This window comes from Musca vetustissima, unplaced genomic scaffold, assembly GCF_032173495.1.
Source record: "Musca vetustissima isolate MV318-11 ecotype Yass unplaced genomic scaffold, APGP_CSIRO_Mvet_v1 utg79270, whole genome shotgun sequence".
In the NCBI taxonomy this organism is placed as follows: domain Eukaryota; kingdom Metazoa; phylum Arthropoda; class Insecta; order Diptera; family Muscidae; genus Musca; species Musca vetustissima.
This window is the reverse complement of record NW_026888161.1, coordinates 605-72,693: the sequence shown is the minus strand read 5'-3', so window position 1 is coordinate 72,693 and position 72,089 is coordinate 605. Positions and strand designations below refer to the sequence as shown.

At 33.5% G+C, this 72,089-nt stretch overlaps 2 protein-coding genes across 2 annotated transcripts; both read right to left on the bottom strand.

Annotated features, from left to right (window-relative positions):
- Positions 1-35,858: 35,858 nt before the first annotated feature.
- LOC133335990 (uncharacterized) lies at positions 35,859-36,842 on the bottom strand. Its single transcript, XM_061544282.1, has 2 exons — positions 36,518-36,842; positions 35,859-36,454 (listed from the first exon to the last, which is right to left on the bottom strand). The coding sequence occupies exons 1-2, from the start codon at positions 36,840-36,842 to the stop codon at positions 35,859-35,861; spliced, it is 921 nt and encodes a 306-aa protein (XP_061400266.1).
- A 47-nt stretch (positions 36,843-36,889) lies between these two features.
- Positions 36,890-41,992, bottom strand: LOC133335989 (ELAV-like protein 2). Its single transcript, XM_061544281.1, has 7 exons — positions 41,785-41,992; positions 41,496-41,599; positions 39,266-39,419; positions 38,020-38,037; positions 37,457-37,733; positions 37,208-37,385; positions 36,890-37,136 (listed from the first exon to the last, which is right to left on the bottom strand). Exons 1-7 carry the CDS (start codon positions 41,864-41,866, stop codon positions 36,975-36,977), a joined length of 975 nt encoding a protein of 324 aa, XP_061400265.1. The 5' UTR covers positions 41,867-41,992; the 3' UTR covers positions 36,890-36,974.
- Between the last annotated feature and the right edge of the window lie 30,097 nt (positions 41,993-72,089).

Genomic DNA, 72,089 nt, shown 5'->3' with positions numbered 1-72,089 from the left:
AGAGCATCAACGTAAGCCTCAACAAAATTAATGAAACACTCTCCAGCATCACTACTCAGGTCGTTGACCTACAGAACAAAGATAAGGAAAATAGAAGGAAATAACTGAAACTAAGAATAGAGTTAAACTACTTGAGCAAAAGATGATAGAGCGAAATGTTGAAATAAATAATGTTAGCTCTGTGCATATGAATGTAGAAATGATCGTTAAGAAAATTGCAGCTTCTGTGGGCGTCGAAGTCGACGACGAACATATTGAAAACGCATATTGTGTTAAATCGAAGAGCAAAATAATTGTGGAGTTCTCTTCGATGAGAAAAAAAGAAAATAATAAATTCAAAAGAAAGAAATTGTTTAAAGAACATTTAATATAATTTATATAATAATTAACTAATACTACACTTGAACTGTTAAACAGCCTTTGTAATATAGACTAATTACATTTAGGAATATCCTACAGACAAGCCTATAGCTTCGTGGGATATATGAATTGTAACTCTCTATATAAAGAAAAAAATAAAGAATAATTATATTAAAAAAATAGATAAATAGATAGATAGATTTGGTACCTTGCGTTATTATTGGATTCCAAATTTTTCTCCTAAAAAAATACAGGTGCACTTTATCTGGTAGCACCCGGTACAAACATATACCCTCCGCCATAGTGTGGATGGTACATTTATTTTGTTTTTCCGTTTGTGTCTCATCGAAAATTCTATGGAGATTTAGCGACGTCTGCCTGTCTGTTGTAATAAATCTAGCCTACAAACGAATTGAGAAAGATCTCGAAAATTTGCATAGGGTTTTTTTATCTGCAGGTTTATGTATTTTCAATAAGTCAGGATAAATTGAAGTCGAATTCATCGTAATAAATATATGAACCAAAATCGGCGATAACCCTTGTTAACAAATTTTGGTGATATATTGTCATATCCAGGACTTTTAGAACAGCCCATTTGAGTCATACGGGTATGTTCTGGAACTCACGGTGTGTTCCTTTTACTTCATCCCAGAAGTTACCTCCTGTTCTGCATCTCACGTGAATTTAAATTTTCCAACTGCGACACAAATAAACGCCGACATGGTACTTTGCAGAAATAGTGTTGCCATACAATATAAACTGTATTCGTTTTTAACACTGTTTCTGTTATTTTGTAGTAATTTCGTAAATTATAACAATAACTTTATTATTATTTAATATTTTATTATCCGCAACATAAATTGTATATATAAAAGACTCTTAATGTCATTAATTTGTTGATTGATTTAAGGGTAACCCATTTGGTAACCCCATCGTGTACGATCTTATTGCAAATCAGCTGTTTGTGTCAAGCGAGAGATTCATTCGGAATATATGCAACACAAACCTAAGTATCTATTTAAAATTGTTTTTTTTTTTTCTATGACGTTTCATCTTAATTTTGTGGTTTTTAACAAATTATACACAATAATAACATGTTAATCTACCATCATGTGCATTTTTTATTTCAAAAATAATATTCTTTTATATAGAAAAACATGAATATACCCGACTCTCACTATGAAAATGTAAGTGTAAAGTATACACCTCAAATGGGTGTAAAGTGTGTTACAGAACACCTCGGCGTCTGTTCGATACACTTCAGCCGTTGAAGTGAATGCCAAAACATGCTCGATAATGAATAAAATATCTGATAGATTTATGTTATCTATTTTAACATAAATCTATGTTTGTAAAGTATTTACTGTATCACCTGGTAATTGCTTTGATATTAGTTCAGATGCAATGTTAAGAAATTTATTAACAGCCTTATTCTTGATATTCGTTGGGAGATATCTCGCATGTAGAAAAATTTTCGCTTTCACATTCTCGCCTTATTCTGAATGCATAGGGAGACGCAAAAAATGCGAGATGCGGATTCGAGTTTTCGAAAATGGTGGTTGAAAAAAAGATTCGTGTTGCCATATTGTAATTTAAGTTGTAATGTGTGTGGCCATATTGTAATTTAAGTTGCAATGTGTGTTGCCCCATTGTAATTTAATTGTGTAATATTTTTCAATATTTTATTTATTGAATTTTTTATTAAAAATTTTTACTTTTTATTCTAATTGAAACTTTATAACAATATAAATGTGTAATATCAATAATCCGCTGTATAAATGTTTTGTAATTAAAAGAAAATAAATTAAAGTTTAAAAATATGGCATCCTACAATATGGCATGTGAAACAGCTGTTCATAGTTTTGATGCAATTTGTTGCAACAACTACAACAGAGAATACAACAACGAATAATTGAAAGAAATCTGCGATTGAATTAATTAATTCAGTTTATTATTTCACTACATAATTGTGTGCCTTTTTATTTAATTTCGATATTTATTTCCCCAGATTCTTAAAGTGGCCTTTATTTCTTCAATCAAATCATACACACGATAATTTTGAAAAAAAATATTTTTTGTTCTTTCATAATTTTTTTTAAGTTTTTTACTGTTAAGCGGCTCATCAGGCAAATTTGGTTTTTCCATAATTTTTAAATTATTTTTCTTGGGAGACGTAGAGACAGATCCTACCCCAAAACGTCTGTATTTCGCCTCCAAAATGCATCAAACTCGACTTAAATATTCCTTATTACCTTCATACATTCCTTGGCAATACTTGGTTCAGCATGCATCGTTATCAATAGGATTTCCAATGGCATTTTATTGGTTGTTTTCCAGTTAAAAATTATCATACTATCATTTATAATATTCTAAATCGTCATAGAATAAGTATTGTGTAAATATTTTTCATAAAAATAGTTATTACTTATGTTTTTGTAGTCAACTCCCTTTAAATTTATTAGCGAAAAATTTCGCACAAAATTTCATCTCATTCTCCTACTCCCTGTAATTCAGAATACCTAATTTTTCCCCAAAGCGGATTTTTTCGCTTTCGAACTTCATTCAGAATAAGGCGAAAGCGAGAATGCGAAAAAATTCACAGGAAAATGTTGTTCAGAATAAGCCGAAGGGGAAGAGCGAGTAAATTCACATGGAATTGACATCCAGAATAAGGCTGTAAATATATTTATTAAATATATTCGATTTTTCTTTATGATTAGTTATATCAGGACATTTTTATTATTAACTGATTTACCACTAGATTTATTAATACATTTCCTAAATTTTTTTGGATTATTCCCAATTTTCTTTAAATTATCTTCACAAAAGTTTTATCTACAAATCGTACTGGAAAATTGTATAATTAAGTCGCTTTAGAGTATTTTCAAGATATTCACTTTTATTTTTAACAAACAACTTTAAACTCCAGCCATGGAGCCATTCAATAATTTTAAGCTGTAGTTTTTTTAATGACACCATATTATTATCCTATTTCCATATTCTTCATACATTTATATTTACCGTAAACAATCACTAATGGACATTTTTTTTAATAATACGAATGTGAATTCCTGAAAACTACACAGATATGTAAATCCAACATTTATGTAGAGTTCTATTCTTTATGAAATAGAACTCATAAAAGGATACACAAATGTAAATTTTTTCTGTTATCCACATGTTGAGAAGTAGTCCCTTCTCCACCTATTTCTGTCCTCAGTATGTGCGTGCTGGCCATTATAAATGTAAATCTCCTTCTTCGCCACTATTTTGGGTTTATCGCTCTTCTGTATCAAATCATTTAGTTATTCGTTTTTTTTCGAAAGGATGATGAATAGTTTTATAAATGTTGTGGTATATGGTTTTGTTGTTTTCCATTTTATGCTTTGGTCCACAATTTTCTGGGAGACATACTCTAGCTGTCAGTATATAAAATCGCAACTAGTTGTAGTGGCTGTGGTAACCGTAACAGCAGCAATAAGACAGTTCTTGGCCTCAAGCTCTGTGCTACGCGTTTAGTATGTGCCGTTGTGAAATATGGTTTACATTGTGGTTTTGTAGTCATAAGATTTATGAGGTGTTTACGATCGGGTTAAATACTCCTGTCAATCAATGTAATGGAGTTCTTTTGTTCTATTGCTTTTCGTTTTTTTTTATGCCGAATAGGAAGGGTGAATAGTTAAATTTTTTTGTTTTAATTATTGTTTGTGCGTAGTTCTGATGATACAATTTTGAAAAAAAAGTTAACAGAATAGTGATGGTTATACGAACAAATATCAAGTATCAAAAATACTCATATTTGGGTGGGACCTTTATATAAGGGCGATGTTGATACATGGACCTATATCGAACATTTTCTGCGAAGTTATTTCTAACGCTTCAATATACCGGAACGCTAAATTACATACAATTCAGTGGGGTGAAAGCAGCTAAAAATTTCAAAATAACGATTAAAGGACGGCATCTTTATACGGAGACTATGCCAAAACACGGATATTTGTCGAAAATCTTTTGCAAAGATGTTCAACCTTCAAGAAACCGTAATGCTGGTTCTGTTGGAAAATGCGGCCAAAACATTAAAAATACCGAAAAAGGGTACGTTAGATTGGTATAGGGTTTGACATCGCCCTATACCAATCTAACGTACAAAGATCTATATCATGATTTTCAGGTTCACGCTCGAACCGAATATTGGCAAATTGCAGTCACCTAGATTAGAAAATGCGGTTAAAGCCCTCAAAATACCTAGAAACTTTTAGTCAAACCTATACTCATAATCTTCTGCTTAAATATATCTCAGCATATAAAGATTTGGAATGCCAAATTATTCCCCTTTCGGTTGGAAAATGTTGATCGGAGAAGACCCAAAATTTGAGCGAAATCTGTTTAAAAACGAGCTTAAAACCCCTAAAATGCCGTAAATTGGGGGGTACCGTTATATGGGACCTTCCAGAAAAAGTGGACCAATGTTCATAATTTTTAGTGGAGAAATTTGGTACCCAATAAGAATCCATTGTACCAAATTTCAGCGAATTTGGTTGAAAAGCGCGCTCAAGAACCCCAAAATATCGAAAATTGGGCGGTACCCTTATATGGGGGCTATGCCTAAACTTGGATCGATATAGCCCATCTTCGAACTTGACCTGCCTGCAGACAAAAGTTCCTTCATAGTCCACGACACGGTTAACGAACTCTCACAAGTAAAACCAATAACGACAATAGCAAAGCGGAACGAAGCCGACTATATGATACCCTAAACCATCTATCTTCTATATATATGTATGTACATATATATATATAGAAATGAATCGCTAAAACTCGAGAACGGCTGAACGGATTTATATTATCTTAGTCTTGAAATGTTCGTGGAGGTCCAGGGAAGGTTTAAAATGTGAGCAAAAATTGAAAACGGCGAACATTTTTGCAAAAAATATTATACAGCCTATTTGCATTTCCATAGATTTAGTATCCAGCTATTTTGATAGCACCACCTCGTAGTTGTTTTGAGATATTTTGGGCGAAAATTGGTAGCGTATCATTCCTTTAAGTCTACATTTGTCAATTGTTGAAAATTGTCAAAATATTTAATACTGAAAATAATATATAAGTATATCATTGAATGTACACGCGATCATTGTATGTACACGTTTTCCATAGAATGCACGTACATTTTGGGACTAATTCAAATATGGAAAATCAGAGGACATTCCGAATCGAGTTTGCGTCCATTCAGGGTATTCTGATTCTTAGATCTATGCCCTAGATTAATTTGTTTGAAAATAAACGGTGGTAAGAACTTCAACATACCGAAAATTGCACGGGAAATAATTATGGCGTCTTTTTAAAACGTTTGGCTATAGTGCGTAACATATGGGGTGATGTTTTTATTCACATTATAATACCGAAAATGGGGCGAGACCTGTATGTATTGGTATATCAAAACTTGGACTTAAATAGATAATTATTCGCAAAAATGTGCCTCACCCCCAATATCTTGGAATGACATATTTTAGCTACTACAATGGGAATGTAGATATATTAATTTTTGGTAGGAAGATTTTACACCACATAAGAAATTATGGGGGATACCAATTTATGGGAGCTACCCGGAAAGTTTGTCAAATATTGATAATTCTATGTAAGGAGATTTAGTACTCAATGATCATCTAAAAAATAAAATTACAGCCAATTTGGTTTGGTTTTTATTCACATTATAATACCGAAAATGGGGCGAGACCTGTATGTATTGGTATATCAAAACTTGGACTTAAATAGATAATTATTCGCAAAAATGTGCCTCACCCCCAATATCCTGGAATGACATATTTTAGCTACTACAATGGGAATGTAGATATATTAATTTTTGGTAGGAAGATTTTACACCACATAAGAAATTATGGGGGATACCAATTTATGGGAGCTACCCGGAAAGTTTGTCAAATATTGATAATTCTATGTAAGGAGATTTAGTACTCAATGATCATCTAAAAAATAAAATTACAGCCAATTTGGTTAAAACCCGTAACCATTATTGACAATTTTTAGTATGATTCATGCAACCAAATAAAACAGCTAATTAGGTTGAAAGACGTGCACACGTCAGTTTCTGTACGTCAGTTTCTGCTCAATTACAACCAATTTATCATATTGCGAGATACCGTTATATGGGGGTTACCCTATTTTGTGAACTAATATTGAGCACTATCTGAAATCGTGGAGCGTAGAAAAAGCTAACTTAATATTGGGCTATCGTTATGTGAATTATACATCAACAATATTGCGTTTGCCGGGCCCGCTAGTTTTGAATATTTTAAACAGATGCATCCTAACAGACGTCGGATTTTTGATAGACCATCGACATACAATTGGACGAAATTAAATATGTGACCCGACTTAAATTAATCCATGCACAGCTCATTCTGCAACCTATGCTAGATTTCATTTCATTCCGACAATTATGAAAATCGATTTAAGCTAACCTGACACACGCTATTCTGTATGCTGCATAGCATAATCTCAATCGAGCACGTGTTGATGCATAATTTTTTAAACGTTGTGCAAAATTTTTTTACAATCTGACAAATATGCACTAGTATGGGGTGCATTCTTGTCCATAAAATTAATGCTGATATGTATATTGATTTATTGGATGACATATTGTTGAAAAAGAGGACAAGGATATAATGTTTCACCAGGATAACGCTTCTATCCGTGCTTCGGAGCAAACTAATACATGGTTTTCTGACAAAAATATAAATATTTTACTATGAACAGTTTGCACTCCAAACTGTAATTCTATTTAAAACTTATATGAGATTTCTGTGGCAAAATAGTACGGCTCGGCTTACAGTTTTCTATTGTAAATTACCTTGAAGGAAGGTTGGTCAGATATCATATTGTCTAAAATTTTGTCAAACCGCTAAATATTAATTTAATAAAACCAGTAAGTAAAGTAGTAAAGTCGGACGGAACCGACTATATGATACCCTTCACCACTTTGGGCATGTTCAACAGATTAACCCTAACAGACGTCGCACTTTTGAAGGACCAGTAAAATAAAATTAGATCCATAAACATGTCATTCTGCATCCTATAGAGTTGCTTCTTACAATGGGACAATATTATGCAAATCTATTTAAAGCAAATATCAATCGGACACCCGTTGATTATTTGGATAAATACCTGATAAACATGAGGAGTTTTTTGCACCATTTACTTAAAATCGGACGAAAATATAGATATAACCTATGTCGAAATTAAACCGATTTCATCGAAACTTGTGACAGATTAGGTTATATTAATTGCAGTATGTTTTGGGCGTATCGGCAGGATTTTAAGTTCCTGGTGCATCATTTACTTTACTTACTCATTTACAATTTTCTGTAAAATCTGACGAAAATACATATGTAGAAGCTATATTAAAATCTGAACCGATTTCAACGGGACTTAACAGAGATTAATTTATATTAACTACAGTTGATTGTACAAAATTATGTGGCAATCGGACAAACTTTGGGTCTTTAGTGGACCTTTATCTAAATCTCAACCGATTTGCCAAATTTTGTGCAAATCAAATGATATATAGGGACTTTGGTACAACATTTACATTAAATCGGACGAAAATATATATGGCAGCTATACTTAAATCTGAACCGATTTTCAGGAAACTTAGCACACATCATTCTAGACTTAATTCAGTACCCCATGCAAACTTTCGTGCATTTCGAAAGATATATGGGGACTTTGGTACACCATTTACATTAAATCGGGCGAAAATATATATGGGAGCTATATCTAAAAAGATATATAGAGCGTTTGGTACACCATTTACATTAAATCGGACGAAAATATATACGGGAGCTATATCTACATATGAACCGATTTTTCCAATTTCAATAGGGTTCGTGCTTGGGCCAAATAAATGAGCTGTGCCAAATTTTATTTAATTCGGATCATAATTGCGACCAGTACTTTGTATACAATTTAACATGGACAGACGGACGGATATGCATAAATCGACTCAGAAAATGAATCTATGCATATTTTTTAAGTAAATATTTTCAATCTTTATTGTAAAGTTAGTGAGTTTCATGAAAAACAAGATTTTACCTTATGCATGCGTTAACTACGAAAGCGAGAGCACAAGTGTGCAATCACCGAAAGCAAGTAATGTTGCAATGGACAAGAAAGCAACAGCAAGGCCGTGATCAACAATTACGACCACAGCATTGGAAAGCGCCTCTCTGCATCCGAACTATGCGAATGTGGGTTGCAGGAGATATAGTAGAAGAGAGAGCGAAATCTCCCCTACAATCCGAACTAGAAGATTTGCAGAGAAGATTTCCCCATTGGGCTCCGAAAAGCGGCCAATTAAAGTGGTCAATTGTAATGCTGTAGAAGGGGAAACAATGCATTTCTGCAAATTAACACGACTATGCAGGATAAATTTAACAGACACAGGGTCAGCAGTTAAAGGCGGAATGGAGCCCTTCAATACTGAACGAGGATTCAGACAAGGTGACAGTTTGTCTTGTGACATGTTTAACATTCAGCTGGAAAAGGTTATATGAGATGCAAAAGTGAACAGAAACAGCATATGTTACTCGACACCGGCATAATGGGTCGAACATTGTGAGCGGTAACAGCCAACTTTGAACGAATTGAGAAGGAGTCTACAAAAGTGGGACTGGAGGTAATGGGGAGAATACCAGGCTGATGGTATCAACGCACAAGACGTCCAGTAGACTCGGACCAACTATGGAACTTGAAAACTACAGTTTTGAGGTAGTCAGAGATTTTATATACCTTGGTTCCGCCATAAATAAAAATAATGTCATCAGTTTTGATCTATGGGCCGATCTATGTGGACGGCGAATGAACTATGAATTTTACCATTTATCTCTTTTATCGACATAGTCGGACGAATCGCGCTGCAGATCTTTAGACAAAATAAAAGATCTTCGTAACCAGGAGATGGGAAAAAGTAAAGGATCTTGAAGAAAATGTGCTGATGGAGAAACATCGATTGGAATCTCTCAAAAAACTTCTTGACTAGATTTGATTGCTCCTCTCTATATGAAATAATAATGAACGGTTTTCTCATTTCTTATTCCCAAATTATTCAGGGTCAAAGGAAAGTATTTTCCACGAAAATATAACTCCTTCTTAATATGCATTAGTGGTGATAATAATTGTTTACTTATACAATATAATTTGCCAACTCATCAACAATTCCAAGAATAGAAAAACTCATATTTTATATTAATAACTGTTTTATTTATTTTTAATTAAAGATTAGGTGGTGTATTTTTTGGGTTTTTTGAAATAGTTGTAATGATTTTTTTTTTGTTTTTAATCTCATATTTATAATTATAATAAATTGAAATAAATTATGTGGAAAATATTTTAGATTAATATAATTTACTTATTATTTTATAATTATAATAATAGACACAAAGTTTTGTTTAAATGTTGTCGTTACTGTTCTTACTTTCTTCACAATGTTCACGGTATTTTAATGCAGAATACATTTAATAATTTAAGTATAAAATATTTAAGATATTTATTCTTATATTTGTTTTCTTTCCATATTTTTTTTCTTTTGCAATGCATTGGACTACTTAAAATTTAAGATTTGTTCATGTTTTACATTTGGTTTTTCTTGTTTTCACAATATTTGTTTATTTTTTTTCTTGTTAAGTAACAAATATTTTTTTACTGTAATTTTTTGTTGGATTGAAAAAAACAGCATGGATATTTAACCATACTCTTTCTCAAAACAGCTTCTTGTGTTTTTGTTATTGTATTTTTTACTCTAACACTTACATATAATTATATTTATTAAACATACAAATTGTTAAATTTATTAAAAAAAGATTTTTATTAAAAAACAATACGAAAAAACTTATTTTAATATCAAATTTATAATGGAATACAATATTTTTTCATTTTTTTTTATTTTATTGTTGATCTCCTAAATTTTTATAATTTATAGAGTTTTGTTTACACAACCATTTTTAGAATGAAAAGATATCAGAACGAAAAAAATATCTATGGAATTTTTAAATCTACGGAAAATTCCTAATTAGAATTAAAACATGCTGTGTTTATCTAAGTATTAAATTATAACTTATAAGTTAGATAGTTTATAGCCACTATAAAAATTTTTTGAAATTATATCGAATACTACTCAGATTCTGTAGGAGATTTCAAGCGAAGACACACTAAAATGTAATAATTTTTGAACAGATTTAAAGATTGTTTTCAGAAACAGTGAGGAAACTATCGAACGAGCATTCCAGGAGAGTCAAATCGCAAAAAATGCCATAAATTCGCGTAAAGCTAATGTGATTATGTAGGGGTTTTCCCACATTTACTTTGAAAATTTAACTTTGTTTTTAATTGAAACTTAGTAGCCTTAGATTTTGGTTTATACATATTTTGAATTCATGAATTCATTCTTGAAGTAGAATCCAGCTTCAATTTAAATGGAATTACGCAAGATTCTACTAAATATGAATATCTGATTAGCCATCTGGACCCATCGGTTTGGAATTAGGTGATCAAAAGCCGTCACATCTTCTACATAGAATCAAATCTCTTGCTGGCACCAGGGTAAGCAATGAAATTATGCGCACGTTGTTTATGGACCGTCTTCCAGAAAATGTTAAATGCATCCTTGCTGTAACCGATATCATGGACTTAAATAATCTATCTGGTATAGCAGACAAAATTTACGAGCAATTTTCAGCATCAACAACAATTTCCGAAATTTCTTCAAATTATAAAACTAACCAAGATACATCCGGGTTGGATGGTAAGTTGAACGAGATTATTCATCGAACTGATGCGCTCGAACGACGCTCTCGTCAACACCAGGCGAAACAAATTGTGCAAGTCCCACGAGCTCGATCTAAATCTAGAAGCCGTAAAGACTCGGGTTTGTGTTGGTATCATTGGCGATTTGCTGATAAAGCATCAAAATGCGTTCAACCATGTATGTTTCAATTATCAAAAAACTAGTAAAGCCATTGTGTGACAGTTCGGCGTCTCTCGGCGACGGTAGTAATAATTGTTTATTTTTACTGAACGCTGCACTAAAATAAAATACTTGATTGATTCTGGAGCTGACATTTCAATTTTTCCATGCAAATCCTCCAAAAACCCTTCAAAGCTGGTTTTATATGCTGCCAACAATACTCCTATCTCAACGTTTGGTGAGAAACTTATTGTTCTCGATTTGGGTTTAAGAAGAGAATTTAAATGGGTATTCATGTACCGATGTATCCAAACCAATCATTGGTGCCGATTTTTTAAAATTCTTTCATTTATTGCCAGATCTTCAAAGAAAATGCTTAGTCGATGGGAACACTTTTTTGAATTCACCACTATCTAGCTTTGGTTGCTCTAATATTCAAATAAAAATGGTTACAGATGAAAGCAAATATCACGAAATTGTAAAACAATATCCTGAATTACTTTCGCATAACCTTAACAAAATAGATGTCCAACACCAAGTTTTACATCAAATTACTACTAACGGAAACCCAGTTAGAGCAAGGCCCCGAAGATTAGATCCTGAGAAATTAGCTGCTGCAAAGGTCGAGTTTCAGTATCTTATAGAAAAAGGTATTATTCGTCCCAGTAATAGTAATTGGTCCAATCCTTTACATATGGTGCGGAAATCGGATGGTTCTTGGCGTCCTTGTGGGGACTATAGGGCACTGAACAAAATAACTGTCCCAGATAGTTACCCTATACCATACCTTAACGATTTTTCCATGTTATTATCTGGTTCCACTGTATTTTCAAAATTTGACTTGCTTATTACCAGATACCAGTAAATGAAGCGGACATTCCAAAAACTGCTGTCATAACTCCGTTTGGTCTGTTCGAATTCTTAAGAATGCCATTCGGGTTATGTAACGCGGCGCAGACTTTTCAGCGTTTTATGGATGAAGTTGTTAGAGGCCTTGATTTCGTCGTAGTATATCTGGATGATGTGCTAGTTTTCTCCAAACCTGAAGAAGAACATTTGGAACATATTATGCAGCTATTGGATCGTTTTAAGAAGTACGGCATTATTATATATGCCGGTAAGTGTGAACTTGGTGTGAACGAAATTGATTTTTAGGCCATATCATATAAAGGCGTCAGTCCAATGAAGAAAAAGGTTGAAGCAGTTCTGAGTTACAATCAACCATCAACAATCCATTCACTTCGTCAATTTTTGGCACTAATCAATTTTTATCGGAAGTTTTTACCAAAAGGAGCCGAAACACAGGCACCTCTGAATAGTTTATTGATCGGTGCAAAAAAGAAGAATATGCGTCCAGTTCCATGGACTAATGAAACCCGGGAAGCCTTCATTAAATGTAAACAGGAGTTAGCTGATGCAACTACTTTGTCTTTTCCTTTGCCGAACGCAACAATAGGCCTTAAAGTCGATGTGATTTCTTTTGGAATGGGTGCTGCGCTTGAACAAAATGTAAACGGTTCATGGCAACCATTGGGATTTTTCTCTAAAAAACTAAATGACGACCAGAAGAAGTATAGTACTGATGATCGAGAATTATTAGCCATATATTCCGCTATTAAGTACTTTCGACATTTACTTGAGGGAAGGCCATTTAAAATATTCACGGATCATAAGCCTCTCATTTACGCATTCCATCAAAATTTGGACAAGGCCTCACCTCGTCAATGCCGCCATCTGGATTATATAGCGCAGTTTTCCACTGATATTAACCACATCGTTGGGAAAGACAATAAGGATGGACCTTATTCAATTAAGTTGCTAAATTTCCTATTGGGGAATTATCAAATATATTGTGATGTTTCCCAAGGAACTATACGACCTTATATTCCATCTTCTTTTAGAAAATATGTCTTCAATGCAGTACATAATTTATCTCATGGTGGAATTCGGACAACAAGAAATATGATATCGCAACGATTTTTATGGCCATCCGTTTTTCAGAGGTACACATAGACATAGTTGGACCGTTACCACAATCTGAGGGTAATACATACTTGTTAACGTGTATGGATCGTTTTACTCGATGGCCAGAGGCATTTCCGATCCCTGATATTAGGGCGGAAACAATTTGCAAAACATTTTAGAACGGATGGATATGTAGATTTGGTTGAGGAAGCCAATTTTTATCTAGTCTTATGAAGCAGTTAACAACATCACTCGGTATACAACATCGTTTCTCAACATCTTATCACCCACAAAGTAACGGGTTGCTGGAGAGATTCCACAGGACATTAAAGGCGGGTCTACGATGCTCTGAAAACAATCAATGGACAGTTTCACTCTATCCAGTACTACTCGGAATACGTGCTAGTTACGAAAAAGATTTAAAAGCATCGGTTGCAGAATTAGTCTATGGTCAATCCCTCAAAATACCAGGAGATTTCTTCACAGTTCCGAAATTTGAAGATCCTAGTTCCCTAGTAACCACTCTTCGGATCTCCATGTGTAATTTGCAGCCAACACCAACATCAACGCATTCTAACAACAAACCTTTCATAAGCAAGAACCTCTTAACATGCACTCATGTTTGGATTAGAGTTGATGCAAAAACAAAATCTTTAGGACAGAAATACACCGGCCAATATGAAATCTGCAAACGAACCCCGAAATATTCCCAAGTCAAGATAAACGACAAATTTCAAAACGTTTCGATGGTTTGCTAAACTTAGTTTAAATTCAGGGGGAGTGTTGTAGGGGTTTTCCCACATTTACTTTGAACATTTAACTTTGCTTTTTAATTGAAACTAAGTAGCCTTAGATTTTGGTTTATACATATTTTGAATTCATGTAATACACATTTTTTTCATTCTAACGAAGTTGGTTTTTATTAAAATAAATAATTATTAATATTTTTATAATAAATTGTGTTTTAACCACAATTATATTTCTACTAGCAAAGTACGCGCTACACATAATATTTCATATGGAATCGTGAATACTGTATAATTTGTTGTACTATAGTTCTGAATTCCACCTCTATTCCTAGATTTAATATCAACTTTATTACCATTATGTACTCTTCATACACATAAACAATATTTTCCGTAATCTCTTTCTTATTTCCATTACACACTTTAGCAAAACGTACAGGTTCCACAATATATAGTTCCAATTATAACTTTTCGAACACATACATATAAATTTTCAAGAATGCCTCTATACCATCGCCACCACTAAATTTAGTACAAATTAGTACCAAAAACCCTTTGGTCTTCCTTTCTAAGTCTCTGTCAGTGACCAAAATTCTAAATGTTATGTTTTCAGCTCTCTCCATTACCCAAATTCAAATTGTTCAAAATTTAGTGAATTCTATTCTATTTACTATTCGTACACAAAGCTCCGAATTTCCAAATTTGTCTCCATAGCTCAGTACTACACTTCAACAGTAATATAAATTCCAAATCTCAGGATTTAACCAAATCCAATTTTTTCAAATTTAGTACTATTTAGTAATATTCATACTTATAAATAAGATTTTCTAAAACTACATCAATCCTACACTCTAAAAGTAATCTTACATCCACCAAAGTCCAAATTGTACCAAACATAGTACTTTTGGTACTCATAAGTACAAATTTCCAAATGTACCTCAATTCTTCTTTCAAATAGTTCATATTTAAGAATTCCAGCTCTGTCTGTTCATTAAAAACCAAATTATACCAGATTTGGTACCATTCTGTACTTTTCGTACTCATATACCAAAACAATCTCAATCGTAAGTCCAAATTTAAGAATTTCAGCTGTATCTGTTCACTACATTGTACCATATTTGGTACCATTCTGTACTTTTCCTACAGAGTAACCTAAGTTGCAACGTTCAGGATTCGAGTTCTACCCGTTCACCAAAGTCCAAATTGTACCAAATTTTGCTTGTCGTACCCAAATTCCACACTGAAACAGTAATTTTATTCATAAACTTCAGGATAAAAGCACTATCCGTTCACAGATTCAAATTGACAATATTTAGTACCATTTAGTACTTATGAGTTCGAATTTCCAACACTGCCTCAATCCTTTGCTATAACAGTAATTTTATTTTCAAATCCACCCATCTCTATCCTTTCACTCAAATCTAAATGGTATTTAACTTAGTACCATTTAGTACACATATTTACACATTTTTAAAACTACCTCCATGTCTCATCCTACACTCCAAACTTATTTTTAATTCCAAATTTTAGGATTCACGCTTAACCAAAACGAATTGTACCATATTTAGTACCATTTAGTGCTTCTCGTATCCATAAGTACTAAATTCGAATACTTCCTTAATTCTGTAATTTTCATTCCAAATTTAGGTTTACCATCTCTATCCGTTAACTCTAATCAAAATTGTACCGAATTTTAGTACACATAATGACGAATTTTCAAAACTACCGACATATCTCAATTCTGCAATCCAACTGTAATATTATTTCAAAATTTCAGAATCTCAGCCCTATCCGTTCACACAAAAACAGTTTGTAAACTTTTTGGTACCATCTAGTACTTTTTGTTTGTATAATTAAAAAATTCCTAAACTATGCCAATCAAACAGTAATTTTAATTCCAAAATTCTGGATTCCACTTCTATCCATTCACACATAATCAAGTTGTACCAAATACAGTACCATTTAGTACACATAAGTACTATGCTTCCATATCTCAATGCAATATTCCAGCATCAACCATTAGTCCAAAATTTAGGTTTCCAGCTCTCTCCGTTCACACAAATCCAAATAGTACCAAATCTAGTGCCGTTTAGTACTTTTTGTACACATAAATACGAGTTTCCAAAAGTCATCAAAGTATCTCAATCTTCAACAGAAATCTCAATTCCAAATTTGAAGTTTTCAGTTCTCTCCTTCCAAGCAAAACCCAAATTGTACTAAATTTAGTACCATATAGTACCTTTCGTACCAATAAGCACGAATTTCATAATCTACATCAGTCCTACACTCCAACAGTTATTTTAATTCGCAATTTGAAGTCTCCAGCTCTATCTGTTCACCTAAATTCATCTTGCACCAAATTTAGTACCATTTAGTACTTTTCGTACAAATAAGTACGCTCTTTTAAAGCTACCTCAATCCTGTACTCCAGTAGTAGTCCTAATTCCGATTATCAGGATTCCATCGCTACACACTCAACTGAATGCAAATAGTACCAAATTTAGTACCATTTTGTACTTTTTATACACATAAGTCAACATCACTTCCCAACCTGTATTCCATTTAAAATTTCAAGATTCTAGCTATTATAGGTCGAATTTCCAAAAACCCTTTTGCACATTTTTCTAACTTTCCATCAGTGACCCACATTCCAAATTTAAAGCTTCTAGCTTTTGCCGTTTCGTCTGGGTCATGATCTGTCAGTCACTCCCTCACTTAACACTCAGCACTTTTATACTATGAAGATATTAAACTTGGTATTTCACAAGACAATTTATTAAATATCATCGCTTTTGACTTGCTAATGTTAATTGAAATAAAATTTTCAATGCACCATACTTCGAATCAACATACATATATGGACAATATTGACAATATTTTAATATTCCATTAAAAAATCGACTTTTTTGTTTTCGTAGTACATCAATGATTTTTGACTCCGAATCCGTTCGCGATCAAAAAGTATAAATCTTGGGGTTCTATAAATAGGAATAAATCTTAATATAAAACTATATTATGAAATATACATTTTAAGTTGGATCTTAATCGCGTAATCCTCAAAATCATTATCTTCCAATCCATGCATGTTTTGCGAAATTTCATTATTCTTAAAACTCTAATAATTTCCGAAAACTCCATATGCCATTAACGCGCATCCGATTTCGGTGTGCACCGTAAAAATACATCGATCTATACCTATTTCAATGCGATCCATTATGAACCATGGATGACCCAGCTCACTCTATTTTTGAGGTAAATTGGGTACATCTCGCAGTTTTTCCAGTTTGAAAGACCATGCTTTGATACGTCATCCTCCACTTGATCTTTCTATCGAATTCGTGGCCTTCCCATTCTATATGGTCCATCAGTAGGCTTCAGTGTTTAAAATGCAGCATCAACAAATATTAGCATTAGCTTTAAACAGCTACTGCTAAAAAGTATTGACATTATGACTAAATCAGCAAACGGCTAGCTTTTTTAATGTAATTGCCCATGACGTTCACACAGCACTTTATATATGATTGGAAGGAGACTAATTCCTCTATAGTTGAAAAGAATCGTCTTGTCTCTTTTTTGTGAACGGGACACAGGCTACTGAGGTTTAAATTATTGGGCATGTATTCCAACTGCCCCTGATCATCATCTGACCACCGGTCTTGTATAGTTCGGCTGGACACCCAGCGGCACCTACTACTTTATTATTCTTCAGCCGATGTATTGCTGTTCTGAACTAATCTTGGCTGGGTGGTAAACACTCTATATCGTCATCTCTTATTGGTTGTGGGGTATATTCTTCACCTCCAATATTTGATACTAGAAGCTTTGCAAAATGCTCCTTTGAGTACCTCAACACGCTATCTGCCACCAAATTTACTTCTTCATCTCTAAAGGAGGATGTGTCTACACCAAAACCTTCCGTTTGGTTTTTTTTTGCGTTTCTTTTTTACTAAAAATACTTTTATCCTCTCTCCTTTTCTCCGAAAAATATCTCTCGCATTACGTGTTGCCACTGTCTGCAACGTTGCCCTACACACTGCGTTTTTCACATCAGTAGCATTACGACACTAATGATCGTACTATGGGTTTGTTGATGGTGGTCTTTGGTACCCAAGTGTGCTTTTTCTGCAGTTTGTGGGGGTGCGAAATTCTTTGGCATTGTGCTTCTATATTATTGACGGCAAGGAGTGTTTTAGTCATGCAGGCGCGTAAGTTGAGCGAAGTAGACTTCTGCTATCTGTCGTGTTTACAGTTTTTCGACGTCGAGTTTACGTGTTATGTTAGATCGAACGTCAAACCAGAAATCATAAATTTTTACAACAAAACGAAAGGTGGAGTTGATACAAAAAAAGGTGAGCTTTGTATTTTTTAACAATTTGCTCCGAAATCTCTAGGGATCCGGAGTTTCATGTTGACATCTTCAAAAATAAAGGAACGGCAACACTTTAAAGTCAAAAAGTACCCGGATATCTGGTTTTGGATCGTAGGGTTATACACAAATGAAACCATGATAACAATGTTATATCATAGGCACTACTGAAAACCAGATATTCTAAATTGCAGCTAGTTTCTCAACCCACAACGACCCACAATACGTAAATATGATGTGATATACTATTATAACCTAAAATACCAAGTTACCACCAATTCGTTGAAAAACGTGCCCAAATACCGAATATTGAGGGGTACCTTTATATGAGGACTACCCTAAAACTTGGGTCAATATTAATATTTTTTGTAGTGAGATTTGGCATCCAATTAGAATACGTAATAACAAATTACAGTCAATTCGTTTGAAAAACGTGTCCAAAATCCTAAAATACTGCAAATTGGGAGGTAACGTTATATGGGGGCTACCCTGAAACATAGGTCAAAACCAGCGTTCGAAAATAAACATTATGGTACCGTTCCATAGTGTTCTGTACCGTACCAAGGTGGATAGGTACACTAAAATAACGTACTGTACCGGTACACAAACACCAAAAATATTTTTAGCGTTACTGTTCCGGAGCGCAACGAAAATCTTAGCGTACCAGCTGCGGTACATTAAAAAATCGTAGTGTACCGACAGCGGTACACTAAAAATCTTAGTGTTCCACTTACCGGAACACTAAACATCGTAGTGTTCCGGCAGTGGTACACCAAACTGTACTGGTGGTGTACCATAAACGTCTGTTTTTTTTTTTAGGTAAAATGGGATCAAATAATAAAAAATAAAACTGCTTGTAAAATGTTAGTACGAAAAAATTTTTTTCTTAAAACAATTATACCTGCATCCATCTATGATTCATACTTTTAGGAAATTTTAGCAAAAATGTTCAAAATTTGGTGATTGTCACACAATCAACATAATTATTACCTGGATATTCATTAAAAGAAGTGTACAAATTACGCGGGTATGAAAAACATATGTTTATGATGATTCTTGCACAGGTAGTCTTATGAAATACATTTTTCCGATCAACGCAATCGATTATAAGCCAAAATGTAATGCAATGGAATTTTCAGTTGCGAGTTGGCATCAGATTGAATTTTCACTAGACGACATTTTTTATACAAATTTAAAAAGTTTTCTATTTATTAAATCTGTTGAAAAAATATATAAATTTTATTCATACAAAAAATAAAATATAATAAATACATCTTTTTGTGTTCCGCCAAGTGGAACACTACGATTTTTAGTGTTCCGGCCAATAGAACACTACGATTTTTAGTGTTCCGGCAAGTGGAACGCTACGATTTTTTAGTGTTCCGACTGCGGTACACTACGATTTTTAGTGCTCCGACCGCGGTACACTACGATTTATAGTGCTCCGACTGCGGTACACTACGAATTTCGTTGTGCTCCGGAACAGTAACACTAAAATATTTTTTAATGTTTGTGTACCGGAACACTAACGCTAAAAATTTTTTAGTGTTTGTGTTCCTGGTACGGTACACTACGATAGTGTACCGTTTTTTTGCGAACACTGGTCAAAACTAATGTTTTTAGTACGGAGATGTGCTATGCAATGAAACCCCAAAATACAAAAATGCAGCCAATTCGGTTGAAATCCCCTAAATACGGAATATTGTTAGATGGAGTCTACCCTGATAGGTGTCCAAAATTGACGAATATTTGGGGGCACCGTTATATTGGGGCTACACCAAAACATGGGCTGATATATACCATTTGCAATATCCTAGGAGTGCAAAATTTCTAACCTCTATGTTGGTACAAAATGAAAAAAATCGCTGCTACAAACATAACTTTAACACTAGATTGCCGAAGTCAGTCATTTTGACCGTTTTTCAATTTCAAGTACAAAAACAATTGTGTATATTATGACTAGACCTCGGATTTTTGCATATTTTTTATGCTTTATCCGATTGGACTCAAATTTTGTATTTAGGCGTTTCATGCTTTAATTGATCGATATTTGGGGTCATGTCAAAAATATGCAAAAAATATGCAAAATATATGCAAAAAATATGCAAAAAATATGCAAAATATGCAAAAAATATGCAAAATATGCAAAATATATGCAAACATATGCAAAATATGCAAACTATATGCAAAATATATGCAAAATATGCAAAAATATGGGAAATATGCAAAATATACAAAAAAAAAAAATATGCACGGTATGCTAGGTCGATATGCGAGAAATATAAAAAATATAGGCAAAAATATGTGAAAATATGAGCAACATATTTTGCATATATTTTGCATATATTTTGCATATTTTGCATATATTTTGCATATTTTTGCATATTTTTGCATATTTTGCATATTTTGCTTCTGTTTGCATATTTTTGCATATTTTGCATATATTTTGCATATATTTTGCATATTTTGCATATTTTTGCATATTTCGCATATTTTGCATATGTTTGCATATTTTGCATATATTTTGCATATTTTTGCATATTTTGCATATATTTTGCATATTTTTGCATATCGACCTAGCATACCGTGCATATTTTTTGCATATTCTTGCATATATTTTGCATATTTATCGCATATCGACCTAGCATACCGTGCATATTTTTTGCATATTTTGCATATTTTGCCTATATTTTGCATATTTTATGCATATATTTTGCATATTTATTGCATATCGACCTAGCATATTTTTTGTATATTTTGCATATTTTTTGCATATTTTGCATATTTTTTGCATATCTCGTGCATATGCAAATATGCAAAAAATTAAAAAATATGAACCCTTCTAATAATCCTTTGAAACGAATTTGTGTCCAATCAGAATTTCGATATCTTCATTATTAAAAAATATGCAAATATGCAAAATCCGAGGTCTAATTATGACCCAGCTTTTTAAAATTTGGTGACTTTTTGTACCACATAGAACTACGTTTATTAATCATAGTACCTGCTTCCTCCCCTCTCTCATTCCCCGTATTCACATGTGCTATACCTATATTGCCTAAAAGCGGCCATTTTGACCTTTTTGAAATATTAAATAATCAAACTGCTTTTATTATTGTATAAAGTAAATTTCTTATATGACCAGATCGGTACAACAACATCGAAACCCATTTGCTACTCTAGAAATACAAACGAACACACAAATCGGGAAAAATAAATTTTATATTTCCAGACGATTTCACTCTTAGAGTAAAGACTTCCTCTTTTTCGAACATTTTGTCCGGACTCTTATTTTTCGAAAAGGGAAACTCGAGAGCCCTCCCACCGAAAACAAATTATAACAACGTTTTGTATGATTATAAATAATGTAAAAAAATTTCTTTACACAATAAAAATTCTTTCAGAATGAGGTCATTTTGGCCGATTTTAGGCAATATAGGTATATACAAAATTCCCGTCTTTCTAGTTTTAATGTGGAAAAAATATTATTTCGCAGGCCGAGTACCCCGAGCCCCCTCTGACTACGTCGTTGCTTATGTGTATATTACAGGAAGTCATAATCTATACTTTGTAGCCTCACAAAGAATTAATTGAAGTGTGTATATCTCTTCAGAATCTGAGTATGCATATTACAAGCTGAAAGCAAATCTGAATGTTATCTATATCTATATAATAATATTATCAACAAAAATATATAATTTTAATTGAAATAATTAAAAAGAATTTAAAATTTTTATTATTACTTTTTATGTATTTATGTTATGTTATTTATATATATATATTATTTTTATTGTGTAAAAAGTATAAAAGTGACTAAATGTTGTTGTTATTTATTATTATTGTTGTTGATTTGCACATTAAAATGTGTTTTTGAGTGGTGTGGTGTTGAGTTTTCTTTTTTGTTTGCTCATCAATTGATTTGTTTTGAATAAAATTGTCAATATTATTTTTTTTTTTTTTATTGTAATTTTTAGTTTTCTTATCAAAGATATGCGAATTTTGCTATGTTAACGTTTCTTCCTCTTGTCTTTATATATATATATATATATATATATATATATATAATATTTTTTGTTTTGGGTTTGTGTTTTATTTTTTTCTTTATTATTATTATTGTTGTTGGTGTATAACATTCATTAATTTTTTATAATTATTTTTTATATGTTAGCCTGTAATTAGTTTAAAAAACGATGTACGTATTTTTTATTCATTATTCACGTTTGTATATTATTGTGCGGTGTTTGTTCTGAATTTCGTTTAAATACGGTTGTCGGTTCAATACTTTGTTTTTGTTCATTTTGTTGTTCTTCTTAGTTATTTTTTATTTTTACAAATATAAATATTTTTTATCAAAATTGTATGTTTGCTTTTTTCATTTTTATAAAAACGATTGCTTTCGTCTTCTTTTTGGGGAAATTTTTGAATCCGGAAAAGTGTAGATATTCTGTGTATAATCTATTATTGATTTTGAAAATGTGTTTTTTTTTTGTAAAGTTTTAGAGGATAGATAATATGGTTTATTTCGTTTTAGCAAAAAAAAAATCTGTTTTAAATTGGTGTTATATACCACTTTTCTTAAATCAGTCAAGCATTTATTTAGTATTGCTTATTTCATCTAAAATTGTAGTTGCCATAAAATTTAATACATCCATTAGTGATAATTGTCTGGTATTTAAGAGAATGTCCGAATGTCAGTTACTGAACTCAAAAACTGGTTCTCAGTAATACTGGTGTTTCAATCTTCTTAAAGACCTTAAATGTGGGACCATCTTCTTTTGTGTTTATATATTCGATACGCAATTTCTTAACATCAACCAATTCCCTAATGAAATTGTGTCTGATATAAATATGTTTTTATCATGCATGGTATGTGATGTTATGGCTCAAACTTATTGCACTTTGATTGTAGCAATTTATACTGATGCAAGATGAATTTCCAAGCAGAAAATGGCCTCGGAAGTAGACAATGACTTCTTTAAAAATATATCCAGAATTAGATTTTCTATCTTCAAGATAACTTGCTCAGTCTGCATCAAAAAATTATTCTATAAATTTAATGTAACCTTTCGGAATTGATATTTATAATCCACTTTGCCTAATTTTAATTTCCCACTTGACAGCTTCCCAATGTGATTTTCCATGATCGTGGTTGTATTTTAATATTACTGCATATATCGGGGTGACTGATCTGAGCTGCATACGACAAACTTCCAAAAGATTCTTCATAATTTCGAAGATTTCATATAATTCGTTAATTTTTGATTTACATCTATTTGTGTAGAAACAGAGTCAAAATTCTCAAATTTAAATATTTTCAGTACACCTTTGATGTACAATTCCTGGTCTATTTTCACGATCTCCTGTGCCTCACCAATATCATTCATTTTGAAATTCCCTGACAAAAAAAATTCTTAATACATAATATTTTGTGAGGATTTTCATCGTCAGTATTACGTATATTTGTAGCAAGTTCGTTATAACCAAATTAAAATGTATGAAAACTGAATGCTGAGGCCGAATAAATAGTTCGTTATAAAAAAAGTTTGCTATATCCGTACCTCGGATATAAGAGTAAAGATTTGTATAAAAAATATGTCTCAAAACTTTTGGACCAGCTTAAGTTTTCCCTGTAAATGAAATTCGTTATAACCGGCGTACTCGACTGTATTTTTTAATTTTTGATTTACATCTATTGGTGTAGAAACAGAGTCACAATTCTCAAAATTAAATATATGCAGTATTCCAGTATACAATTCCTGATCCATTTTTCTCATTTTACGATCTCTTATGCCATATCAATATCTTTCATTTCGAAATTTCTTGAATTCTTAAGATATTCGTACAATCAAAATCTCTTTTACATATATTGCGACATTAATCATTTCTGACTCCTAACGGTTTCGGAGTCAGAACATTTTTCTCTATATAACTCCGTTCGGAGTCAGAAATGTTTCGTGATCAAATTTTTGGTTGGTGGGCGCAAAAGTTATCGAAGTTTTAAGAAAGAAAAAAATCTTAAAGTTACGCGGTTTATTATATTGACCAACAACGTTGATATCTATCTTCCTTCTTAAAATAAAAATACGATAATATAATAATCGCAAAAAAGTTGCAAAAAGTTGCAAATATGAGAAAAATAATAAAAATATAGGAGACTACGTCAATATTTTCATTATATTAATGACATGTATCAAGCTAAAAATTAATTTAAAAATATCTACATAATCCAAACACCATGATGAATCAAATGCTGTCAAAATCACACAAGTCTGTAAAGCGGTTTGTTAATTACAGCGACAACAAAACAAGATATTGAGCAAAAATATTTGTTTTTGGTTCGAAGAATTAATGTCATCATATTTTTTTTCTAATTTTATACAAGAAATTTCAGAAAAAATATTTTACCCGGATTTCGGCGGAAAATTGACATATATAAAAATAATCACTTCCTGTGTATAAGTATACACATTCCGATAAACCTTGGGGTATCAAGAATCTTCCGATAAATCTTGGGGTTCTAAAAGTAGGAATAAATCTTAATATATATATATATATAGATATTCTTCCAGTTCACTCTGCAGAAAATCTGTTATAACATTCATTTGAGCTATGCCAGCTTTAAAGAGGCCACATTGAGGAATACCTCACCATCGCAGAAAAATTATCTTCGTAGTATCCCTTCAAAACAAGTCTAGCTTTGTACCTCCAATCTCCCCCTTCGAATTGCGTTTCACCATTTACTATCTATTGGTGTTTTTTCCTTTCTGTTCGTTGATCACTTTGAGTCTCTTCTAATTCATGATAATTCGTACCTGCAATGTATCATCATTAGGTACGTTGAATGAAATTTCCTCGCTGAATGCCAATGTGATTCAGAAATAATAAAGAAAATAATTTGCATCATCTGTTGGCATTTCTTCACAAAACTTCCCCGTCCAAAATGGCATCTCTACTTAATTTAACGCTGATTGAAGAAACGGTATATCTTTGGAATTGTTGTGATCAAAAAAAAAACTTATTTTTTTATTTTTCGTTTTTGAACAGTTTATTTTCGTTTTTCAACTACTGCTTTACATCCAAACACTCTGAGATACGTTAAACGGGGTATTTTATCTGACCATGCTTCTGTCAGTGAAATTTCATTGAGCATTTTCGTCGGTGTTAAATTAATTAAAAGAGTTGTAGTGCTTCACTGTTTGCATGACCAATTCGCTTAAGAGGGCTTTTATATTTAGGAAATCCACTCGATATCAAATGCCAATTCCGTTGAGTATACCTCAAATATAATCCATTTGATTTGGGAACAGGATTGACGCGACGTATACGCTATGCGATTGAAGTTAGAAATAAAGTGGATTTAGCAGTCTTAACGCCGTCTTACTTAAAAAAAAACATTGCTTTGTTACTTAAAAAAATCATCAGAAACACTCCATCAGCCAAATCTCTCGTAACAATAATATCGCCACAATTGTTCATAACTCTGCAGCTTTTTGCATCCAATACAACTTCGTATTCGTAGTAGATTATATACAAATCCGAAATTTAGAGAATTTTTATCTTCAAATCGATCACTGAAACACATGGTAGGATCAGGAGTGTTTATATGCTATTGAAGTGAAAAGCATAGCGTATAGGGCAACTCAAAAGCAAAACAGTAGCAACACACAATGCGAGAGAGAATTGTCGGGAGAAAAGGATAGAGGAGAAACGTATTTAAAAAACATGAAGTACGGAAATTTTACACAACGAGTAATACACCAAACCAAAGGCTTTGGTGCAGGCACATCCTTCTATAGAGATGAAGAAAGAAACCTGATGACATATATAGATAAGGTCTTGTGGATCTGGGAGGGAGAATTTTGCAAAGCTTCTGGTATCAAATAATAGCCAAAACCAATAAGAGATGACGGTATAGATTGTATACCACCCATGGTACAATAATACAAGGTAGGGCAGCTTGAGTTGAATAACAAAAAAACATCTATGTAGGTGGTGGCTTCTTTTGCCAAATACAAAATAAATATATACGCAACAAGTGTGTTGTGTGTTGAATTTTTTCAACACATAACTAAAAACGCGAAAAATTAATGAAAAATTATAATTTATTTCCAAATCCAGTAGGGAATACCATGAAATATTTGTTTCATCCATAACAATGTAATTACACCCAGACAAGCGCGCTAAAAACATCATTAACATTATTTCAATTAAATTTGAATATATTTTTCAATTTATTTTGAATTTATTTGACATAGTATTCAAAAATATACAAATACAAAATCAAAATATGTATTTTGATTTGATCGATCAGTTGGTTGCTATCTTGTAATAATTATACCATGATACCACCTAGCCAAGATGAGGTCAGAATGCATTATGTTAATTGAATATAATTTAGAATATTGTTTTTATAGGAAAGAGAATAAAAAAGTAAGGTAATTATAAGCTAAAAAAGTGGTAAATCTGTTTGTATATGCAGGTTGATATCTATGTGTGTTTCTTTCTATTGTACAAGGAATGTTAATAGAGTGCAGGTATACCAGCAAGGATGGAAATCCGATCGTTATGATTATGAAAATTAAAAATGGTTTTCCATATCCACAATTTATTCATAATGTTTACATTTTATTTTAAATTGACAATGCCGATGTTTGTCACATATTCATTGAAGATAATAAAAATCAACGGATAAGCGAACGCCGGTTTATCGAAAAAATCTGTTAATTGAAACTAAAAATTGTAAACTAATATTTCGGGTGAATTTTCTTTTGCTTATCCAAAGTTCTTTTAATTGAAAATCCTGCTTAAGAGAAAAAATTTTCTGAAATTACTCGTTTTCGCTTAACCGAATTCGAGGTATGAGGTATTAGTTTAGCAAACACCTACTACCGCCTGTTTTGCCACCGGCGTCAGAATGCACTTATGTTGTTGTCAATTAATAATCTAAACAGTGAGGGAAAAAGAAAATCTACAAAATATTGGGGAAGAAAAAAATGTTGATACGCGATATAATAATAATATAAATATAATTCTAGTTTAAAAAATAACAATGTGGAATGTATGAATCTTTAAAAAATTAAGAATTTGATTTCATATCATGTTACCGGCGCTGCTTATACCGACTAGTCCAACATATACCGGTGCTGCTTATCCGCTTATACCCTTTCTGGTATACATGTATTCCATTAACATTCATATACAATCAGATTTACGACTTTTTTAGCATTTTAGCCTTACTTTTTTATTCGCTTCCTTATAAACACAATATTCTAATTTTTATTTAATTAACATATTCCAATACCTCAATCTCCCACCTTTTTCTTAATTCACATTTTAATAACATGTATAACCTGCCAATTTTTATCGTTCGCCCGAGGAACCCTATAAAACAGGGACATAAAAAACTCGCAGTTTTTATTACTAACAACATATAAATATATAATATATAATTATCACTAATGGAAGATATATAATACCAAAAAAACTTGTTGACATATGAGAAAAATAAATACTAAATTACAAATATTTTTTAAAATTTATATATTAATTCTGAGAAAATAAAAAGCCTTGATTTAATCTTAATAATATTTCTTATAGATTGTTGTTGTTTTTAATAAACACACGTATACGCAATTTTAATTTATATACTTTTATATTTTTTGTTGGTTGGTTTTTTCTAATAACTTTTCTAAATAGTTTGTTTTTATTCAATATAAATTGTTAATATTATTAAACAGTTTTTTACTTATTTATAAATACACAACATCGATATAGTAAAGTTAATTATTTTTTTCCTCATTTTTTGGTGATTAGTAAAGATAGGTTTTTGTCTAATAGAAATGGAAATTGATAAGTTTTTAAGATAAATTAAAAATTACAGCTATTATGGAAGAAGAAGAAGAAAGGGAGAGTGAGAGAATGTATTTATTATTAATATATATAACTATAAATAAACGATATCACTAAAATAATAAAATTATTAAATTTTTAGATCATTTATTTCAAATTTATATTTTACGATCATATTTAATGATCTACCAAAATATCTAAGTTAAACTACAACCAACACAATTTCAAATAATTTAAAAAAATAATAATTAATATTAAATATTTTATTCATTACCATATTAAAATGTGATTTTATTCTATTTTTTTCTAAAGTGTTTTCACACTTTAAGCACCATTCTTATAAATTAGTTTCTAAATGTTTACAACACAAATTGTTTTATATATATTTTTCTTTTTCAAATTTAGTTTATAATTTTTTCGATACTCCATATATATAACTTAGTAGCATATTAGCAATATAATATTTATAATTTACTATTGTGGTTTTTTTCTTGTTGTCAATAATTGATTTGAAATTTCATGTCAGGGGACTGGAGTTTTTTTATTTTCTTTTTCACTAAATTTGTATTTTTTTTATTTTCACATTAATTTACTTGTTATTTCCATTCTTATTGATTCCATTAATTTTCCTTTGTTTTGGCAGATGTGTTGTAGGATTTTTTTTAAAAAATGTTATGGTGAATTAGATATTTTGTTTTGTATTTCTTTTTGTTTAAAAAAATCGTTTTGCTTTCGTATGAAACGCATGTGTTTTCTGTTTCGTTTAGTTGCTGTTCACGGTATTGTGTATGAAATGGATAATCTAAAATTTATTTTTTTTTTTCATTCAATACTTTCAAGTTTCTAAGATTTTTTATTTCCTAGATATATAGTAAGAATTATTTTAAATAATTTATATTTAAAAATAAATTATACAAATTTTGTTGAAAAAAGGAATGTATGTTCTTATAAAAAACTATTCGTTGTATTCGAAAAATTCTTTCATTTTTCTCATTGCCATTACTATTTTAATGCTTGTGGCTATGCTGTTGCATATTTTTTTATCAAATTATTTTTTATTGTATATGAAAATTATTTAAAAAAATATGTTTAAAAACGTAAACAAGTTAAATATAAAAATAATAATTATTTAAATTATATAAATTATTTACCATAGTATGAGGTATGTTCGATTTCGAGTCAGCACTCAAAAACCTTCTGTGGAGTCCTTACAAAACCACTCACTCTTCTAAGCTCAAAAATTCCACTCATGTTGATCTGGCAACCTCATTCCCGACGTCCACAAAAGCAGCTCCAAAAACAATGCAAATATATAAACGAACTTAACCCAAACCCATTACCCTCGATGACTTAGAATTGAGAAAAAAAAAACAGCTGACTTTCGCTAGCTGGGTGACCATATTAATAGATCTTGCCTCAGAACATTGTGCAGAAGAAATATGACTGCCACAACAACAATCAAATTTGTTATTGCTAAAAAAGTCAACGACAAAAAGATCTGGCGGAGAGCAATTAATTTCATGAAACAGGATAGGGATTCAATTACCGATAAGGAATCTCCTGATAGCAAAGGAAAAGGCGAAAGCCAAACGTACCGTTTCGAAGCAACGGTCCCAGAAAATGTTAAAGCATAGCAATACTTCTACTCAACCATCCCTGATCCCGATCATTGGTTGTCAGTCAATAGGTATATGAAGGGCCTCTCCATTAACAACGAAACTGCGGTTTGTGCAGTTAACTTTATACCGTAGATTAAGGATTCTTCGGAATTCTTTAAGAAGACAATTAATGACATTGATCCCATTTGGAAGGTGTTATGTATTGATCTAGCAGCATCGCTCTGTACTGTTGATATTTCTTTTTAGGATTCGAGAAACTCCTTTCTATAGAGAGAACTTCGATTAAGAGCTCAAATTTCTTACACCTTCAGAAGATCTAAAAGATCTTCTCTCTTTAGAAGAGCTGGAAAGTCTTTTATCGATAGATGAACTCAAAGGCTTCTTTCGATAGATGGCCTCAAAGGTCTTCTATCGATAGCCCAAAGTTGCTCTATCCATAGCAGATCTTAAAAGAGTAGATCAGAGCTCAAAATACTTCTTTCTATAGCCGAGCTCACATGATCAATAAAACAGTTCAAAGGTCTTCTATCAATAGAATAGCTCAAAGGTATTCCATTTACAGAAGAGCTCAAGGGAACTTATTTTAAAGAACTTCTTTCTATAGAAGTGCCCAAGGTTTTCTATTTATGACTCAACGGTATTCTGTCTACAAACTTTTCATCGACTACATCGACGAATTTTCATCGACTACATCACCGGTTATATTAATAATCAGTGGTAATTTGTAAAGTAGTGTCTGAACCTTAAAAAATTATTAGTTTAGTTTTCAATTTTGTACTTTTTATGTTTTGTGCCTTTGTTTAGAAATAAGACCACTTTTTATATAAAAGTGATTAAAAATTTGAATTTAAAAAATGAAATATATATATTTAATTAGATTAGTCAAAGACGAAGTCTTACTCGGAATGTTACCGATGAATTTGTCGGCAACATAATATAAAATTCGCCGATCAAAAGCATTGTCGGCAGTTTGACCGGTAGTCGATATATTTTTGTGGTAGTCGTTAAATTCATCGACGTAGAGTCGACTACCTTTATTACAGGGTAGATACAGAGGACTTGAAGACCATCGTGCAAATATTGCTCACCCGAATGCAACGGTGGCGTTAGTTGAAGATTATTTTACTCCTTTCGAGTGAGCCTTCAAGCTGAGTCGTATTCCAGAGGCTGAATACAAAAATGATATTCTTGTGTACATGGGGTCGGGGCAGTTAAAACCTTAATAAGCCCGAGGGTGCCGCAAGACTTCACATTCGAAGAAATCAAGTCTACATTGATGAATCATTTTGACAAAAAGAAAAATAAAGTTTCGTCAAATCATTCAAGGAAAAGAGGGATCGTTAGCAGAATATATCCTACGTCTTAGAAAAGCAGCAACTCATTGCGGGTGTGGAGAGTTTTTGGATAGAATAGAATTTTTACAACACAGTTACTATTGACAGCACTGGAAATGAAAAGCGTAGCAACTGGTGCAGTGGATCCTCCTGTATTGAAGGTACACATCGAAGACAAATAATGCATGACGGACCAAGTGTTACGGATGCGGTGGACAGCATACCAGGGACCAGTGCAAGTTTGGTAATTTCAAGTGATACAGTAGGGTAGTCTACATGCGTCTAACGCTGGCCATAAGATACCATGCCAGGTGGTCACCTCGATATTGTTTCCATCACCTCTTATGTAACTGGGAAAAACTCTGAGTTTGGTTGAAAAACAGAACGACGGCCTTCAAATGAATTGAAAGTAAATCCTAGGGGCAAATTCCAACGAGTTTGTTTTTGTTCGAGAATAAATGGCGCTACGGTCATATATAATGACTTGACAACACACGATCGGAATTGTTCACGTTGTCGGTTTATCTAGTTCCTTTAAAATGTATGTTTAAGAAATGCACGCCTATGTCAGGCCTTTAAACAATATTTTTAAATATATTTATTATATTTAAAAAATGCATGTCATTTGCTATTCATCGAGGCCTTAAAAACACCACGCTTGTTTGAGTCCTTGAAAAAAATTTAAAAAAATACATGCTTGTTGGTATTCTTTCAAAAATATTTAAAAAACACGGCTATTTAAAAAACCATTTCTGTTGGTGGTCCTTAAATAAATATTTAAAAAAATCTCTGTTATAAGGTAGACGCAAATGCACAGGCCTGTTCGGATCTTAATGTGTGTAACCATAGCATTTATTATGGGATATAAACAATTTTAATATATCCTAGGATGGCGTTAGTGGCATAGGCTGTGATGCCAATTCCACTGTGAATACGCATAAACACGACCAGGGTTAATATGCTTCTTTCTCTTCTCTTATTATAAGGCCAGGCTTAGGAACCCTCGGAAGACGAACTGGGATAAGATCAACATGACCTCAAAAAGGCCGAGGATGTTGAGAAAACAATTCGCGAGGTATCGGGAACTTTTCTAAGAGATATATTGAAGTTTGAAGGTCAATGTTTGCGGCACAATAGCAAATAAATAAAACCAGCGGTACAGATTCCCACAAGAACGTAGGATCTGTTGTGAAATCTAAAAGTAAACAATAAATAAATAAAAATATCCAAATGTTGTTTTCATAACATTTTGTTCCTTTTATTTTGATTCCAAAAAGAAAGTTGTGGAGAAAAATAGAAATTGAACATAACCTTATTAAATAAAATACAATTGAACAGTAAAAGTAAGTAAAACAAACAGAACGAAATTAACAAGTTTAAGAAACAATTACCAAAAATGGTTTTAAAAAACACAAACAATGAAACTTCTTTTCTTAAATTAAAAATGAATAGGTTGAAAGCAAACATAAATAGAAAAAATATATATAAAACTTAACTTGAAGACTAGAAAAAAATCATATAGTGGTTTGGTTTAAATATTTCACAAAAAGATAGAAAGAAAAAACAAACACATTAAAATAAAGTAAATTCTTGTGTTTAAAAATGTAATTTCTGAAAAAATATGTAAATAGAGAGAGGAAATATATAGACTTTGGTTAGGTTAACCTCCTAACCCAACACATAAATGAATTTAAATAAAAGAACAACAATTCAACAAAAATAGATAATGCAGGCTTATAAACTATTTTTACGGGTTTGGATTTTTCTGGTTTTTTATATATAATTCTAATGTGTTTAGTTTTTGTTTCATTTTTTGAGATTTTTATATTAAATATATGTTATATATAAGAATGACAATAATATTTTTGCTTTGTTTTGTTTTACTTTTTTCGATAGTTATATATAAAATGTAATAATTTATTTTTACATTAAACACAATGAGTTTTTTGTTTGGTTTGTTTTGTAGAGGAATTTTCCATTTTTGTTTTCTTTGACAACAATTAGAGTTTGATTTTACAAAAAATATATGGTGATTATAAGACATAATTTGGTGAATATACCATATAAAGCAAAAAAAAAATATTTTTAATTTTCAACACAATTGTTTTTGTTTGTTATACAAATGTATATGGAAATTATTATTATTGTAATATATGTTTTAACAAAATTCAAATTAAATTCAATTTATATTTGCTTACCAAAATGTGTATAAAGAATTTAAGATAAATTTAAATTATATTTTTTATATGGGATATTTTAAAATGATTTGTAAAGGTAATATAGGTTAGAGATAAGATGGAAAAGGATAATTGTTATTTATTATATTATTATGCTTTTTCTCGTTATTGTTTTCTATGCCATTTCCAGCCTTATCCTTTAAAGAAAAAATTACTCAATATGAAACATAAATATTTGAATACATTTAGAAAATACATAATATTGTTTATAAGGATTCGTTTTTGTTATGATAACACGAGGTTTGTTTTTTTTTTTAAGTTTGTATTTATGTATATTGTTTGTGTTTTTATTTTAATAATTTGATAAATATATATGTATGTTTGTTGTTTGTATATAGATGTCACACAATATTTGTATTTTATTTTTACTACATTTTTTTTGTTTTAGCAATTATTCTATAAAATATTTATTTATATATCATTTGTTTTTTTCTTTTTCTATGTAATTGCATTCATTATTATTTGGAGGGGATGGTGTGTTGAAAAAATATTCAATTAATTGTAAATAAAATATTATAAATGAAATTCATATATTATATAAAATATATATTTGTTGTGTTTTCAATAACAATGTATTGATTATTGAATTGATGGATGAAATTGATGACTAAAATCTATCTATGAGAAATGTGTGGTGTATATGAAAATGTAGCAGAAATATTTGAAATGAGTTGTGAATGATTTTTTAGGTTAGATTTTAATAGATGAAAATTCCATGTCCAAGCATTAATTGCTTTTAGTCATGGTTTGTTTATTTTAAAATTTCATTAAAAATTTAAATGTTCGGTATACCAACCTCCAATAGAAATAATAAAATTTTACATTTTTAGGTTATTTTTTCCTTTGAGAAAAATGAATATTTAAAATAAGTTGTGAATGGTTTTTTAGGGTTTAATAGACGGAAATTGCATGTCCAACCATTAATTGATTTTTAGCTATGGTTTGATTATTTTAAAATTGCATTAAAATATAGATTTTCGGCATATTAACCTCCAATAAAAATAATAAAATTTAAAATTTGTTAAGTTATGTTTCCCTTTGAGAAAAGAGTAAAATTTAAAGTTTACAAATGGCTCCACAAATTACCCGATTTTACATTAAGTTAACAAATGACCAGAACAAGGACTCAGAGCGAAGTAGTAGAATTAAAATCCTTAAAAAATATTTTGTCCCCTTTTAAATCCGTATAATAAAATATTTCTATAGAAGGCCCCATAGGTTTCAAGGCCTTTCAACAATCGGGGGAGAAGGAGGACTTATATTTTTAGGATTCTAAAAACTACTACCCATAAAGAGCACTTCTATTAAGAGTTTATGCCTACAGAAGGTCTTTTATCTCTGGAAAAAGCCTCAGAAATCCTATATCTATAGAAAAACTTAAAGGCTTTCTACCGATAAATGATCTTGAAAGGTCTTCTTTCGAAAAATGGCCTCAAATAGCTCAAAACTTCTATCATAAGCAGAGCTCAAAATATTTCTGTCGATAGCAGAACCCTCAGGACTTGTATTGATAAAAGGTTCTACAAAAAAGGTCAAATGTATTCTATGAAAAGAATAGCTCAAAGATCTTATATATATATATATATATAGAAGAGCTCAAACGTCTTCTATCAATAGCAGAGATCAAAGATCTTCTATCAATAGAAGAGCTCAAGGGTATTCTATCAATAGAAGAGCTCAACGGTCTTCTATCAATAGAAGAGCTCCAATATCTTCTATAAATAGAAGATCTTAAAGGACTTCTGTCAATAGAATAACTCAAGATCTTATATAAGATCTAAGATATAAGAGCACAAAAGCCTTAAATCGCTCAAAGGTCTTCTATCTATAGAAGAGCCCTCAAGATCTCAAATGTATTCAATGCTTAAAGGTCTTCTATCAATAGAAGAGCTTAAAGGTCTTCTATCAATAGAAGAGCTTCTTCTATCAAAAGAAGGGCTTAAAGGTCTTCTATCAATAGAAGAGCTTAAAGGTCTTCTATCAAAAGAAGAGCTTAAAGGTCTTCTATCAATAGAAGAGCTTAAAGGTCTATAGAAGAGTCCAAAAAACTTCTTTCAATAGAAGGGCTCAAAGGTCTATAGATGAACGCAAAGGTATTCTATCTACAGAATAGCTCAACGGTATTCTATCTATAGAAATTTTCAGATCTTCGGTATATAGAAAAGAAAGAACGACCTTCTATCCATAGAAGACCTCAACGGCCTTCTGGGCATAGAAAACATCAATGACCTTCTAATCCATAGAAACCCCCAACGGCATTCTATCCATAGAACAACTTAATGACCTTCTTCTTCTTAAAGATATTCCATGCACAACATACTTCCCTTTTTTAACTGCAAAAAAAAATTCCTCTTAATAAATTCCAATCCGCAATTTCGATTCAAACGCGTTAAATTACTTTCGTTTAGAAAAACCAATTTGAAAATGGCAAAAATGATGACAACGAATTCTTGGCAGCATTCGATGAGGCAGCCGCAGCAGCAGCAGCCGCCGCAGCTGCCGATGTTGATGCAGCTGCTGCACCCAAAGAGGGATTATTAAATGCGGCTGCTGCTGCAGCCGCCTGTGAACTGGAAGCTGAGCCCGCACCAAATGGCTGATGATGCTGATGTTGTTGAGCCAAACTGGTGAAAAGTTGAGCAAACTCTTGTTGCATATGGAGGCGTTGTTGTAAGAGTTCATAATGATTTTGTGGTTTGTTGTAGACAAATTTACTCGAAGTCTTAATCATAGATGATGTGGAATTTGTTGTTGTCTGTATGGAGGAGGATGTGGCATTACTACTTGTATTTGTAGTTGTGTTGGTTGTGGTATTCGAGGAACCCGATACAGATGCGACTGTTATTGTGGACGTATTATTTGTGAATGAAGTAGAGGAGGAGGAAGAAAGATTAGATGAACGTTGTTGGGATGATGATGCCGATGATGATAACAATAAGGATGTTGATTGTGTTTGGTTAGTTTTTAGATTATTTGTTTGGTGGTGTGGTTGTTCGGAATCTTGTTTCGTTTTTTTGTTATTCATACATTGATTGCTGTTGTTGTTGTTATTCTGGTTGTTACTTGTTACGGTTAATTTGGAAAGGTTGTTGATGTTGGTGCTTAATGTCGTTGTGGTTGTTGTCATTGTTGTTGTACATGATGATTGTGTTGTGGAGCAGCTTAAAATAGCAGTAGTTGTGGTCGTCGTTGATGATGACGACGCATCTTTTGTTGTTGTTGTTGCCTTAACATCATTATTACTTTTACCGGTGGTTAGTAAATTGCCGCAAATATTCTTATTTATCCATGTTTTATTTACCGATGCTGGATGGACAAGTGATGCCGTGGATAAGGAGGAAGTTGCCTTATTAATGGTGGCGCTGCTGGTGGCATTGAGATTTGCCATCAAATGATGATGATGATGGTGATGATTATTGCCAGCAAAAGGATGATTGGGATGGTTTTGGTGGTGATGATGTTGTTGTAGGTGGTGGTGGTGATGATGATGGTTAACAACAGCAGTCAATTTTGTTAATAATTACGTTTGTTTAGTTTTATTTGTCTTAAAGCTGACTTGTAATACACGATTGCCCAATGTATAGCCATTCAAGGATTGTATGGCCAATACGGCCTCTTCGTAATTGGTCATGGTAACAAAACCAAAACCTTTGCATTTATTTGTTTGCAAGTCACGTATAACCTGGAAGGAAACAAAAAAACAAAGAAATATACAGGATATCACTAAGGCAGGTGGAAATTTTTTCTCCTCACCTTTACTGATTGTACAGCACCAAATGGACCAAATAGCTGCCACAAGACATTCTCCTCGGTTTCTTGGGCCAAATTATAAACAAAAATACACCAACCAGAACCATTGATGGGGTTGCCGGGTAACATGGAATTGGCCAATAGATCACCAGTCAAAGGCGAATAACGGGAAATGACAGAGCTGGAAAATAAAACAAAAGGAATGAAAAATAACTACTTTTCTTTAAAAATAAAATGTATTCATAAGCATACCTATAACGTCCTGCAGCTGTGGGATGTATGGCGGCTGCAGCGGCCGCAGCAGCAGCTCCAGCAGCCGCTGCTGCCGGAAAACCGCGAGTCCTTGGATTTTGTGGTGTCAAATAAGCAGTTAACGGCTGGAAGGCCTTGTTGTTACTTGGATTGTTGGCAAATTTCACCACAATCGGTTCAGTGGCATTCTTGGGTATGGTGCCATTTAAGGCTTTTATGGCCTGATCGGCTTCGTGACGCTGATCGAAACGTATAAAGCCCACGCCCTTTGAGAGACCTTGAAAATTAAAAAATAAAAGTAACAGTTTTTAAATAAATCATAAATATTTTCCAAAGAACAAAACAAAATGTAATGTTATGTAAATGTTTATGTATTAGCTTGGCGACTGGTTTTATGTTCGTTTATTTTAATTTTTTTATTAGGAGCATTTCTAAGCGTTCTGAAACTTTAAAATGATTTACGAAAATATATGAAATGATAAAACAAAATTGAAATGATGATTAACACAACAAACAGAAATTATTATATGAAAATAATAATAATAATAAAAACAACAACATACCCTGGTCAATAGGCCCGCCTAATAAGGACGACGAGAGTGTTTAGTGTTGTGTAGGGGAAAAAATTATAAAAATATTTATAAAATAATTACTTAAAATAACCATAAACAAAAGTAAATTAAAACTATTGTAAAATTAAATAAAAAAGTAATTTAATTTGTGTTTACCATAAAGTTCAGTTTGAAGACAAAACATTTTTATGTTCTTCTGATGTATAGGAGAGGAGAATTTCGTGTGCCAAATTTCGTTCCAAATCGGGTCAGATTTATATATAGCACCCATATAAATTTAAGGTAAGTGGCATAGGGTTCTGAATTAGGTCTAGACTGATGTGTGCTAAGTTTCGTGAAAATCGGTTGAGATTTAGATTTAGTTCCCATATATAGCTAGCCGGCAGCATGGGGCTCTGACAAAGAGCACCAAGTGACCTCTTATAAAGCAATAGGCCAGTCAGTGTAACGCCAGTGTGGATTGCAAATGTAAGTGATACGCAGTCGAAGAATATCCAGAATACTGCCTTGAGAACTGCAACAGGGTGTCTCCTCATGACTCTAGTGGACCATCATCATGAGGAGACGAAGATCTTAAACGTCCATCGACACAATTACATGTTGTCGATGCAGTGCTTGCTTGGGTGCTATCGTCAGGAACTCCCCTATCATAGTGCAATATCGTGTGATATTGCAATATCGTGTCAATATCATAATCGGAGACCATCCCGCATCAATCGCAGCAGAGGAGAAGCAGCTGTGCAGACAAACACGAGTTGTTTGGCTCAATTCCTATTGGGCAAGAATTGTCGGCTCGATACCTAACACATGCACCATGTGAACTAGCAGTAACACGACACGTTGCTGCTCTGCAACTGCCACAACAACAACCGCTATCTAAACTACGGACATTTTTTAATTACCCCCTAATATATCAGTTCTGGATGGTACGTCGGATATAAACGCTCCTTAATTTATTTGAGAGCAAATCTCTGGAATGGGTTTATATGTGAACTGTGCCCCTCTTTGGGGTCAATTTTTTGTATCTGTATGTTCGTGTTATCTTACGTTATTATGTTCTTTGTTTAAAAATATTGTCGACTCATTTTTATTCAGTTTAAAATGATTTTCACTTCCCTGAAACTACGGTTTTGCAATTGTTTATATATATATATATATATATATATATATATATATATATTTTAGAAAAATTCACTTTTTAAAAATTATAATTTTTTATTTGAATATATTTACTTACCCGTTATATTGTCACATAATATTCTTGAGGTAATTATTTTTCCATATGGACTAAATAATTGTTCCAAATCTGGTTGTGTCATATTTTTGGGAAGACCAGAGACATATAAATTAGCACCTTTAATAGATTCAGAACTAGGACGGGCAATAGATACCTAAAAAAATAAATGAAATTAATTAAAAATTGTTAATAAAAATTGCGTTGATAAAAGGAAATATTAGGTCACTAATATACAAAAGTCGTAGACTTGGAATAATTTTTGGAGACCAGGCCCAAGAACAATCGTGAATATTAATATATTTAAATTATCAAGATTCTCCTGTATCGGATTGTAATAATCGGAAATGATTCCATATGTATGGAGGTCTTTGATTATCATTGCTCATTTTTTAAATACAAGGAAATGTTCAAAATCTCAGATGGGCATTAATGTAAACAATATATATTTTGGGTATATATTGCCAATTCTTTAACATAGCTGAAGCGGAGGTTAACACCTTTATAACTCAGAATTACTTAAGTATATGAAAAAAGTGAATAGTTTTGGGTTAATTGATCGGTCGTTGCAAACTGTTCATGATATTGACCTCCAAACGTTACACTTTAATGTAAAAAAATGTGTAAAAACAGGTTGAGGCGAACCAGTTTTTTTATGTTCTCTATCGATTTGTGATTAAGCCACTCATTTGACTGTATTCGTGTAAAAGTAAAACTAGAAGCCAACAAAATGGGGACTACGCCTCTAATGTATCATTTTTCAAAATTTTAACTGCATCTACCTTTAAATGATGCTAGCTTTAATTCGCAAACAGGAATTTGTAAAAATCGATTAATCGAATCTGCGTAATTTGATATGTATTTTGTGTATGTAGTATGCACAGCTTCAGAGTAATACTCATCCGAAGTTGAGAATTTTGTGCGATCAAATTTCTAAAAAACCTTGTTTTCGGGCCACATTTTTAGATCTGTCAACTGAATGATATGGGTTCCCGCGATCAAAAAGTTTTTTTACGTTTCGGATGATATAAAATCTTCTTCGTGAAAATCCATCTGCTAGAACGGCGGGAACTGGCCTTCCAAAAACACGAAATTTGGCAAAAAATGTTTTTGAAAATATCGCGGATTTATTTGCGTTTTCTGTGGATTATTTCCGCTTCAATAAATGACCTCATAGGGATTTTGATCTTTTTCGAAAAGAGAACTTTATAAACTTCAGCCGAAAGAGAGATATACCCAATTTATCTCAAAAATAGTGTGAGCTGGCACATCCATGGTTCTTAATGGACCACATTGAAATCAGTATAGATCGATGTATTTTTTTAGGGTGCGCACCGAAATCGGATGCGCGTTAATGGCATATGGAGTTTTCGGAAATTATTCGCGTTTTTCGATTTTTTGGGTACTCCAATGCAACATGTGGCACATCTTAGCCGTCAAATGAAGTTTCGCAAAATATACATGGATTGGAAGATAAACTTCAGTACTTCCTTGAAACCGCATGCGCATCAAACGATTTTGATAATTATGCGATTTAGACGAAATTTAAAATGTATATTTCATAATATAGTTTTATTTTAAGATTTCTACTTGGTACAATCCGCAGGGTGTACTTATACACATGAAGTGATTATTTTCATATATGGCAATTTTTCGGCGATGACATTATTTCTTCGAACCAAAAACAAATATTTTTCCCCAATATCTTGTTTTGTTGTCGGTGTAATTTACAAACCGCAACACGGACTTGTGTGATTTTTATATGATTTGATTCATCATGGTGTTAAGATTATATAGATATTTTTAAATTATTTTATAGGTGTATGTATGTAATTAATATAATGAAAATATTCACGTAATCTCCTATATTTTTCTCATATTTCGCGAAGATGTGCAACTTTTTCACGATTATTATAATATATTAATATTCTTATTTTACGGAGGAAGATATATATCAACGTTTTTGTCAATATAATAAACGGAGTAATTTTAAGATTTTTTTCTTATGCCCTAAATTAAAACCTCGATAACTTTTGCGCGCATCAACCAAAAATTTGATCGCGAACGGTTTCGGAGTCAGAACATTTTTCTCTATATGTGTACCAAAAATCATTGATGTGCCACAAAAACAAAAAAGCTGATTTTTTGAAAATTGAATATTAAAAAATTGGCAATATTGCATATATATATATATATATATATATATTAGACCAATTGATATACTTATACTTACTTTGATAGTTTTATTTTGTAAACGTAAACCGTTTAATGATGATATGGCCTTTTCAGCATCTTCTTGCTTTACATAATTGACAAAACCATAACCCAAACTTTGACCTAAAATATTGAAAAATGATAAAATAAGAGAATATTAATTTTTTATAAAATAAGCATAAAATATATAGAATAATATTTTCAAATAGATATTTTTATGATTAAAAGCTCTTAAATTAAAAATTATGAATCCTTCATATTGATTCAATTAATTAATATAATTCATACGCCGATGTTTCATTGCTTACCTGTCACTTTATCTCTGATCAATTTACACGATTCCACTTCACCGAAACTAACAAACAATGCTCGAATATCTTCCTGAGACATTGTCTGTGGCAAATAGTTAACGATCAAATTCGTTTTTGGATCATTGTCGGTAGCGTTGTTGTTGTTATTATTGTTGTTGGTGTTGGCATTGTTGTTATTGTTATTGGTTGCATTTGGATTGTTGTTATTCGTAGTGTTGGTGTTGGTGGTGGTGCTACTATTGGCATTTGTGGCACTTTGTGCCAATGTGGCACCAGCACCACCATTTTGCTGTTGCTGCTGCTGTTGTTGTTGACCCTCAACCATGATGTTGCTGCTATTGGTATTATTACCAGTGGATGAACTGTATTGAAGGGATGTAGAAAGATGATGTTTACAGATTTTTAAGTGAGGTTTTTATTAAAAAATACAAACAATGAAACCGAAAAATTAAAGAGAAAATAATTTAAACAAAAAAGAGCCGAAAAATTAAAAATTAATTTAATTAAATTAAATTAATAAAAAGAATAATTTTAAAATATTTATTGGACAATAGTCCAATTCCATATTATAGCAAAAAGTAAAATTAAAGAGCATACAACAAATTAAAAGAAATAAAAATTATTAAAGGATTTCTTGTTTGTTTTTAATAAATCAATAAAATTAAAAGTGTTGAGACTATAACAAACCCTACTACACTTTATATTCAAAATATCCCAAGACTACATTTTTGAAAATCAATGATCAAAAATGCTTCGAAAGGGAAATATAAAAATAATGGGAAACAAATTGGGAAATGCGACGGACAACTAGTCGACTAACAGGCGTACCCCCTCCCCCTAGGGATGTGGATAATCATAATAATCTCAACCCTACCTTCAAAAACAAAAAATAAAATAAAAACGAAATAACTGTTTGACAAGTTAGATGTGGAAACTGAACAAGATGAGGCTGCATCGAAATCATCTGACAGATCGGGAATCCGAAATTAAATACCCAGCTTAAATACCCAGCGCTTAACGTGATTCAGATTAATCTGCATCACTGTAGAGCAGCAGCTGCTGAACTGCTACTCACCCTTTCTTCCTCAAACATCGACGTGGCGCTCATCCTGTACAAAGGTAAGGTGACTGGACTGGGCGACACCAAATACACGCTTTTGTCTACCTCCAATGGAGAGAAGGTGAGAACGTGTATTCTTGCTAAAAAGGAGTTAAATTTAATGCTTCTTTCTAATTTCAGCAATGGAGATATGACGACAGCAAGACTAGACAGAGGTACCACGAAGCCACTGATAGTCTCTGCCGTCTATCTTCCCTATGAAGCTCCTGACCCACCCGGCACTGTTGTATGCCGCCTATTGGAGGAGATGAGCAGAGTTGGTGATATCATCTTGGGATGTGACGCCAACGCACATCACTTCTATTGGGGAAGCAGCAACACAAACACAAGAGGTGAGTCCATCTTCGAGTTTATACTTAGCTATAATCTTAGAATTTGTAATAGAGGCAATACACCAACTTTTGTTAATAGGGTGAGAGGTGAAGTCATCGATATAACCCTCACAAATATGGACGACTCTGGGGTCGTAAACTGGGAGGTGTCTGAGAAATGTTCCTTCTCGGATCATAGACTCATATCCTTCCAGATCCCTACCTCTAGAGCTAAACAGAAACCTTATAGGAATCCTCGGAAGACGAACTGGGACAAATTCAAAGCTAAAACAGCAGCCTCTTTTCGGGATCGTAATGATCTCAAAACGGTTGAGGATGTTGAATTAGCTGTGAAAAATGTCACGGCCACTCTTCTGAAGAGCTATGAGGCATCTTGTCCTCTAACATACCCTGGGAAGAAATCTCAGCCGGTATGGTGGTCACAGGACCTTGCAACCTTTCGGAAGGCTGCAAGGAAAGCTTATAATAGAGCTAGTAAGACAAAGCTCAGTACAGATTGGGATGTCTATAAAAGACAATTCAATAGGTACAAGGGCGAAATCAAGAAAGCTAAACGTGAGTCTTGGGTCTGCTATAGCGAGTCGATCGAAGGAGTCAACGAAGCGACCAGATTCCGCAGAGTACTCTCTAAGGATCCAAAATCCATAGGAAGTATTAAGCGAAGTGATGGAACGTGGACAAACTCTGGTAGTGAGACTCTTGATCTTCTATCATCAACCCACTTTCCTGGTTGTAAGGACTATAGGGAAGATGCGCAGTGTGTGCATCAGCCTACAGTTCGGACGAGGGAAGAGGAGAAGTTGATAGAAGACACTATAAGATACCCAAAAATGATATGGGCGATAAATAGTTTTCAACCCTATAAATCTCCTGGTCCAGATGGTATAATACCGACCATGCTGCAACACGCAGATGAACGAGTAATATCATTTCTGCAGGACATTTTTAGGGCTTGTTTACTTCTGTCGTACATACCAAGTCTATGGAAAGAGGTTACCGTGACCTTCATCCCGAAAGCCGGGAAGCCGAGTCATACGTTACCTAAAGACTATAGACCGATTAGCCTTTCTTCCTTTCTATTAAAAACTTTAGAAAGGTTACTAGACTCAGAAATTAGAAATACCATCGACCGTAATAAACTTAGTAAATCCCAGCATGCCTTCATCAAAGGCAGATCAGTGGATACAGCTCTGCATGAGGTGGTTGGATGTATCGAGAAGAATATGGAGTCCTCTGGCTACACGTTGGCAGCATTCCTCGATATTGAAGGAGCTTTCAACAATGTGAAGCTAGAGGCAATCCATTCTGCTCTTGTAGACATAGGTATCCCCTCACTCCTTACGGAATGGATTGATAGAATGCTGGAAAGCTGAATTATCAACTCATCCTTAGGAGAGAGTTCCGTGAGGAAATCTGTCAACAGAGGCACACCTCAGGGAGGAGTACTTTCCCCCCTTTTGTGGCTTCTGGTGATAAATGAGATACTTATGAAATTCAATCATCTCAGGATAAAGGTTGTAGCCTATGCCGATGATGTAGTCTTTTTGGTTGGGGGTAAGTTTATAACGACAATATCAGACATCCTGGAGGGTGCGCTTTCAACCCTGTCAAATTGGGCTTGCACCAAAGGTCTTGGTGTAAACCCCACTAAAACCGAATTGGTGCTCTTCACTAGGAAATACAAAATTCCTAGTTTCCGCCTGCCATCACTTGGTGGAGTGACTTTAACCCTTTCTGATGAAGCTAAATATCTCGGTACTGTCCTAGACCGCAAGTTACTGTGGAATAGGAATGTCGAGGAACGCTCCAAGAAGGGATTGCTGGCACTCTATTCATGCAAGAACTCCATAGGCAAGATTTGGGGATTGAGACCCGGAATTATACACTGGCTGTATACGACGATCGTCTTACCCATACTTACTTATGGATGTCTTGTCTGGTGGCAGGGGGTGAATAAAAAGAAGCTGCTGGCAAAACTGAGCCTAGTACAGCGATCGGCTTCGATTCTGATCACCGGAGCACTAAGAAGCACACCACAGGCAGCCTTGAATGCAATCTTGAATCTCCAACCTTTGGATATTCTGATCAAATTCCAGGCGGCCAGGTGTGCCCTGAGACTCCGGGAAACAGATGCCTTGAAATCGCTGAACTATGGTCATGCCAGCATTCTAAACATAACGCCAGGTTATGGCCTTTTTAGGGGGGATAGTCATATCAGTGATTATATTCCCCCTCATAGGGACTTTAATGACATAAAAGTTGAATTTCCTAGTAGGGAATCCTGGACTAGTGGCTCCCTACCTCTACCAGGTCTGTCAATCTTCACAGACGGGTCCAAGATGGAGGAAGGCACTGGCGCAGGCGTCTACTGCAGGGAATTAGGTATATATAAACCAGAACTATACATATAAACTCAACAATGATTGTAGCGTCTTTCAAGCAGAGATTCTTGCAATCACGAAAGCGGCCGAGATAGTAAAAGCACTTAATACCGACATTACGGGACCGGTGACTATCTACGTAGGTAGTCAGGCGGCCCTGAAAGCGGTGAAGTCGCATACTATAAACTCGAAAGCAGTTCATGATTGTAAGACCGCTCTGAATGATATACGACAGATAGTTGGGCTATGCTGGGTTCCAGGACATAATGATATTGAAGGGAATGAAATAGCCGACGAGCTTGCTCCAGGGGGTTCGCAGTCGTCCAGTCTTCTGATTGAGAGATCTGTGAAACCCCCTATTAGCTATTTCATTGGCAGAATCCGCGCGTTCCATTGCGAGGTAGTCGGCAACAGATGGCTGAGGGAACCTGCTTGCAGAATCTCTAAATCTATCTGGCCAGAATTCTCTCGTAAAAGAACGTCTTCGCTGCTGGATCACAGCAAGAGGGAGATCAAAATCGTTGTGGGGATCATTACTGGTCACTGCAAAGTTAGATCTCTCACTTCTAAGTGGGACTCCAGTGGAGAGGATTACTGTCGTCTATGTGAGGACGAAGAAGAAGTGGAAACAATTGAGCACATCCTCTGCAAATGTCCATCGCTAATCAGCAGAAGACATAAACAGTTTGGATGAACAGATGAAATTGATAATCTAGTCTTCTTCTCCAAAATAGACCCTAACCAAATTCTAGGCTTTGTCAAAAAATTGACTTGGCTAAAATAATGTGTCTTCCGCTTCCTCTTTCTCACTATTTCTCTCTCTACTCTTCCACTATTTTTTCTTCGTCTCTTTCTAGGTATACCTACAAATAAAGGATGATCACAATGGACATAGTTTCCGAATGGACGGCTGTTATAACAGCCGTACATACCTAACCTAACCTAGGAGGCAATACAGAGTCGAGCTCTGCTACCCAGTGACCGGCGAAAATGGTACGACCGGTAGGTTAAAAACATCACGAATCATTTTCTTAAAGGAGGGGAAATTGTCTTCGTCAGAGGTTGGATAGTTAGTTCACAAGAAACACATTGTTGAAGTCTTGGGTCTGCATAACATGGCACTGCGAGTGAAGAAATGGAATGGCTTCTACAGAGAGGAAAAAGATACACGTAATTTCATTGTGTTAAGACATGTAAAAGTCTTCAATGGCAAGTCTGACCAAGACTAATGATAAGGCGAACTACGTTTGCAAAACCGTCTTCTTTAAAATTGGAAAGGCAAAAGATGGCGAGAACGAAACCACAAAAAACATTGAAAAAGAGACAATAAACAAGAAAAATGAGGGACCTGAGGAGAACATAACCGACTCCCATGAAGACCATTTATTTAGGTAAATTTATGAGAAGTCTATTCCCCCTGTATTCTTGAATTGCATCCTCAACAAGATTAGTGTGAATAAAATTAGATCATATATAATAGGTCTGTTGATTTAGAGGCTATATTTTTACATTTGGATCTCTCTCCTTAATTATACCATTATGTGATGTTTCGGATCTTTGGAAATGATCTTCGTCCCTATTAGTTGTCTATCGAAGTCATGAGGTGTTGCAGTTTTCATGGTAGCACTTATGTTTGCGAACCATACTGTCGTCTTCGCATAGATGTATATTTGTTTTTCTTTTCAAAATAGCTAAATTTTGAGCAAAAACAACTTCGCACGTTGAACATCGTTAAGTTCGACCTAATGTGAAGGTTTTGATTTGACTGAAATAAAAGAAAAATCGAAACTGTAGCAGAGCAGTTGGCTATACCAAAAATCATGTTTTTCGAGGAGGATTACTTGAAAGGGGACAAGATAGTTATTGATGAATATATAAATCTATTGGTCCGGCCTTATCAGACCTAACCATCAGGGACAACGATGAACAAGAAACGATGCAGGGAGGGATTTGAACCTGCCTGTTATGCAGACGGCGTTATACTTCTAAAGGCGAAGAAATGCTAACTCGCTAACTCGTTGAACATCGCTCTCACTTGGGCGGGTCCTTAAAATGTACATATACAAGACGGAGATATGCTTTTTACCAGAAAGACAAAAATAGGACAGTATGAAGAGTTAAATAAAGTCAATATGAAGAGTCAAATAAAGTTATATATTTGTGGAGTCAAACTTAAATGGAAAGACAACATACCGGAAAGAATCGACAACGCACACATATGCTGGTCTTTCTGCAGAAGAACCGTAGGCTCCAAATGGGGTTTTAATGCAAAGATGATACACTGGATCTACAAGAGCGTCATTAGACCAACTCTAACTTACGCGTCTATAGACTGGTGGACAAAAAATGTAATGTAAAAAATCAAGAGAACATATGTGGGGTAATGCGCACAACATCAACTAGGGCTTTGGAGACTATCCAATGGATAACCAAATACAAATCCAATGGATAACCAAATGAAATATGAAGCGGCCGTCGCAGCTTTATGCATTAAGAAGAACATACTCGTTCAAATTCCTTTCAAATTTTGACGAATTTCAACTGGCTGGCAATGGGCATATATTATGTTGAAGACTTAAAGAAGAAGAAAATAAATCGACAAAATGAAAATAGGGAAGATTTTTTCCGATTGGATTTATCCTATGCAGGCCCAGAATAACGTGTTAAAATTTAGAACTGATTGGATTCATAGTTTTTGAGTTATCGTGTCCGCCAATCGTAAATACACTGATTCGAGAAAAACGCATTAAGAGTTGTTGAAATTTTCACATTAGTTTTGAGTCAGGCTGAATACCTGAAATAAGAGTAAAAACTTCATGTGTAACTATGATACCGGGCTGAGAGTCATTGTTTCACAGCCAATCTACTTGCTAGAAGTGCTACCATCCTACCAACAATAGACGTAAATAATGTCTAATCTTGTAGCGCAACATGTCTAGTAGAAATTGGGTGATGGACGAAATAAACCTACAAAATTCTTTGGGGACTGAAAAGAGATACAAAGGAAGATAAGACTAAGCAAACATTAACAAAAATAAAACGAGCAGACTGACAGGTACTCTCACAGGACATTTATACACGATTGGGAACGAGGAAAGCAGCATGTGTAAAACGTGTGGGAAAGACAGCGAAACGCTGGAACACTCCCTATGCCACTGTTCAGCATTTGCAATACATCGTACACAATTCATGGGAAATTACACTATCCACGATCTAAACGGATGGTCTAAAGGACTTCACAATAAAAATTCCAACCTTGGGATGCTTTTTTCCAACTCTCTCTCCTTCCTTCAGAGCACAACAGGCCTTTTACTGCATTCGGGAAAGCACCATGTGTAAAGCGTGTGGGAAAACAGAGGAACGCTGGAACATTTCCTATGCCCAGGTTTTGTGGAATTCTTGGGAAATGACACTATTCTCCAACTAAGAGTATGTGAATGGAAAAGTCTATAGGCTCTCCAACAATTTTTCCTCCCTTCCATTCTCTTTTAATTTTCCTTTTCTTTCAGGGACGATCACAAAGGACAATTGCCACTGAGTAAACGGTGGTAATTAGCAACCGTACATCCCCAACCTAACCTACCTCGACTAGCTTAGTTATATTTGAACTGGCTTAGTCAATCTAGACATGTGTGTCCGTACGACCGCCCGTCTGTCCATATAATTTGTATGGACCAACTGTCAAAAAATGTTGGAGGTAGGGTGGGTTCTGGCCAAAGAAGACCCCAATGATCGGTTAATATTTAGACCAAAAACTTTATTTATGTCTTTTTAATAGTCGCGTTTGAGCCCAAAATAATAACTAGATATTATCATGCGGATCAAATGGACCCCGACTTTTGTGTGAGAAGTGGACGAATTTGCATTATATCTTTGCTCCTGAAGGAGATAGACCCGAGTGGTTAACCTTTAAATTAATACCAATTATATTGTTGTACTCAAATATGGGAGTATTTAAAGGTATTTATGTGTTATTACATTGTTTAGTAATACTATTGCCTCACTCGAGGGCCGAAATGTAGCGCTGAACGAATTGAAATTTTACATAAAGTTCCACATATGACCAAGGACGACGTCTACAATTTTCGTAGATGATCATTAGGCCACACTAATAAGCCGAACATCACAACACATCACATAGTGAGGGGAATGCCTATTTTGATCGGTCAATATTCAGCGAGACAAATCAACTAAGACCTTTCTGTGTAAAATTACAAAAATTTTGGATCTTATGGTGTAAATGTTCACAGCGCGAAAAAAATTCTGAAAATTTGCTAGGGTAAGAAAGAGTAGCTTTTGATCTCTAATCGGTCAAGAGGGTGCCAATATCACGACATATTGCCCAAGCACGGAATATAGATAAGTATAAGAAAGTTGGTGTTATGTGTCAGTTGTGTAGGGTTTCGGCCCCCCTCAGACTATACTGCATCGCTCACTGGTTGACATATATGGATATAGAAGTGAAAATATGTGGATGTTTTTATACCCTTCACCACACTGTGGTACATGGTATTTGTCTTTGTGCATATGTTTGTAACAGGCAAAAGAAAACGAGATAGACACATGGTTCCTTTTGAGAAAATGCATAGAATCACTTTTTGTGAACAAAGTACAGGTCGCATTTATGATCCGATTGCAGAAAATCAGATGTAGATATAGCTCCCATATATAGGTTCGTCCGATTTTTTTGTGAATGATACACCAAACTCCCAATATTTGTCCGATGGGGACAAAAATTTGCACAGAGTACTGAATTGAGTCTAGATTGGAATATCCAAAGTTTTGTTAAAATCGGTTCAGATTTAGATATGGCTCCCATATATAGTTTCGTCCGATTTTATGTGAATAATGCACCAAACTTCGAATATTTGTACGATTGGGACAAAATTCTGCACAGAGTACTGTATTAGGTCCAGACTGATGTCTGCGAAGTTTTGTTAAAATCGGTTTAGATTTAGATATAGCTCTCATATATAGTTTCGTCCAAAGAATCCAAGTCTGCCCGTTTGACATGCAATTTTCATTGATTTTAGAATAGTATGGTTTTTTTCAGTTGGTTCAAATATCTATCAAGATAGCACATTTAGTTTCGCCCGAGTCCATCTCAATGGTCCTCCAACGATTCTATATATGTTCTATCTACAGGATGGCGAAGGGTATCATATAGTCGGCCCCGTCCGACTTTTGATCTTTCCTTACTGGTTAATATATTGTTGCAGGTAGGGTATGTATTGTCTCTTTTTAAAATAAAGAAAAAATAATAACAAAAAATTAAAATGAAATAAAAACAAAAACATTTTCTTACGGGAAAAATTAACGCGTTATTTAAATTGGTAGTTTTTTGTTTTGCTATTTTTTAAATTCAATATAATACTGTCTGTTTGTTTGTTGGTTGATTTGTTTTTTTGATACGACGTTACGTATACCAAAAAATAATATTGTATAAAATTGTATTTATTTACAAAATTTAACTAATAAAAATTAATTGAATAAAATGAGCTGAAATTAAACAAGAAAAGAAAAAAGAAGAACAAAAAGAGGTATAGTTAAAACCAGATTGCAAGTTATATTGCTTATTGAAAGTACTTACCTCTTTTTGTCCCTTGTTTCTTTGTAAACAACACAACAAAAAAGAAAGCTTCAAGTCCTTAGAGTTCTTGTTTTCCGATTTGCTTGTTTAAATTGTTTATGTTTCTTGTTGTTGTTCGTCTCAATTTATAAGAGAGAGATACTGAGTGAGTGATTGAGCAAACAATTTATAAAATCAAAAATAAAGTTTGCTATTTCTTTGTTCGGTCTTTTTTTTTTTTTGCTATTTTGTTGTTATTGTTCTATATAAATGGATCACAATTTGATTACATTAAAGATGTATAATGCAACTGCAAAGAAAAGAAGGGAAATAAAAATTAAACTTAGTAATTGTTTTTTTTTTAATAAACTGGATGTTAAAGATTAATCAACGTCCACGTAGGTGTTCCAACACATTAGCCACGACACACACTTTTTCGACGAATTTTCTCACTGATTGCCATTTCAGGGTTAATTAGCAAAAATTAAGGCGACTCTATAAAAAAATGTTATTCATTTCTTTTTTTATTATTTTAAACCAATAAAATGTAAAACATAAACCCTTCGGAAGCGTTATAAGTACTATAGATAGCACCAACTGCTGCTGCTGCTACTACTACCACAGATACTAAGTATATTATGTCGTACATTGTTGTCCATAACAAAATGTAAGAGTTCAATTGAAGCCCTATAATAACACACGCTTCAAACACAATGCAATTCGTTGCGGCGAAAGGGGTTCGGTGGGTGTTCTTGTGTCTTGTCTTGGGTGTACAGCAACAAGTTGTTGTCGTGGATAATTGGAAATGCCAATAAACCATCACAGCCAGACAGAAAGAAAGACAGGTGATTCTACCCTTCCTCCACCACCATCACATCACCTTTTAGGTTTCTGTAACTGATATTCAATTATAATTTTGCTTAGAGAGAGAGAGGGTGAGGGACATGAGGTGGGAAATTAAGAAAAGTGTGAAAATGTGTGATAAATTAATTAGGACAATAAAAAACAAACATGGAATTCTATTTTTGGATAAAAAAATGTGTAGCAAGCGATTTTTAATTAGTACAATTATTTAGGGGTTTTTTTAAGTATTTTTGGCCATCTATAAAATTCGGGGTATATTAATATCATCTCGAAATCAGTTCACAGTTATTACTCGGAGGAATTCCGGCAGCACGACACATTCTATATAAAAATTCAAGCCAAGCAACATTTATGAGAGAAAGTAATGTTACATCCCCATATGCATGGAACATAACCGAATCCAAAAGCAAATTCATCAGTAGCAGCTGATATTGATGGAGAAGAATAATTTTACTAAATTCGGTGTCGAAATATTTTGAAGTAATTAATCATGTAGTTAACACGTAAACTTAAAATTCCGAACTTTTTATACAGTCTATCATTTTAGATATCGGGACATTTATAAGAGGCTATGCCGTGGTAAAATGCCAGGATGAAATATAATACCTAACTGCAGAAGAGTTTGTTTATCATCTAAGACACTGCAATGCCAAATTACAAATTAAATCCTTGACTACAAACTAACGTGGAAAAGGAATCATGGGGAACGCACTAAGAAAGGTCTAATAGCTCTCTACTCCTGCAAGAACTTTATATGTAACAGTTCGGGACTTAAACCAGAGATCATACACTGGCTGTATGTAACGGTTGTTCTCCCCATTTTTACATATGGCTGTCTTGTATGGTAGCAAGGGTTCAAGAAGCAGATGCTAAAATGAATAGTGTACAGTGATGGTTCGTTACCTCTGGTCGGACTTTCGATATTTACAGACGGGTCGAAGATGGAGGAAGAAGGTACTGGTGCAGGTATTTTACTGTAAGGAATTACCTATAAATAACTCATATAAACTTAACGATATTTGTAGCGTTTTTCAGTCAGAAATCCTGACAATCACGAAAGCGGCTGAGATAGTCAAAACTTTCTGCTGACAACATAGGACTGCAGGCACTCAAGTCGTGTACTATCATGATGTTGTCGGCAGTAAATGTTTTGACTATCTCAGCCGCTTTCGTGATTGTTAGGATTTCTGCTCAAAAGCAAAACTCAAAAGCAGTTCGTGACTGCAAGGATGCTCTTCACGATATAGTAACATGGAAGGGAATGAGATAGCCGATGAGCTTGCTCGAGGGGGTCGTCTAATCTACGGATTGATGGTCTGTACAACCTCTTATTGGCTATGAGCTACTGCGAGGTAGTCGGCAACAGAAACTGGATGTGGGATTTCAAAAACCATCTGGCTAGAATTCTCTCGCCGTAAAACTTCTTTGCTGCTGTCTCATGGTAAGAGGGAGATAAAAATCATTATGGGGATCATAACTGGTCACTGTAGCATTAGATCTCTCATTTACAAATTGAACATTAACGAATTTCCGTCTATGTGAGACTGAAGAAGAGCTGGAAACAATTGAACATATACTCTGTAAGTGTCTATCGCTAAGTAGCAGAAAACATAGACAGTTTGCAAATATGAAATTGATAATCTAGCATTCTTCTTCGGAATAGACCCCAAGAAGATGCTAAGCTTTGTTAAGATTTTGACATGGCTGAAATAACCAATTGTGTAGAGCGTAGAACTCTTTTAAAATTTCGAACTCTAGTTTTTCACTTTCCTTTGCTCCTTTCGGTTATCCAGGAAGACTCCCAACGGCTGTAAATGACAGCCGTACATCCCTTAACCTAACCTAGCCATTTCGGTTGCAAAATGCGCCAAAAGCAAAAAAAGTACCTTTAAAGAAATTTTTTTTATAAGAGTCTCAGCCAAAGATCAACCCATATTTAAAATTTTTGGTAAGATTTTAAACCAAAAGAGAAAAATATCAAATAGAAATTGTATCTATTGAAAAACGTGCCAAAAATACCGAAAATGGGAGAATAGTTTGCTTCGCAATGATAATCTAAAATACCAAATTACAGCGAATTCGGTTTTTTCGGTTTTTTGGTATCGTGATCGACATATCCCATTTTCAAATACTAAAATCCTAGTAGTAGTAGCAATTTCTTACTATTCAAGGACGTCTTATAAGAGCCATGCTAAATTTCCTCTCAGTCTAGCATTGACTATCAAGCGCCTTGATGCAGTCTTCACCTTCAATAAAACATATTAAAAGTTTCACCAACACTGCTGCAGGTCCCGATTACGGCAGCTCACCTTCGAGACATTGAATGAATAAAATCCTCTTTTATATCCTTATGTATACTATTCCTCGCATCCTGAACCTTTGGGAAGTGGTTATGTCTGTTTTTTATACCCTTCACCACTCTGTGGCACAGGGTATTATGTCTTTGTGCATATGTTTGTAACAGGCAAAAGGAAACGAGATAGACACATGGTTCCTTTTGAGAATATGCATAGAATTCTAAGCCGATTCAGATTTAGTTATAGCTCTCATATATATATTTTCAACCGATTTAATGTAAATAGTTCACCAAAGATATAGCTCCCATATATATGGTCGCCCGACTTAATGTAAATGGTATACCAAACTACTTATATTTCTTTCGATTTGCACGAAATTTATCATAGCGTACTGAACTAAGTCTAGAATGATGTGTGTTAAGCTTCCTGAAAGATTTAGATGTAACTCCCAAATATATTTTCGATTTAATGTAAATGGTGTACCAAAGTCCTTACATATCTTTCGATTTGTACGAAATTTGGCATAGCGTACTAGATTGAGTCTAGAATGGTGTGTGTGTGTGTGTGTGTAAAATTTCTTGAAAATCGGTTCAGATTTATATATATTTTTTTCAACCATATATATTTTCGACCGATTTAATGTAAATGGTTCACCAAAGTCCCTATATATCCTTCGATTTGCACGAAATTTGGCATAGCGCACTGAACTAAGTCTAGAATGATGTGTGTAAAATTTCTTGAAAAGTTTGGTTAAAATCGGATTATTTTGTGGGTGATGTACCAGAAGGAGTGGACCGATATTCCCCATCATCGAACATGAACTAAGTTTGGTAGAAACATTACGATGTGCAAAGTTTGGATAAAATCGGCTACTCTCTTCGAGAGTTATCGTGCGCCCTAGCCGGCCAGACTTACATTTGTAAATCGACTCTAAATTATCTGATTTGGTGCAAAGAAACATGGAGTCTATAACTAATATTTCGATGAGGTTAATTTTTATATTCCCAAAATGGTGAAGTCAGGCCCCTTTATACTTTTCTTACTGTCAGTCAGCTTACACGACTTTAGAGTCTACTCTGAAATTTCGTAATTCAAATGGAGAAAAAAGTTAAATTAATACCGACCGAAAGTCGATTTTTAATACTCAGAAACTGACAGCTTAGTATATTTTTGATTGGGAAGATTTCCAAATACGTATGCGATTTAATTAATATATCTAATAGAGTCATTCACTTCGAAAACAAGAAGTGGTCTGAGTTAGTTTACGTGTTTAGAATATAATTTTTATATATTTTTATAATAATTGACGAATTCAATAAACCCCAACAAAATAGATTTTCTCCCGCTTTCCCCCGAAATATCAGTATTAATATAATACTATTTAAGTTGTGGTAGGGAACTTGGCAACCATGATGATGTGATGCCTTCAAGATTCTCCCTAACAAGCATGGACTACATCATTTACTGCAGGAAATAAGTTGGAAATTTATCATGGGATACTACGATGCAAATATCTAACGTCAAAGCACAAAATATAAAAACGAATGACTTATAATTCTGATTAACGTAAATAAACTTATCAATATTAATTTTTTTTCTACTATAACATCACATCGGAAAATGTTCTAGGAAAATATATTTCGTACGTATGTATGAATGTGTCGTTGTCTTGCAAATCACATGCTTTGTAGCAATCTGATAAATTTTATTGAATTGAATGTTAAATGTAAATATTTTGTAAGATCTGAAATTGTGTTGGTAATAATTGTTAATACAATAATAAGAAGAGCAGTCTATAATATATTTGAAAATATTTTGAATATTGTGTTTAAAATAGAATTTTGACGTCAAACGTATAATCACCACGATCACACTCTGGGCAAAGCAATAATAAAATTTTTCAGCAGGCAAAAGACCTGCATATCATTAATAGCGGACGATATAAAGGACTATAGCGGGTTGTTTTATCAAATATTGTAAACTGAATTAAAAATGTATATACCCTCATACATCCATATTATTGCGACTTATATTAAACCCTTTCGTTCACTTTGGAATATAATCCATATAGTCAAATATTTATCATTTGAAACATAAATAATAAAATTAAGTACAAGGTCTTAAATTTTTGAAGTGAACAAAATAAACAAACAAACAACCACCACCAATATTCATTTATGCATTGGAATGGTATTTTATTTTGAAGAAGATTATTGAAAGTTGATGTCCAAGCGGAAGGTGAAGCAAGGGGTGAAAAGTGCATATTTTTAGAATGTTTTTACTTGTAGTTTGTGTTCGTTTTTTTATTCTTTTGAAAACAAATCTGAACACATGTAGTACTTGGTAAATATCGACCACAAAGGAGAGCAAGAAGAGAACACCAATCATTGATGGAAATTGAAAACGAGATAAATAAGAGGTATTTGTTTGTTTGTTATTCTATTCTTAAAAACAATAAGGCGCATGCGTTATACTTTTTATACCAATTCAAAATTATTAGTAATGCACTTTTCAATTTTGTTTCCGTTTTTGCATTTGAAATATTTATTGCAACAGAAATGCAAGAGATTTATGATTATATCTAATAAATGTGACGATGAGGGTATAGTTGATTATGTTGGTGTTTATATTTGTAATTTATTGACTTTGTCATTTTAGATCGCATACATTGCGGATAAAACATCCGCAATTTATGCGACCATTGAAATCAAATTTAGTATTGGCATATATGACAGGATTACAGGATGGACTTAAACCTCAAACCTAGAGAAGCATATGAAGATTAAATAGGCAAATGAAAACCAGTCCTAAGTACGCTGATTTTCTAGTGTTTCTCCTCTTCGAAGAAACAGCAGCAATCTTGCAATATAGTCTGAGGATTATGTGAGAGTGAATAATATTCATCACTGTAAGGCTTCAATTATCGAGCTCATTCTGTTCATTCCTTCCTTCCTCTACAAACATGATTATCGGCTAGGAGCTTTATCATTACAAAGTATGATCACTGGAATCAAGGACACTTACACTACTGACTTTTACGCCTCTAAAACCGAATTGTTGTTATATAAAAACAAGAATTTAAATATTGTATGATATTATCCAACATCACAAATTATGGCAAAATACTTTGAGGAGCGAGGTAAAGGCAATTATCTCCAAATCCAAGCCATGAAAAGACATTGGTCCAGACGTTATTTTCATGTTAATGTTAAAAAAGCTTGGTGCAATAAGGCTGGGTTATCTGACCAAAATTCTCAAATTATTGATTTCACAGTTGGTAATTCCTGACATTTGGAAAGTTACCCAGATTATTCCAATTCTATACCCAGACAATTTCGATTTCTCTTCTTTCACCAGTACCCAAGATTTTAGATTCCCTATTGTTTACTTCCCGGAAATTGCATTTCGTTCTTGCTAGCACCACAATGGTTTCAGGGAAACATATAGTACAACAATAGCTTTGCAAGAAATTACTTCCAAGATTGCGAATGGCCTCAATAAGAGACGACTACCTGAACGGACCATCTGTCCAAGGCATTCGGTATGGTCGATCATTCCAAGCTAATATCCGGCAAAAGGAAACGAGATAGACACATGGTTCCTTTTGAGAATATGCATAGAATTCTAAGCCGATTCAGATTTAGTTATAGCTCTCATATATATATTTTCAACCGATTTAATGTAAATAGTTCACCAAAGATATAGCTCCCATATATATGGTCGCCCGACTTAATGTAAATGGTATACCAAACTACTTATATTTCTTTCGATTTGCACGAAATTTATCATAGCGTACTGAACTAAGTCTAGAATGATGTGTGTTAAGTTTCCTGAAAATCGGTTCAGATTTAGATGTAACTCCCAAATATATTTTCGACCGATTTAATGTAAATGGTGTACCAAAGTCCTTACATATCTTTCGATTTGTACGAAATTTGGCATAGCGTACTAGATTGAGTCTAGAATGGTGTGTGTGTGTGTAAAATTTCTTCAAAATCGGTTCAGATTTATATATATTTTTTTCAACCATATATATTTTCGACCGATTTAATGTAAATGGTTCACCAAAGTCCCTATATATCCTTCGATTTGCACGAAATTTGGCATAGCGCACTGAACTAAGTCTAGAATGATGTGTGTAAAATTTCTTGAAAAGTTTGGTTAAAATCGGATTATTTTGTGGGTGATGTACCAGAAGGAGTGGACCGATATTCCCCATCATCGAACATGAACTAAGTTTGGTAGAAACATTACGATGTGCAAAGTTTGGATAAAATCGGCTACTCTCTTCGAGAGTTATCGTGCGCCCTAGCCGGCCAGACTTACATTTGTAAATCGACTCTAAATTATCTGATTTGGTGCAAAGAAACATGGAGTCTATAACTAATATTTCGATGAGGTTAATTTTTATATTCCCAAAATGGTGAAGTCAGGCCCCTTTATACTTTTCTTACTGTCAGTCAGCTTACACGACTTTAGAGTCTACTCTGAAATTTCGTAATTCAAATGGAGAAAAAAGTTAAATTAATACCGACCGAAAGTCGATTTTTAATACTCAGAAACTGACAGCTTAGTATATTTTTGATTGGGAAGATTTCCAAATACGTATGCGATTTAATTAATATATCTAATAGAGTCATTCACTTCGAAAACAAGAAGTGGTCTGAGTTAGTTTACGTGTTCAGAATATAATTTTTATATATTTTTATAATAATTGACGAATTCAATAAACCCCAACAAAATAGATTTTCTCCCGCTTTCCCCCGAAATATCAGTATTAATATAATACTATTTAAGTTGTGGTAGGGAACTTGGCAACCATGATGATGTGATGCCTTCAAGATTCTCCCTAACAAGCATGGACTACATCATTTACTGCAGGAAATAAGTTGGAAATTTATCATGGGATACTACGATGCAAATATCTAACGTCAAAGCACAAAATTTAAAAACGAATGACTTATAATTCTGATTAACGTAAATAAACTTATCAATATTAATTTTTTTTCTACTATAACATCACATCGGAAAATGTTCTAGGAAAATATATTTCGTACGTATGTATGAATGTGTCGTTGTCTTGCAAATCACATGCTTTGTAGCAATCTGATAAATTTTATTGAATTGAATGTTAAATGTAAATATTTTGTAAGATCTGAAATTGTGTTGGTAATAATTGTTAATACAATAATAAGAAGAGCAGTCTATAATATATTTGAAAATATTTTGAATATTGTGTTTAAAATAGAATTTTGACGTCAAACGTATAATCACCACGATCACACTCTGGGCAAAGCAATAATAAAATTTTTCAGCAGGCAAAAGACCTGCATATCATTAATAGCGGACGATATAAAGGACTATAGCGGGTTGTTTTATCAAATATTGTAAACTGAATTAAAAATGTATATACCCTCATACATCCATATTATTGCGACTTATATTAAACCCTTTCGTTCACTTTGGAATATAATCCATATAGTCAAATATTTATCATTTGAAACATAAATAATAAAATTAAGTACAAGGTCTTAAATTTTTGAAGTGAACAAAATAAACAAACAAACAACCACCACCAATATTCATTTATGCATTGGAATGGTATTTTATTCTGAAGAAGATTATTGAAAGTTGATGTCCAAGCGGAAGGTGAAGCATGGGGTGAAAAGTGCATATTTTTAGAATGTTTTTACTTGTTGTTTGTGTTCGTTTTTTTATTCTTTTGAAAACAAATCTGAACACATGTAGTACTTGGTAAATATCGACCACAAAGGAGAGCAAGAAGAGAACACCAATCATTGATGGAAATTGAAAACGAGATAAATAAGAGGTATTTGTTTGTTTGTTATTCTATTCTTAAAAACAATAAGGCGCATGCGTTATACTTTTTATACCAATTCAAAATTATTAGTAATGCACTTTTCAATTTTGTTTCCGTTTTTGCATTTGAAATATTTATTGCAACAGAAATGCAAGAGATTTATGATTATATCTAATAAATGTGACGATGAGGGTATAGTTGATTATGTTGGTGTTTATATTTGTAATTTATTGACTTTGTCATTTTAGATCGCATACATTGCGGATAAAACATCCGCAATTTATGCGACCATTGAAATCAAATTTAGTATTGGCATATATGACAGGATTACAGGATGGACTTAAACCTCAAACCTAGAGAAGCATATGAAGATTAAATAGGCAAATGAAAACCAGTCCTAAGTACGCTGATTTTCTAGTGTTTCTCCTCTTCGAAGAAACAGCAGCAATCTTGCAATATAGTCTGAGGATTATGTGAGAGTGAATAATATTCATCACTGTAAGGCTTCAATTATCGAGCTCATTCTGTTCATTCCTTCCTTCCTCTACAAACATGATTATCGGCTAGGAGCTTTATCATTACAAAGTATGATCACTGGAATCAAGGACACTTACACTACTGACTTTTACGCCTCTAAAACCGAATTGTTGTTATATAAAAACAAGAATTTAAATATTGTATGATATTATCCAACATCACAAATTATGGCAAAATACTTTGAGGAGCGAGGTAAAGGCAATTATCTCCAAATCCAAGCCATGAAAAGACATTGGTCCAGACGTTATTTTCATGTTAATGTTAAAAAAGCTTGGTGCAATAAGGCTGGGTTATCTGACCAAAATTCTCAAATTATTGATTTCACAGTTGGTAATTCCTGACATTTGGAAAGTTACCCAGATTATTCCAATTCTATACCCAGACAATTTCGATTTCTCTTCTTTCACCAGTACCCAAGATTTTAGATTCCCTATTGTTTACTTCCCGGAAATTGCATTTCGTTCTTGCTACCACCACAATGGTTTCAGGGAAACATATAGTACAACAATAGCTTTGCAAGAAATTACTTCCAAGATTGCGAATGGCCTCAATAAGAGACGACTACCTGAACGGACCATCTGTCCAAGGCATTCGGTATGGTCGATCATTCCAAGCTAATATCCGACATCACAAATTCCACCCTAACGTTGGCTTGACAATTACCTATTTTTTTAAGGCAAGCCTTCGTTGAGTTCCGTGGCCAAAAATTCAAAATATCTCAAGTTCGAAATGGGGTGGTGTTCGATACTACTCCACTCTTCTCATAATCCAACTACGTCAACCAGAAGGTGAAAACTAGGAATAAAGTTCTGAAAGTTTTGATTGGCAGTTCAAAATGGAAGAACCAAACTTCACATTCCTCCACCATATGTTTCAGTGGTATGTACGTTGATGACTGTACGGTTATTTTGTTCGACTTTAATAACATTGACGACGTAAGGGCAAAATTTTTCAACTATTGACCCACCATCACCAACTTCTTTCGGAAGCACAATCTAAAATTATCCAATGAAAAGTTTTTTTCTTCTTGGACGCGAGAAGTCAATTTAGAACTTGACATTTCCATTGAAGGTATGCGTACCCCCCCACAGTCCATAATACGAAAATCCTTCCTTTATGTCTTCTCGCATTCCAACTACGTCAACCAGGAGATCAAAGCTGGGAATAACATTCTGAAAGCTTTGGCTGGCACCACCTGGGCAATCATATGGAACGTTGGTAAGGCCAGAATGGAACGATTAATTAAAAAAAGGTCGTTTCATTCTGGACTTGTATGTCGTCACCAACGTTCCTTATACTTGCCCCAGAAGATGGCAGGTAATGTTCGGTCGGGTCTTCTGACACACAATACAGATCCTTGCAAAATACTCAAAATAATACACTCCGAATTGCAACCGTGTGTGTCCAGATGACGAGCATCAATCACCTCCATGGGCAAACCAGAATGCTGTCTGTGAAGCAGCATGTGTTGTTGAATAGACAGTTCCTGTTGGCATGCTAATTTCCATCACGCAGTGATGCCTGATCTTCAGCAGGCAGTCTCCGAAGCCATAAATGACAACAGATGACCTACTTCAACCTCCTAGGTGAACACATTAGATTTTGGCACAATTTAAATTCGGATATAACAGTTCTCAATACGTATCGAGAGTACATTATACCCGGAATACTAAATAGGTGTTCCTCCTTTTGTCTAAGTCCTCACGGCACACACCATATACAATTCTATTAATCGACTTGTAGCTAATGCCAATATAGGTGGCACAATTTCTCCGTCTTCTACCAATATTGTCAGGAAATAACTTTTCACCAACCCGCTATAAGAATAAACTTTGGGGATGGACAGAGAAAATTGATTGTGACATCAGTCTAATTCCAACACCAAGGACACCGATCTCCCAAAGTTTGTCGGATTGGGACGAAACTTTCCATCTGAATGAATTATAGTATGACGCCTCAGAAGGCGGGGACCTGTCTTTATCGACTAAAGAAAAATGTGTATAAAAAGGCCATCCAATACCTAAAGATGGGAACAAAAATAAAGTATATATTTACGAAGTTGCTGCGAGAAGGACATCGAATTTTAGATTTTTCTCAGAAAGTGTTTGTGAATAAACAGTCTATTTTGTACCCCATAAACATGCCATAAGTTTCTGTGGTGTAGGATTTGATCACAGGTAGCTTTCATGACGGGCTATACGAGCTGAGGGGAATCTTCTAAAGATGAACATAAGGGAAACTTCTTTAGACGAGCTGAAGGAAATATGTTTTGGACCTTAGCCTTTATGACGCGCAAAAGGGAGTCTTCTATAGATGAGTTGAACGGAGATTCTATACCAGAGCTGAAGTACGTCTTCAATAGACGAGCTGAAAAGAGTTTTCTAAGACAAGCTTATAGCTGTTAGTCAGTGTTTCCATAACTGTTCCACACTCGAGGACGACCTCAGACTTGGATGTTACAGGATTTGGTGGCTATAAGAGCCGCCTAACTAGCCACAAAGGTCATCGGTTCAACGCTTTTTTATCAATTCAGGTGTTTTCTAAATAGCGAAGATTTCAACTTGGAAAACACTGTAGTTGCTATCCAACTTATAGGTAAGATCAAGGCTTATCCTTTCAACGACATCTACATAGTCAAATCACAGGATTTGTGATATATTGTCGCTTAGTTTTCCACTGTGGTCCAATGTGATACCTTGTTCGTTCAGGCATGGATGGGCATGGATGTCATAATCACAATTTCGACAATGATTCTGTTCATGCAGCTTAGGGCACTACGTGCAACCTGACACTTAGCGTTCAGAGCTGCTTGGGGAGTGCTCCTCGCGGCGGCAGTTATAAGAATCGAGGCTGCTTTTTGTACTGTGTCTAGTTTGCTGGATGTCGACTTATGGCGCAGACAGTGTCACCATACAAGATATCCATAGGATAGGATGGGCCTTACCACGGTGTTATACACCCAGTGTATAGTTTAGGTCAAATCTGACACTCTATTCGATTGATATTAAATTTAAATTTTTTTATTGTTGAACAGAGAAATGTCCATTTACAGGGTATAAAAAATCAATGTCCTTAAAAAACTAAGGCGATTAAAATACCTGACCTAATCTTAGACTTGCGAATATTCTATAAATGAGCTGGGGACAAGGAGACTTCTATAGACCAACCGAAGCAGGGAGTTTTCTATAGACGAGCTGAAGCAGAGAGTCTTCAAGATTCAAGTCCATATATTTACGAAGTTGCTTCGAGAAGTACATCGAATTTAATATTTTTCTCAGAAAGTGTTTGTTTATTCACAAAAGACTATTTTGTCCCCCATAAACTTGCCGCATTAAAAGTGTTTTCGTACAACAACAAAACGATATTTTCCACTTGGAGAGGAAATTTTTTTCATAATGAGAAAATGAGCATGTTGATGTTGAAAAAAAAAAGAAAATCGAAGAGAAAACATAAACACACCAATAAAAGGGGTAAGTGGGATATGAGATAAGGAAATCCACCAGATCTTAACAACACCAAACAGAGGAGAGAGGTGTAGTTGGGCGGCATGGATAAGATATGAAGAATGCTATTTTAGGCTATTGGTTTTTGTTGTTGTTTTGATATTTTTAGTTCTAACATATGGTTGAGGAAAATTTGAAAAATCTAAGAAAAAATATGTCTTTCAATATGAAATTTCATATCGAAAAAGAAAATTATGCATTTTATTAAAAAAGAAAAAAAATTATTTTTACAAAAATTACCTTTTGTTATGTATTTAAAAATGGATTTTTTTCGTATTGTATTGTTGTTGTATGGTTTTGAGTGGTATTTCTGGTTGTTGTTGTTATTTTTATTGCATTAATTAAATTAAGAATTTTATTCTTTTTTGCCTAACGAAACGTTTCCTTTTACTTCTTCTTCTAAGGTATGTGATGGTGATTACGAAACGCACAGAGATATTTTGCAAAAAAAAATATTTTTTTTAATAAAAAATAAATGAACCAAATTTTTTTACATATATTTGAAAAAAAAAATTCTCAAACAAAAGTAACTGAATAAAAAGTTACAATGTTTTGTATTTGTTGTTTAAAACTGATCCTCTTTAGTGGGATTTTGTTTCCGAAAATCAAACTCAGAATTTCTTTTTTAATTTATTTTTGTTGTACTCGAACGAAACGAAATGAAATTAAACGAAACCAAAAAAATCAAAAACGAAAAATCAAACGTAAAGCCGAAAAACTCAAAATAACGTAACGTAAGGCTAATGTGTCTTCCAACTGAACAGAACCGAAATGAACTGAATCAACATTTTCATGAAAAGTGCATAAAATGCCCACCACCAATTGGTGGGTAAGTATGTTCCGTCTGTTGGCTGTTTTCTTCTTTATCTCTCTCTCTCTCTCTTTTGAAACAAAAAAAGGGGAATGGAAAACCATTTTCACCTCCGCCTGTGAAAATGACACAACAAACATGTAAACATAGAAATGAAAATTTCAACTCAATATTTTCCTCCTAATTTATTTTGGGAGGCAAAGGAAGTGAATAGTGGTGAGAGCGGTAAAGTGGACTCTTCTATAGACGACCTGAAGGGCAATGAAAATTTTATAGGCAACGAGACTCCTATAGACGATCTGTAGCAGGGAGTATTCTATAGACAAACTGATGCGGGGAAAATTTTAAAAACGAGTTGAAGCAGGGAGTCTTTTATAGACGAGCTGAATCAGGGTGTCTTCTATAGAAGACAACAATGGAGTCTTTTATAGGTGAACTGAAACTGGGAGTTTTCTATAGGCGTTCTAAAGCAGGAAGTCTTCTATAGACGAGGTGAACCTGGGAGTCTTGTATAGATGAGCTGAAGCAGGGAGTCCTTTGCAGACAAGCTGAATCACAAAGTCTTTTAAAGTCAAACTGAAGCTGGGAGTTTTTTACAGGCGAGCAGAAGGAACTATTTTATTTTATAAAGCATCCACAGAAGGCGTGGATTTTTAAAAATATTTTTCTATACATCCACATAAGGCGTGGATTTTAAAAAATATTTTTCTATACATCCACATAAGGCGTGGATTTTAAAAAATATTTTTTTTATACACCCACATAAGGCGTGGATTTTTAAAAATATTTGTCTATACATCCACATAAGGCGTGGATTTTAAAAATATTTTTCTATACATCCACATAAGGCGAGGATTTTAAATATATTTTTCTATACATCCACATAAGGCGTGAATTTTTAAAAATATTTTTTTATACATCCACATAAGGCGTGGATTTTTAAAAATATTTTTCTATACATCCACATAAGGCGTGGATTTTTAAAAATATTTTTCCATATATCCACATAAGGCGTGGATTTTTAAAAATATTTTTCTATACATCCACATAAGGCGTGGATTTTTAAAAATATTTTTCTATACATCCACATAAACCGTGGATTTTTAAAAATATTTTTCTATACATCCACATAAGGCGTGGATTTTTAAAAATATTTTTCTATACATCCACATAAACCGTGGATTTTTAAAAATATTTTTCTATACATCCACATAAACCGTGGATTTTTAAAAATATTTTTCTATACATCCACATAAGGCGTGGATTTTTAAAAATATTTTTACATCCACATAAGGCGTGGATTTTTAAAAATATTTTTCAAACATCCACATAAGGCGTGGATTTTTAAAAATATTTTTTTTTCGAGAGCGTGTTTTTTTTAAATATTTTTTTCATAAGGCGTGGATTTTTAAAAATATTTTTCTATACATCCACATAAGGCGTGGATTTTTAAAAATATTTTTCTATACATCCACATAAGGCGTGGATTTTTAAAAATATTTTTCTATACATCCACATAAGGCGTGGAATTTTCAAGGCCTACCTTAAGGCGTGGATTTTTAAAAATATTTTCTGGGAAATTTTCAAGGCCTACCTTAAGGCGTGGATTTTTAAAAATATTTTTCTATACATCCACATAAGGCGTGGATTTTTAAAAATATTTTTCTATACATCCACATAAGGCGTGGATTTTTAAAAATATTTTTCTATACATCCACATAAGGCGTGGATTTTTAAAAATATTTTTCTATACATCCACATAAGGCGTGGATTTTTAAAAATATTTTTCTATACATCCACATAAGGCGTGGATTTTTAAAAATATTTTTCTATACATCCACATAAGGCGTGGATTTTTAAAAATATTTTTCTATACATCCACATAAGGCGTGGATTTTTAAAAATATATATTTTTTAAATTTTCAGACAACCACATAAGTCGTGGATTTTTAAAATTATATATTTTTTAAATTTTCAGGCAACCACATAAGTCGTGGATTTTTAAAAATATATATTTTTTAAATTTTCAGGCATCCACATAAGGCGTGGATTTTTAAAAATATTTTTCTATACATCCACATAAGGCGTGGATTTTTAAAAATATTTTTCTATACATCCACATAAGGCGTGGATTTTTAAAAATATTTTTCTATACATCCACATAAGGCGTGGATTTTTAAAAATATTTTTTTTTATACATCCACATAAGGCGTGGATTTTTAAAAATATTTTTCTATACATCCACATAAGGCGTGGATTTTTAAAAATATTTTTCTATACATCCACATAAGGCGTGGATTTTTAAAAATATTTTTCTATACATCCACATAAGGCGTGGATTTTTAAAAATATTTTTCTATACATCCACATAAGGCGTGGATTTTTAAAAATATTTTTCTATACATCCACATAAGGCGTGGATTTTTAAAAATATTTTTCTATACATCCACATAAGGCGTGGATTTTTAAAAATATTTTTCTATACATCCACATAAGGCGTGGATTTTTAAAAATATTTTTCTATACATCCACATAAGGCGTGGATTTTTAAAAATATTTTTCTATACATCCACATAAGGCGTGGATTTTTAAAAATATTTTTCTATACATCCACATAAGGCGTGGATTTTTAAAAATATTTTTCTATACATCCACATAAGGCGTGGATTTTTAAAAATATTTTTCTATACATCCACATAAACCGTGGATTTTTAAAAATATTTTTCTATACATCCACATAAACCGTGGATTTTTAAAAATATTTTTCTATACATCCACATAAGGCGTGGATTTTTAAAAATATTTTTCTATACATAAACCGTGGATTTTTAAAAATATTTTTCTATACATCCACATAAGGCGTGGATTTTTAAAAATATTTTTCTATACATCCACATAAGGCGTGGATTTTTAAAAATATTTTTCTATACATCCACATAAGGCGTGGATTTTTAAAAATATTTTTCTATACATCCACATAAGGCGTGGATTTTTAAAAATATTTTTCTATACATCCACATAAGGCGTGGATTTTTAAAAATATTTTTCTATACATCCACATAAGGCGTGGATTTTTAAAAATATTTTTCTATACATCCACATAAGGCGTGGATTTTTAAAAATATTTTTCTATACATCCACATAAGGCGTGGATTTTTAAAAAAGGCGTATATATTTTTTTAAATTTTCACATCCACATAAGGCGTGGATTTTTAAAAATATATATTTTTTAAGGGCCAACCAAGGCGTGGATTTTTAAAAATATATATTTTTTAAGGGCCAACCAAGGCGTGGATTTTTAAAAATATATATTTTTTAAATTTTCAGACATCCACATAAGGCGTGGATTTTTAAAAATATTTTTCTATACATCCACATAAAGCGTGGATTTTTAAAAATATTTTTCTATACATCCACATTAGGCGTGGATTTTTAAAAATATATATTTTTTAAATTTTCAGGCAACCACATAAGTCGTGGATTTTTAAAAATATATATTTTTTAAATTTTCAGGCATCCACATAAAGCGTGGATTTTTAAAAATATTTTTCTATACATCCACATAAACCGTGGATTTTTAAAAATATTTTTCTATACATCCACATAAGGCGTGGATTTTTAAAAATATTTTTCTACACATCCACATAAGGCGTGGATTTTTAAAAATATTTTTCTATACATCCACATAAACCGTGGATTTTTTAAAATATTTTTCTATACATCCAAATAAGTCGTGGATTTTAAAAATATTTTTCTATACATCCACATAAACCGTGGATTTTTAAAAATATTTTTCTATACATCCACATAAGGCGTGGATTTTTAAAAATATTTTTCTATACATCCACATAAGGCGTGGATTTTTAAAAATATTTTTCTATACATCCACATAAGGCGTGGATTTTTAAAAATATTTTTCTATACATCCACATAAGGCGTGGATTTTTAAAAATATTTTTCTATACATCCACATAAGGCGTGGATTTTTAAAAATATTTTTCCATACATCCACATAAGGCGTGGATTTTTAAAAATATTTTTCCATACATCCACATAAGGCGTGGATTTTTAAAAATATTTTTCTATACATCCACATAAGGCGTGGATTTTTAAAAATATTTTTCTATACATCCACATAAGGCGTGGATTTTTAAAAATATTTTTCTATACAAGAGAAAATAAAAAGTAGCAAAGAAGTGATCGCGTTGAGAAGCAACAGTTGTGAAAAAGAAGAAAAATGAACTCTTTATACAACATAGCGAAATTGGACGATTCGAATTATGATTCGTGGAGTCTCCAAGTGAGGAGCATCCTGGTTCATCAGGATTTATGGTCTGTGGTAAATGGAGAGTTGGAAAAGCCGAAGTCAACTGCGACGAATGCCAACGAGGTAGCTTCATGGAGATCAAAAGATGAGAAAGCCACAGCAACCATCATATTGAGTGCAACACCAGTGCAGATTGCTCACATAAAGAACTGCGCAACAGCCAAAGAGACGTGGGACGCTTTGAAAGATGTACATAGGCCAAAGGTACCGGTACGAAAGGTAACGCTGTTCAAACAGTTAATTCAAATGCGTATGTCGGAAGACGAAGATGTACAGGAGTACATATGTAAATTCGTGTCCATTGTGGAGAAATTGGCAGAAACGGGAATAGCTCTACAGGAGGAGCTGTATGTTATTATGTTATTAGCAAGTCTGCCCAGGTCATACGACAACTTAGTAGTCGCATTGGAAGCGAGAGATGAGCTGCCAAAATTGAGTAGTATAAAAATTAAATTGGGTGAGGAATGTGATCGTCGAAAAGTTAACAACAACAATGCGCGTGAAGATAACGATGTTCAGATTTTTATGGCACGCACAAGCAAATACAGAAAGGGTAATAATCAGAACAAAAACAACAATGACGCCGAAAATAATAGAGCAGGTAGCGGTATTCAGCGAAAACAACGCAATTTCAAATGCTTCAATTGTGGACGCCCTGGTCACTACGCAGCGCAATGTAGAGACAGAGACTCAGAAGCAGAGTACAACAGAGAGCAGCATAAAGCATTTTCAGTGTCGACGGAGAGAGCAATCAACAGAGACGTTTGGTGCGTTGATAGTGGTGCGTCTTCTCATTTGTGCTGCGAACGAAGCATGTTCACAAGGTTTGAAGAGCACAGAGAAGAGGTTTTGCTCGCTGGCAACAGTCGAATCACATCAACAGGCAAAGGTGATGTTTACATCAAACATGTCGACATAACGCTGAAAGATGTTCTGTTCATACCGTGCCTACAATGCAACTTTATTTCGGTGGGAAAGGCAGTGAGCAATGGTTGTATTGTAAAATTTACGAACAAGTCGGTAACGATCACCAAGAGAGGTAGCCGAATGTTGGAAGCAAAAAAGATAGGTAATTTGTTTTTGTATGGAGTTACTAAAAATCAAATGTTTTTTGCATGCAACACGACTGATGACGTCATGAAATGGCACAAGAGGTACGGGCACTTGAATTTCGCAAGTCTGAAGCAATTGGCGAACAATGATATGGTGTCTGGTTTGAAATTGCATGTACCTGAAAAGATTGACTGTACCATTTGTATGAAGAGTAAATACGCAGTAAAGCCGTTTCCAACATCAGAAAATAGAGCGAGAGAGTTGTTAGAAATAGTGCACTCTAATGTGTGTGGACCAATCAGTACAGTCTCGTGTGGTGGTGCCAAATACATTCTCACGTTCATCGACGACAAGAGCCGCTATGTGTGTGTGTACTTCATAAAGGGTAAAGATGAAGTTCTGGAGAAATTCAAAGAATACAAGGCAATGGCAGAGAAGCAAATGGGAAAGAAAATCAAAATTCTGCGCAGCGACAACAGCACTGAGTACGTAAACAAAGAGTTCGACAGTTATTTGAGAGATCATGGGATCGTCAAGCAGTTTACAGTACAGTACACTCCACAGCAAAATGGTGTTGCTGAGAGTTTCAACAGAACGTTGGTTGAGATGGCGCGCTGTATGCTGGTAGATAGCGGTTTACCACAACAACTTTGGGCAGAAGCAGTATACACAGCAGCATACCTGAGAAACAGAGCACCAACAAATGCCTTGGAAAATGTTACTCCGTATGAGATTTGGTTTGAGCGGAAGCCAACAGTCAAGCATTTAAGAATTTTTGGATCAACAGCTATCGAAATAAAGAAGAAACAATGCACCAAGGGAAAAGAGTACATAATGGTTGGGTACTCTGAGGTATCGAAAGGCTATCGTTTGTATGAGAGACAAACTGGGAATATATTAGTCAGCAGAAATGTGTATTTCGTTGAAGCAGAACAAAAGGAGTATGTACAATTCGATTTATTGCCTAAAATAGAGCAGCCAAATGAAATTGAAAGCCAGAGTGTACATCATCAACAAAAGGATGAGAGCGATTATGAATCAGCAAATGAAAGTGAAAACGATGAAGGCGAAATCCCAGAAACTGTAATAAAGAGAGGACCAGGAAGACCAAGAATTGTGCGTGGTCACCCAGGTAGACCGGCGAAGGTTTACAACACCGTGAATTTTATATGCTCAGAGACAGCTCGTGAAGATATGTGTGGTGAGCAAGTACCTAATATGTGGAATACGGTGACGCAGTCCAGTTACCTGAATAACAGAAGCAGATCTTTGTTCCGTTCGAAGGACAATGTTTGAGAATGAATGTTTCCAAGAAGGATATTGAGATATTGCAAAGAAGCAACAATCAAAGAGTGGACAACAGTTACACAGTAAGATAAATGCAAATGAATTACTAGGTACTAAATAACTTGAATAGAAACGGAATATTGAATTGTTAGAATTAAGAATGTAAATAATAAATGTAAATATTTTCATTGAGGAGGAGTATTGGTAATTGGTAGTCATAAGTACTTTAAGAATACAACTATGTATGTCAATGTAAATATTTACAACTGTGTAAGTTTGCATTATTGCAATCAGATTTCAAATTCTGTCTGTTGCGAATAAACCACCAAAGAGAGCAGACGTGTCTTGTGTTTTATTTCTTGTGCATGCCCAACATCCACATAAACCGTGGATTTTTAAA

What these genes read in the sequence shown, in the direction of transcription:
- LOC133335989 (XM_061544281.1), bottom strand. Translation starts at nt 41,866, where the DNA reads ATGTCTCAGGAAGATATTCGAGCATTGTTTGTTAGTTTCGGTGAAGTG. An exon ending in TACAAAATAAAACTATCAAA is followed by an intron (nt 39,420 to 41,495) that starts GTAAGTATAAGT and finishes TTATTTTTTTAG; the next exon opens with GTATCTATTGCCCGTCCTAG. An exon ending in ACAGCTGCAGGACGTTATAG is followed by an intron (nt 37,386 to 37,456) that starts GTATGCTTATGA and finishes TTTATTTTCCAG; the next exon opens with CTCTGTCATTTCCCGTTATT.
- LOC133335990 (XM_061544282.1), bottom strand. Translation starts at nt 36,842, where the DNA reads ATGGCAAATCTCAATGCCACCAGCAGCGCCACCATTAATAAGGCAACT. An exon ending in TTCCAAATTAACCGTAACAA is followed by an intron (nt 36,455 to 36,517) that starts GTAACAACCAGA and finishes AAACGAAACAAG; the next exon opens with ATTCCGAACAACCACACCAC.